Consider the following 70,560-nt stretch of genomic DNA (forward strand, 5'->3'; position numbering starts at 1 on the left):
GAGGAGGAAAGGGAGGGGGAAGAGGGAGAAAGGGAAGGAAGGAAGCAGAGGGGGATGGGGGAGGGGAGGGGAGGAGGGGGATGAAGGGAAAGGGAGGGGAAGGAGGGGGAAGGGAGGAGGAGGGCGGGGAGGAGGCAGAGGGGTGGACACACTGAAAAGCAATGTACGGAAGCCATCACTCTTGGTCAGTGCTGGGGGTCCAGCTAGGAGAGAGGTGACTTGGGACCGTGTTATGGGGACTCTGGGTTCTGCTCAACTTGGGGATGCTGTTTTTTCCTTCTGGAGGCTGGGATAAAGTCCTTGTGCAAGGCTTCAACTCTCTCAGCCAGGATATTCCTTCTCTAGAAGGATCGCCTTCACCTGTTTAGGACGTCAAACACTGGTTTTCACGCAATTTCAGCAGAGACGCACGTGTGTGTTTAGGGCCCAGGGGTGGTGGCGGGGGGGGACACAGCCTCCCCAGCTCGGCCCCCGAGAGGATAATGAGTCATCAACCCGTCCTGTCACCGGTCACCTGGAGGGCCCCGGCCGAGAGTCCCTCCACCTGGCTCTGCCACGACTTGCAAAAAAGGCAGTGAAACACAGGCAGGTTGTACAAGGCGGTGTGATTTCGTGTCCGAAATCCACTGCCCCTCGCACGTGAGGGTAAACAGGAAAGGCCGTGGGGCAGCCCCGGTCCCTCGAAGAAGGACCTCTGTACATGACCTTACACATTTTAGAGTGGGCAGGAACCATCGGGTGGCTAAGAGTCATGATACAATTTGGGGTGGGTACGGGATAAGTGCTGGAAAATATTTCTCATCTTGGTTCATGTTAACCTGTATTCTAGCCTCCCCCCGATTTTTTTTACGATAAGCGTATTTCTTTTTTATTGTTAATACGAAACCGCATGCGAATAACGTCTTACACGCGATACAGGCATAGTGAGGATTATTTTCATCCAGAGAAGGAATCTACAATCTCAGAACGAAAATTCCGGCTGGAGGCAGTGGAATTGAATTTCTGGAGTCACGAGCTGATATCCCTTTACGCCAGTCCTGTGGTCAGGCTGCCCCACAAGCCCCGTTTCCTCTGCCGTTCTCCTAACCATACGTTATATTGAAATTGTGCTTTCGAGACGGACAGTCCCTAACACGCTTCACACCAGCCCTGTGACTTCGGGAGGCACAGATTATTTCCCTCTTTTTGCAGTTGAGGAATACCACTGGATACAAAATGAGTGTCGGAGCCAGGATTCGAGATAAAAATCCCACTTATTCCCCACCGTACCAGGGATTTACAAACTCACCTGCCTGTTTCCACAAGGGCAGGGCTGTTTTATGTGCTTCCTATATCAGCATCTGTACCAGAAGACTTGGTCTAAATACTTTGTGTCTCAGACTGTCGGTCTTCCACTCGCCTCTGCCCTGTTCCCTCGGGGACTTGCTAGGTGTGGAGGCCTGGACAACTCTTCGGTGAATACAGTTTATGGCTGGAGTGTTTCCTCCTTCTGAGGGCGTTTGCACTGATGAGAGTTTTGAACTTTGTCTTTAAGATCCAAAGGAAAGGGGTGTTTTGGTCAGTTGAGCATCTGACTCCTTTTCTTTTTAAAGGTTTATTTATTTTTGAGAGAGAGAGAGAGAGAGAGAGAGAGAAGAGGAGGGGCAGAGAGAGAGAAAAGAAGACACAGAATTTGAAGCAGGCTCCCGGCTCCTGGCTCCCAGCACAGAACCCAACGCAGGGCTCGAACCCACGAACCAGGAGATCATGACCTGAGCTGATGTCGGACGCTCAACCGACTGAGCCACCCGGGCGCCGCCCCAGCTAAGACATATTCGTTAAGGGCAGACCATGTGTTGGTGCTCATACCAAGATTCCAGTCCACCTTTTAATCTGTTGTTTGAGTAGAAGCACACTTTAAAAACAGATCTCTAGGGTGGCTTTCCCAGAGTGTGCTCACCTTCTGGTGACGTCCAGATTTTCTCAAAGCTGTGTAGCTCGTCTGTAGGCGTGGGGCGGTGACCAGCTGTCCCAGGCGGCCTGGTGGTGAGGGGTTCCCGGGATGCAGGACTTTCAGGACTGAAACTAGAAAGTGCCAGGCAAGTGGGCGTGGTTGGTCAACCTGTGAACAGAAACATGGCTCCCTTCTGAGACCCTCTGTATCAGGGCCCGGGTTCCTTCTGAGAGTTAGCTGACTTTAAATGACTTTAAGTTGGTCACATTGCTCTTTACTCTGGAAGTCTTTATGTGTGTGAGAAATGTTTCAAATTAAGCGGAAAACCGACCAAAAATAGATCTCAAGTTTGCTTGACGATGAAGTTCAGATGGCAATTTCCAACAAGCGCTCCCTTCTAGCAGTCACAAATTGTACTGGGTAGCCTAGCGTTCCCCCCAAATTAAGGTCCGCTGGAAACTGTGCGTGTGACTTTATTTGGAAATAGTCTTTGCAGATGAAATTGAGCTAAGATGAAGTTATACTGGATGAGTGTGGGCCCCAGATCCAATGAGTGTTGTCCTTTTAAGAGCAGGGACATTTTGGGGCACGTGGGTGGCTTGGTCAGTTAAGCGTCCAACTCTTGACGTCGGCTCAGGTCACCATCTTGTGGTTTGTGAGTTCAAGCCCCGCGTTGGGCTCTGTGCTCTCAGAGCCTTTGGGATCCTTTCTCTCTCCCTCTCTCCCTGCCCCTCCCCCGCTCATGCTTGCTCTCTCTCTCGAAATAAATAAATAAACTTTAGAAAAAAAAAAAGAGTAGGGGCATTTGGACGTGAGACAAACAGGAGGGAAAGCCGTGTGGGGACAGCCATTTTGAAGTGACACCTCTGTAAGCCAAGGATGACTGGGGCCAGCACCACCGGAAACCGGAAGAGGAGAGGAAGGACCCTCCCCCCCAGAGCCTTTGGAGAAGGTGTGGCCCTGCTGACACCTTGACTTTGGGTTTCTGCCCTCCTGAGCTGGGAAACCACACATTCCTGTTGTTTTAAGTCACTCAGTGTGTGGTCATTTGTCACAGCAGTTCTGGAGAACTAACACATGTCAAGCCTTTTTTTTTTTTTTTTTTTTAAGTGAAAAATTGCCATGTGGGTAATTTGAAGAAGGACTCGTAGCTGTTTCTAGAGAGAAGATGTTCCTTGACATATTTGAGGTTCGCATTGTCTTAAATTTTTTTTTAATATTTATGTATTTTTGAGAGAGACAGAGACAGAGAGAGACAGAGCACGGGAGGGGCAGATGCACACACACACACACGCACACACACACACACACACACACAGAATCCAAAGCAGGCTCCAGGTTCTGAGCTGTCAGCACAAAGCTCAACGTGGGGCTCGAACTCACAAACTGCGAGATCGTGACCTGAGCTGAAGTCCGACACTTAACCGGCTGAGCCACCAGGCTCCCCGAGGCTTCACATTGTCTTAGGGACAGGCTTCCTTTTGGGATATACTCACCGCCCTTGTAGATGCTCTCAGTGACTGTAGCGTGCATTTTGTGGTATTAATATTTGTTTCCTCCTCTCTTCTTACGAATTTTGGCATCTTCAAAGCCTAGTAACGGGTCTGAGCAAGAATTTATTCTTTCTTTCATTTTGCAAGATTCATGAACACATTATTCTCACACGTCTGGGTGGGAGGTTTGACACAAAAAATTTATACTTAATAATATTTCTTGAATGAATAAATGACTGTCAGAACACAGGCTTTTTCTTTCTCCTGAGAAATCCGTGATGACTTGAGCATTACTTTAATCTTGTCTATACCATATAGGATAGATTACCTTATTTTAGGACATCGACTTACTTTGGATACAGAAAATTGGAATTAAGATGCTAAGCTTTTCTAAGGACAGAGGCCAGACCTTAATATATCATGCACGTTTTCTCAGTGCCGGCTAATATGAAATTTTCTCAGTGTCAGCCGAGACTTCCCACAGTTAGGAGAAGAACAACTCTGGATTGTTTTAGGACGTATGTGAGGCTGAGATCATGGATTTTCTCTTCCAATTCCAATTGCATGAGGTCAGATGCTCGCCCAAGCTTTTAAAAAGCACCTTGGTTATTTGCAGGCACAGAAGTTTCCGGCTCATCTTAATGGTGTGATAGCTGCTGAGTAACCATATCATCTTTTGTCCTTTACATTAATTATTTCAGCGTCTATACCTCGTACCATAACCCGGTTTGCTGGATTGGGTGAACTCACTCTTTCAACGGAGTCTATGCTTACATCAACTCAATCTGGTTTTATTCTCATTCAATAAGGTGGATAGGAAGCTGAAATTCAGGATAAAGGGAACTTTGTTCAGGAAAGAAAGGAAACAGTAACAAAATCAGGCAGAAATGGTGGTAACTTTCTTAAAAAGAAAGGAAAGTCACTTTGTATTTTTGACATCCAAACATAGTTTTGTTATTTCCTGCCCACGAGAGTAACTTAAACTCTGTTTAAAAACAACCACCAACCAACCTTTTAAAATAACGTTTGTTGGGAGATTTTCCTGGGGGGGGGGGGGACAGGAGTAGTGCCAGCCAGGAGTTTTTACTTTCATATCTGTCTATTGCTTGAATTTTCTAAAGCAAGTCTGTATTACTTTTGTGATCAGGCAAAGCAATAAAGAGAAATTATTTCCTCGAGGGTAAAAACGTTGGGAGGGAATGAGTCCTTTTAGAAAACAATTTCTGGAAAGCTTCATGAAATTTCAGGTGAGCTTTTGTTGCTAGGGCGTTGCTAAGGAATGTCAAGTTTCTAATATAAATCTACTGAGCAGCGATCCATGGGTAGAAGAAAATGCCACACTTCTTTTCATGGGTAGGAGAACATTCTTTCCTTCCGATTGGAAGTGGCCCGGGCAAAGTTCTCAGTTACTCTACCAGGAGAGAATGTCTACTTCGTCCTTTGGAAAGCCAGTGAGAGGGGTTAGTGCCAACGGAGGTGGGAAATCAACCAGAACTCGTATGGAAACACACACACACGGCAGAGCTTGGTGCAAGGCAGACACTCACGTGTCTCCAATCTCACCGCCAAAATGGAAAATTGTTGGGGGATGGTGTCTGATAAAGACAAAGGCAAAGGAGGCAGATGCAGAAATGAACAGAAATATTCATACTCAACCAGCAAAAGCTTTTTGTCATTAATTGGTTCTGATGTCACCAAGCCAGGGTGAGCCTCGGAGCATTGGATTCAGGAAAAGATGAACTGTTGCAAATCACAGAGATATATTTTAATCCATGTGTCTACATAATAGGGTTGGAATTGGTTCATGACAGTTTCAGAATACTGATAAGCGTACCAAATTAACATGAGACGTTTTTATATTTTCAATCATTGTCGGGGACGAAGAAAAAGGTGGAGTGTTTTGAACTTGGGGAAACTTTTCTTCGATACATCTGATGGTTTCAGTGGCCAGTATCTGCATCAGAGCCCATTTATTACTTCATTTGGTGGGAGGACTAAGCTTGCCTGACTGGGGCACCAATCAAGTGAGGAGGCATTTTGAGTATGAAAAAAAAAGAAAAAAGAAGACAGAGGGGGTGACTGGGTGGTTCAGCGGGTTGAGCGTCCAACTCTTGGTTTCAGCTCAGGTCATGATCTCAATGGTTCATGGGGTCGAGCCCTGCGTTGGGCACTTCACCGACAGCATGGAGTCTGGTTGGGATTCTCTCTCTGCTCTTGCCCCACGGATGCTCTCTCTCTCTTTCTCTCTCTCTCTCTCTCAGAAAAGAAAAAAAAACCAAAGGAATAAGGAAGACACGAAGAATCAAACCAGACGCAGTGTTCGTGTTGACTCCGGTGAACGAACCCCTGCCATGCCCCATGTTCAAGTACAGGCTGACGCAGAGCTAACCCAGACGTCCAGCAGCAGTTGGACGGTGATATCTCAGGTCATTTATGTGTCTGAACTTCTATGACAAATATGTTCCTACAATGTTGTTTTCTGTCTCCCTTTCTCTCCAAATTTTACACCCTGGCTTCCGAGTCATAAAAAGCAATTCCAAACATAGATAAACATCATGAACCAGAAGGAGAAGGAGGCTGTGTCAGATGATGGTGACCTACCGGGCTGCCCTGAACGCGACTTGAGAAAATTCTCATGCTGGGATTCTTCCCCCACGTTGAGGAAGCTTCTGTAGGATCAAGATGTTCCACGTAGGACACTGCGCGTGAGGATTTGGCCCAGGTGGGGCAGCACCTTGATGGCCATCTTCCGCGTTGTAGGGCTGGAAAGGGTCAAAATGAGACGCCAAGCAAGACACGGGACAGAGGGGTAGGATGGGTTGGTTATAGGGGAGCTCAGCGGAGGGCAAGCAGAGCTTTTATTAAGTGGCTAGAAGAAGGGCACAGGGGCAGGAGACCATGGGAAGGAATGGATTCAGATGTCTTACCCCACCTCGAGGCAGGGTGGATGTAGATGGGGCAGGAGGGGAGCCATTCTAGGAATTTCGCTCACATGGTCCTCTAGCTGGTAGTGTTCATTGGCCAACAGGTTATTAATGTCTTTGACCCTTTCTTTATCAAGTAGCTCTCAGGTGATCCTAAAGGAATGGAGTTTCCCCAATTACTGGGTCATGTCTGACCTCATGACGGTGCCTCATGGCAGGGAAGGTGTGGGAGTGGATGCTGGGTGGGGAGGCGGTGTCCTGGGTGACAGTGTGGCATGACCAGGTTGGGTGGAGAGCTGGCTGGGGGCCAGGGCAACAAATGACAAAGCTGAAAATGATTTGCATGAAAGCAGTTTGATAGAAAGCAAATTGGTCAACGCGACCATTTGGTTGAGACAGCAGTTTTGTTGATAATGAGAGCCCATGATGTTTTGAGTATTGGTAATTTTGGGCACCACAAAGATGGTTTTGCAGCAGTGTTTTGGTTCATTTTTCCCAGATTTCTTTCCTCATTCAATTTAGTTAACATCTCAAACTCACTTCCAGTGAATTCCTCTTGGCCAGATTTGCTGGAGCTGGGAAACACAAGTGCTCTAGACCTTTCACTCCAAGGGATGGTTGCACCTGAAGCTGGGGACAAGATAAGTTCCAGAGCTTGGAAAAGAGGATGGGGTTGGAACGCTGGATTGGAAACAAAGCGCCGAAGGGGCTACTGAGACCTAACAGTAGAGATCAAGAGTACCGGAGCACAGGTTATCACAGGCTGGGGTCCGAAGGTCAAATGGTCAAGGTGGAGTATGTACAGAATCATGGCTCTTGGAGACATCAAGTTCTGCCCCATGGGCAGCAGCCTTGAGTCATAAGGTGGTGGAGACCTGACCACATCCAAATCCCAGGCCAGTGCGAGCTCACAGAGGTTGTCTCTGCTCTCTTTCCACTTTTGGGGGGAAAAGTCAGACAAAAGTCCAAAAAGATGGAAGCCAAAAGGAATGTACCAGTGGCGATTTCCTGTAAAGAGGAAGAGCTGGTGGTGGCCACGCTGTCGCCAGCAACACCCTCTCCTTCAAAGAGAAACGTCCGTTCTCCTGGTCCGCTGATCGCAGGACCCTCCACCCCGTTTGGATGGCATCTGTCACCGCTGTGAGCTAAGCGTGCCAAGTGCCTGTCAGTGCGCGCAGAGATGGCCCTTCTTCAGATGTTTTATGGCCTTTTGGTTTTATTTGCTTGGACTCTCTGAATTCGAAGCAAACCCATTCCTCACGCCTTCCCCAGGGTCGTGTGATACGCGCGAATACATCACAGATTCTCTGCAAACCATTCTGTGGTAAATAACTTCTCATCGGAAAACCGAGCACCAGGGCTGGCAATGGTGGGGTGCCTCAGGAGAATTATTTTTTTAAATGAAAAAAGATATACATGCGTAAGTCAAAGGTTTAGACGGGCGTAAGGGACATGTAGCGAAGATACAGAATTCTTCCTCCTACCGCAAAACCTCAATTCTCTTTCCCAGAGGGAATCCCTGTTATTTCCCAGGGGATCCCCTGTTGCCTGTGTGCTCTTCCAGAAATTTCCTTGCATGTGGTCAGTGTTGAAGTAACAACCAGCCCCTTTCGGTCAGTTGTGATTTTCCTCTTGTCACTGGGTCTCGGCACCAGGAGAGGGTCGGAGGCGTCTCCACTGTGAGGACGAAGAAAGAAACCTGGTTCCCAATGGAACCAGGGCAGGGGATGAGCTCTAGCAAGAGCCGCAGCCCCGAGCTAAGGGCCGGCGGGTCAGTAGCAGAATGCACACAGCAGAAGGCTGGCATCCACTGCCGTCTCTGAATACATCACCGTATTTTCTGTTGTTGCTGGGGGGGTCTCTTTCTGTTCAAAGGTGTCATCAGACTCTCAGCCGGGTTGAAAGAGCTCTGTGCTAGGCCACTGTCAGCTGCCATCGCCATAGCTGGGGCCCGGGCTGAGAGGCTTCATCTCCCTCCCTTGCCTCGGAGAGGCCCTGGCTCTTTGCAGAATCCTGCCCCCCGTGCACGCGGTCAACAGTCCCATCTTTGGGTTTATGGCTCGTAAGGACAGAAGGCCACCGTGAAGGATGCATTGTGCTCCCAAGCTTCATTTATCTGCGTGACAGCTGCTCATGTCTCGATTAAAATCCCGAGGGAGTTTGAACACCCACCCACCCCCCGATCAGGCCAGACCGAATGCTAGAATATGCATTTGTTTGTTGGCTTGCCTCTTACCTCTGTGCGAGTCAGTTGTGAATTATGAGCACTGAGGGAAACCCAGTTGATATATTTACACATAGTGCTGCCTCAAACGCCACATCTTCACAGTATTTTTTATATTTACAGAAAACAAACATATGGCTTGGCGGTGTGTTGAACATATATCATATCTCTGTATTTCGACTTTATGTCTGTATCTCGAACCAGAGATTATTAAAATTGAAATAAACGGGAGCGATCATCCTTTAACTAGTGGACTCCAATTCTCTGGTTCACTTAAAAAAAAACTTTTTTTTTTTTAACATTTATTCATTTTTGAGAGACAGAGAGACACAGAGCGCAAGTGGGGGAGGGGCAGAAAGAGAGGGAGACACAGAATGTGAAGCAGGCTCCAGGCTCTGAGCTGTCAGCACAGAGTCTGATGTGATCTCACACTCACAAACCGTGAGATCATGACCTGAGCCGAAGTCAGACGCTCAACCGGCTGAGCCGCCCAGGCGCCCCTCTGGTTCATTTTCAGGTGAAAAAAAACAAAAGCCTAGAGCGAGGGAGTCACTTGCCTAAGGAGGCAAAGTCACTTGGTGACAGGGCCAGAGAGCTGGCCCTTCTTGGTTCTCTCCCTCCATTCACCCCAGCAGGGTCCGTTCTCTGCTTTTCTCTGTCCTCTCTGTGCCACCAAGAGACAAACCCCCAGTAGCTGCATCTCCTGGGATCCCTTCTGGCTGGGTTTGACCACTGGGAGGCACTGGCATAAGACGGGTGGGCAGGACAAGGAGGGGCTGGGGCCCGTAGGGCTCATCACCTACCCACTGTCTGTTTTGACATCTTGTCTCTGATAGTCGCTCTGACCTTTTGTGATGACAGCTCCCTCGCCCAGGCTTCCATTTCTCACCTGTCTCCCTTGTCCCCGTGACCCTGGGGAGGACAGCACTGCCCACTGTGGCAAGGCTCTGGGATCCCCACCAACCCACGGGTGGTCCCCTAGCCCTGTCCACACCTCTGGGCAAGGCACGGGTCCTTTCACTGGGGTCTCTGAGCTGCGTTTCCTGCCATCTTCAGGACTGAAGGTGTCCCGAATAGTGATAGGTCCTTAAGCGATCGACTATCATCATCATCATCATCATCGGTCTTTTTATAGATGAGGCATCCAGGTAACAGGAAGCAGGTGTCCCAAATCCCCATCGAGTTTTTTCTTACTTCCGCACATGGACTTGCAACATTATGGAATGAGTTAGCGAATGTGTATGCGTTGTAATGTGTGCGGAAAAAAATGAGAAATTCTGAGAAGCGCGGTGTCGAAGAAGACTTGAGCAAAAAGTATTCATTTTGGTTATCCTAAAACTGGAAAATAATGTTGATGAGCCAAAGCGTTGACACAGAAGTGTTCCAAGAAGGGAAAGAAGCCATGGAAGGGGAAACGCTAACAGATACATAACCTCACTGGCGCTCCGAGCTAGAGAAGCATGGCTGGTGGATGAAACGTACGCGCAAAACAATCAGAACTTACACTTCCGGGCGGGCTGAATCACAAGCCACAGCCAGAGAGAGTCTGTGAGGGTCTTAGAAATCTTCTTGTTCTACTCTCTCACTTTACAGAGGAGACCTCCGTGTTCTAGAGGGGTTACGTGAACATGGGGGCGAATAATTCCCCCCAGAAAGGTCCACATCTTAATCCCTGGAACCTGAGAGCGTCACCTCAACCGGCAAAAGACGTTCCTCAGACGGGACTGAGTGAAGCATCTCGGGACGGTAATATTCTCCTGGTTTATCTGAGTGGGCTCGACGTCATCATGAGGTCCCATCGTGAAGGGAAGCAGGGAATCAGAGTCAGGAGGAGCAGATGTGAGGACAGAGCAGGTGGCTGGGGCGACGCGAGGAAGGGCCGTGAGCCGAGGAGCACAGGTGGCCCCCGGGAGCTGGAAGAGGCAAAGAGAGGGCTTCTACCCGGAAGCCTCCCGCAGGAATGCACCTGTGCCGAAACCCGGTGAAGCCTTGACTTTGGCCCTCCAGAGCTGTGACACAGTACCACTGTGTTGTTTGAGCCACCAAGTTCGTGGCAATTTGTTACAGTGGTGCCATGGACAGAACTGTGTTCCCCCCAAATTCATATGCTAACGAGTAAGACCTCCAACGTGACTGTATTTGGAGACGGAATTTTTAGGGAGTAATTTGGGTTAAATGAGGTCATAGAGGAGGGGCCCTGAGCCGATAGGATGTGTCCTTATAAAAGAGACACCAGCACAGTCTTTCCCTCTCTCTCCCACCCCCGCTCCCCTACACGCACCTTCAGAGGAAAGACCATGTGAGCACAAAGCGACTGTCTGCGGGTCAGAAAGAGGGCTCTCGCCGGAAACCAAACTCTGCAGGACCTTGCTCTTGGACTTGGAAATACATGACTGTTGTCTGAACCCACCCCCCTGGACTGGGGCGTTTGGCCCTGGTGGCCCTAGCAGACTCATACAGTTGTGTAGTGTGGGTCAGAAAAGCTGAGGTCTCTCCCGAGCTCTGTCCATCTCTCAGGAGCTGTGGGATCGCGGACGATCCCGTATCACCTCTGCACCTCAGTTTCCCCACCTTTATTTTTATTTTTATTTTTTTTATTATAAATTTTTTTTCAACGTTTATTTATTTTTGGGACAGAGAGAGACAGAGCATGAACAGGGGAGGGGCAGAGAGAGAGGGAGACACAGAATCGGAAACAGGCTCCAGGCTCCGAGCCATCAGCCCAGAGCCCGACGCGGGGCTTGAACTCATGGACCGCGAGATCGTGACCTGGCTGAAGTCGGACGCTTAACCGACTGCGCCACCCAGGCGCCCCAGTTTCCCCACCTTTAAAATGGAGCTAACAAGATGAGGCTTTGAGTGTCTAGTGGAATGAGGAGATGTTCTCTTAAAATTGTACAGTGTTACACAGTCGTAAAATGTGGTATTTTCAGAATCTGGAGGCTTGGGTGCTGTCCGGGATGTCACCAGGGATGTCCTAGCACCTGAATACCTCATCCATAAAAAGACAGAGGACGTTAGACCACATGGGGACCCATCGCTATCTAGACCCTGTGTGTGTAGCATTGTTCCTTTGGTATCCACACCAGGTGGGGACACTCAGGACCCCCAGGAAGAGTGTGGTGTCAGTCTTGTTGGAGGAGGCCATGAACCTTTGTGACAATGAAACCAGACTTGTCATCTTCAGGCACTAGTCGTTATAGAGTCATGCTTTACAGAATTCCCTAAAAAATGACTTAGGAACCTGGCTATTTGAAGACAGATTTGGCTAATTTAAATGACTGACCCAGTCAAGGAGCACTGGGGGGGGGGGGGGGGGGAGGGCTCAGTTGGTTAAGCGTCCGACTCTCGGTTTTGGCTCGGGTCATGATCTCACGGTTTCGTGAGTTTGAGCCCTACGTCGGGCTCTGCACTGCTGTGTGGAGCCTGCTTGGGATTCTCTCTTTCTCCCTCTGTCTCTACCCCTCCCCCACTCAGCTGTCTCTCTCTGTCTCAAAATAAATAAACTTAAAAAAAATGATTGGCCCAGTCAAAAGGGTTGTTGTTAAGACAGCATTAGACATGAAGTCACAGTAGTTTCTCCTTGGATCTGTTATGGGGAACCTAGAAAACTGGAGGGCACCGAAATAATCCAAGTCCTATAGGAACTCTAAAGCGAATAATTATAGAGGCACAGACGGAGAACAGAAGAAACTTCCCAGGGATCAGATCACAAACAGATCACAAACCATATACAAGGCAAACACAAAACCAACCTGAGGTGATTACATCAAATTAAGGGTCTATCTTTTTTGTTCAGAAAGCGTACTGAACGAGTACCACTCGATAGTAAAAAGATAACTAACCCAACTTGACCATGGACAATAGATCTGAATAGACATTTCTCCAACGCAAAGATACACACGTGGGCAACAGCACATGGAAAGATGCTCGGCATCATGAGTGGAGATACCACGCCCCACCCACCCGGAAAGACAGGGGTAACAAGAGTGGGTGAGAAGGTGAAGAAATGCGGACTTTCATACGTCGCTGGTGGGAATGTAAAAGGGTGCAGCTACTGTGGAAAACAGCTTTGCAGTTTCTGGAAATGCTAGACATGGAACCTTCATACGATTCCACCCTTAGGTATTTACCTAAGAGAAAGAAAGACATGTGTCCACACAAAATTTTGTATACACGAAAGGCCACAGCAGCCAATAACTGGAACCAACCCAAAGTTGTCCATCACCTGGTGAATGGATGAACAAAAATGTGGTGTATCTATACCTATTATTTGGTAATAGACAACCGAGTACTGACACGCGTTATACGACAAATGACCCTTGAAAACTCGATGCTCAGTGAAAGAAACCAGACAAAAAAGACCACATGTTGTATGATTCCATTTACATGGAATGTCCAGAGTGGGCAAATGTATTGAAACAGAAAGGATATTAGTGGTTGCTGAAGGGCTGGTGTGCTTGGCGGGGAGGAGGGGGGAGAGGGGGTGGGTCATGGGAAGGGACCGCTAATGGATATATGGCTTCTTTGGGGGATGATGGAAATGTTATTAAAATTGATTGTGGTAACGGTTGCACAGCTCTGTGAATACACTAAAAACCACTGAATTGTACACTTTAATTGGGTGAATTGTACAGCATGTGATTTATATCTCAATTAAGTAGTTAAAAAAAAGCACGCCATGGAGAACAGATCGGTGGTTGCCAGAGGCAGGGGTGAAAGTGGGCAGAATGCGTGGTCAAGAGGCTCGGACTTCCAGTTATAAAGTAAGTATGTCATGAGATACATTGTAACTTTGAAAGTTGCTCAGAGGAGGGCGCCTGGGTGGCTCAGTCGGTTAAGCATCTGACTTTGGCTCAGGTCATGACCTCATACCTTGTGGTGTTCGAGCCCCGCATAGGGATCTGTGCTGACAGCTCAGAGCCTGGAGCCTGCTTCGGATTCTGGGTCTCCCCCTCTCTCTCTGTCTCTCCTCTGCTCTCACTCTGTGTCTCTCTCTCTCTCTCTCTTTCTCTCAAAAGTAAATAAACATTGAAAAGAAAAAAAAAAGAAAGTTGCTCAGAGAGTAGATCTTGAAAGTTCTCATCACAAAGAAAGAAGTTTTTTTTTTTTTTTAACGTTTGTTTATTTTTGGGACAGAGAGAGACAGAGCATGAACAGGGGAGGGGCAGAGAGAGAGGGAGACACAGAATCGGAAACAGGCTCCAGGCTCTGAGCTATCAGCCCAGAGCCTGACGCGGAGCTCGAACTCACGGACCGTGAGACCGTGACCTGAGCTGAAGTCGGACGCCCAACCGACTGAGCCACCCAGGCGCCCCAAGAAAGAAGTTTTTTATAACCATGTACAGTGATGGATATTAGCTAGACTTACTGTGGCGATCACTTTGCAATGTACACAGATATCGAATCTCTGTTATACACCTGAAATTAATGTTCTATATCAGTCGTAACTCAATGAAAATATTTCAAAATACATCATTAAAAAGTACCCCAGAAAGTGAGAAAAAAATATGTAAAAGTGAGATAAAAAGTTTGTAATGTCTAAAACTAAAGAGGAAGTAATATTTAGAACATGTAAGGAAATGCTGCAAATTAACAAGAAAAGGGTACGAACCGGCAATTTACAGAAGAGAAAACTCAAAGAATAGCGGTCATATGAAGAGACACTCTGACTCCTTTGTAAAAAGACAAATGCAAATTAAAACCACAGTGAGGCCTCACTGCAAACCTAGTAGCCTGGCAAAAATCAAGAAAATAGAAGCTGGATGGCATTAATGCTGGAATACAGGGGGTGGGGTCCTGTGTACATGGGTGGTGGGAGAGCGGATGGACAGATCCTTGGCGGACAATCTGGTAGAGTTCAACTGACGGACTCCAGCTCCGTCATCAGCTCTGGGTTCATCAATTGATGAGCCTGGGTCATTTCCAGTATGACCACGGAGTGCTGCTTCTGGGTACACACACATGCACACACACACACCCATCAAGAAGAAAATGTTCTGTATGTGTATATGTGTGTGCTTGTGGGCATGTGTGTGTGCATGTATGCATGTGTTTGTGTGTGTGTGTGTATGTACATGTACATATGTGTACGGATATGTGTGCATGTATATGTATATGGGTGCATGTATATATATGGGTGCACATGTATATATGTGTATGGATATGTGTGCATGTGTATATGTATGTGTGTAAGTGTGTATGTATATGTGTATGCACACGTGTATGTATGTATATATGCATACATGTGCATGTGTGTATGCATGTGTATATGTATGGGTGTATATGTGTACATGTGCATGTAAGTGTATGTGTGTGTGCCTGTGAATATGTGTATATGTATGTGTGTATGTGTATATATGCATGTGTACCTGTATATATGTATGTGTATACATATGTGTATGCGTGTGCATGTGTACATGCATGTTTGTATATGTGTGTGCATGTGTACGTGTGTGTATGTGTGTGTACATGTGTCTGTGTATGCATGCATGTTTGTGTATACGTATATGTGTGTGTACATGCGTGTATGCATGTGTATGTGTGGCTGGTGAGGGGATGAGGCCACCTGGGGCACTCACCCCATGGAGGGTGGAGAGGTAGGGTGTGATGGACACACACATACACACACACACACACACACACACCATGGAGCTCTGAGCAGGACGTGAAAATGATGGACAAGCCCACTTAGCAGCAAGGATGTGTGTTAAACACTCAGTGTGGTCTGAAAAACATAAGAAGCAGCTATTCGAGGCAACCTTGTTTGTAGAAGTCACACTGCGGGCACACGGCACGAAACGTGCCCTCGTTAAGGATACATTTAAAGGAAAAGATGCACAGGAACCCACCAGCATGGTTGCTTGACGGGGTGGTTGAAATAGGGGTGGGAGGGGACAAAACAAGTACGATGAGAGGAGATGATCCTAAAAATAGCCAGTAAGGTTCTACTCTCCCTCCTCCCCTGGAAAAGCAACAGGTGCACCAGCTCTGACGGCCTTGCTCAGGCTCTGATTGCAGAAGTTCACGGGGTTTCCCTGGAGCTCTTCTCACAACGCGGTTTCTAGAGCCTTGGAGCTTCTTTTTTGCCTGGTTTGGGGTGAGAACCAGGATTGTGAATTAACGGGCTCACTCTGGCCCTTGGTCAGTCTGAGAAACTGAGCGAGACATACCTCATGCTCCAGGTTTGGACCCTTCCTTTCCCTGACGACAGCTGCGGGGTTTGGCTTTGGTTTGGCCTGTGGATTCTCAGCCGCTCTTGCTCGGCGGGCATCTGCGGTCCGCTTTGTGCTGCCTGATGGGGGGCCTGGCCCTGACTCCGGTTTTGTCCGACGGACGTGGCATTAGCCCCTGCCATTTGCCCCGCTGGTTTCATTACGGCCACGATCCCAACTTAGCGCTCACAGCCTCTGTGGCCTCTTGGCTCCGGCAGGGCGATGCCTCTTGTCTTCACTGAGGGTGAGGCCATGTTATCTGGGCCTGGATTAAGAGCCACTAAGGGCCCAGACAGCCTCCAGGTGCCTCTCTGCTCACAGTGGACACCTGCCCTCTGTGGCTTGCATGGCCTGGGGGAAAGTGCAGACCAGGGCTCCTCCCTGTGGGTAGTGCGCACCATCTTGGCAGAAAAGCAAGGGGCCAGCATTTGGTTTTAAGGCCACAGAGCAATCCGAGGGTGTCAGGGAACTCACAGAGCAAGAAATGAAAGGTCCCCTCTCGGGCGCCTGGGTGGCTCAGTCCGTTGGGCGACCGACTTCGGCTCAGGTCATGATCTCGCGGTCCGTGAGCCCCGCGTCGGGCTCTGTGCTGACGGCTCGGAGCCTGGAGCCTGTTTCGGATTCTGTGTCTCCCTCTCTTTCTGCCCCCCTCCCGTTCATGTTCTGTCTCTCTCTGTCTCAAAAATAAATAAATGTTAAAAAAAAATTAAAAAAAATGAAAAGGTCTCCTCTCAAAGCTGCCAGGCCACACGACATGCCCCTAACAGTCACCACTTTATTTTTTGAAGATCGAGTTGCATAATGCACATCCCGGAACCGAGCTCCGTCACCCATAGGAACAGAGGCCTTTTCTTTTGCAGGCTGGTGACTTCATTATACATTCCGGGACCGCGGGAAGCATCGGGGAAGCCTCTCTTCCGCCAGGCCTGGCATAATGGCTGGGAAAGCAGGAAAGAAGCACCAGCGGGCCCCTGGAGCAGATTAGGCAAGAGAATTCGGTGGGAGAGGGTGAGCTGCACGTCGGGATCCCTCATTGCCACTCTGGTCATGTGCGGCCTCGGCGGGGGGCACAAAGGCGCCCTGTGTGCAGGAGTCAGCTGGGCCAGAGGCCGGTTTCCCTTCGCGCCTCCCCACGGGAGAGGCTGACACAGAAAACGGCAGGCTGGGCCGAGTCAGGTAGTGAGAGGTGCGGGCGCGGCTCTGTCGGCCCTGGAGTTTGCGTGACCTGATTCCCGGAGCTCTCAGAGACCCGCACCGTAACGGGAGACCACGCAAAGGATGGCCGTAGGGGTAAATCCCATCAGGTGCACAATAGCCCTGGCTGAAATAAAAGTGAGGCACTAACAAACTCTTCCCAAACATCTACCAAGGGTCAGATAAGTAGACCGTCACGCCAGCGGATACGACGTGACGATAGTTTACAAAACAAATCCTAAACATCCGTAGAACACCACTCCCTAATGTCCAGGCCACATTCAGATTCCACCAGCGGCCCCAATCACGCCCGTACATGCAGTGTAGTTTTCTGATTCAGTGGCTGGTCCAGGGTCACCTCAGCGTCCTCTTAACAGCTGCATGACAATGACATTCGACCCCGTGGCTGCCACATCATGACTCCAATCCTCCCTCCACGGATGGGCTTTTAGGTTGGCCCTGGTGTTTGGCTAACGAAAGCGTGACCGTGACGAGGAGCGTTTCCAATTTAGAATGATACGAATGGACGTGACCAAGGACCGAGAGAAGAAAGGACAACGCAGGAGGTGTTTGGATTTAAGGGGACCGAGGCGTGAAGCCTGGAGGGAGGGCGGTTGGCTCATGTGGGGAGCAGGACGTGTTGGGGAAATATACGACCGCTTTGGCTGCCGTGGGGACACCAGGCTGGGGAGGCGGGGAGGCCACTTCAGAGGCTGTTCAGCCAGCCCAGGGAAGAGAGGTTAAAGCCCTGAAGTCAAGCAAGGGTGGTAGGGATGGAGAGGAATGGAACGATTCATAAAAATTTAGGACAATCCTGCTATAATTTGGATAAACCTTGAAAACATGAGGCTAAGTTAAAGAAGCCGGACACAAGGCCATGGGCACATGGTTCTTTTGATGGGGCATGTCCAGAGCAAGCGGATCCATGGAGACGGGAAGCCAATTAGCCGTTACCAGGGGCTGGGAGGAGGGGGCAGCGGGGAGTGATTACTTAATGGGTACAGAGTGTTTCCCTGGCGTGATGAAAAATTTAGAAGGAGAGAAAGGTGACGACTGCACACGGGCACGAGTGTGCTAAACGCCCCCCCAATCGTCCGCATCAGAATGGTCATGTGAATTTCACCTCTGTGAAAATGTGTGCGAGATAGAAAACCTCAGGACGCAGGATTCGATGGACTCTGGGAAGCAGGGGGAGACGAGGGAGGGTGGCTGTCTGCGAGCTTTCTGGTGCAGGTACCTGGGTGGAAGGTGATGTCATAACTGAACTAGGACTTTCCAGAAAAAGAGCAGCTCAGGACACAAGAAGATGTTAAGATGCTTAAAAAGCTCAGATATGGTAAAACGTCACATACACACAAAAGCACACAGAAGAGAGTAATGAAAGCCCGTGTGCGCATTACCCAATTTCAACAATGACCAGTCACGGCCAATATAGGTTTTCTGTGCCTTCGTCGTCCATATTATTTCGAAATAAATCCCAGACATCGTATCTCATTCATCCATGAACAGTTCAGGAAATCTCTCTAAAAGATGAGAAATTTAAAAAGTTCAAAATATGAATATGACAACAAAAAATTAACAATGATTCCTGAATACGATCACATAGTCAGCTAGTGATCAAATTTCTGTTTTCTTGTGCTTTCTCTGAGTCAGGATCCACATAAGATCCATACATTGTGGTTGAATACTGTGTGTCTTTCAAATCTGTTTTTTTTTTTTAATTAAAAAAATTTTTAAAAATGTTTATTTATCTTTGAGAGAGAGAGAGAGTGTGAGCAGGGGAGGGGCAGAGAGAGAGGGAGACACAGAACCCGAAGCAGGCTCCAGGCTCTGAGCGGTCAGCACAGAGCCCGATGTGGGGCTCGAACTCACACACCGTGAGATCATGACCTGAACCGAAGTTGGATGCCCAACTTACTGTGCCACCCAGGTGCCCCTTGAATCTGTTCTTATCTACAGATGTTCCCTACATCTTTCTCCCCCTCTCTGTATGTCTGTCTCTCTTTTCTTTACAATTTACATTTTGGAAAATCAGATAATTTGTCACACAGTTATCTCCTGTGGCCTGGCTTTTGCTGTTTCCCTATGATGTCTTTTACATGTTTTCCTGTCTTCTATATTCCCTGTAAATTAATTGATCAATTAATTTGAGTTCAATTTTTTAACAGTGATGATATATTCTTCCATCAGGAGTTGCATAATACCCAACTGTGTGTGTGTGTGTGTGTGTGTGTGTGTGTGTGTGTGATGTTAACAGCTGTTGATGATTAATGTCTAGTTAACACAGATAACTTGCTCCCAAATCCCTGGCCCTCAGAAACTATAAGAAAATAAATGGTCATTGTTATTTTAAGCCATTAAGTTTTGGGATGATCTGTTATCAGCAATGGGTAACTAACACAGTGAGGTTGAATCAATATTAAGAAATCCATTAATAGACTCCATTGTAGTAATAGAAATAAGGATAAAAATTTAAAACTCATCTCCAAAGATGTCATAAGCCAAAGCATTTAACAAAGGGTAATACCCAGTCAATAAATTAGGACTTGATGACTACTTTCTTAATACATCAAAAATATATACGGCTTGGCCCCCAAACTAGCATCTTACTTAATCAGAAAACACTCGAGGGTTTTCCATTAAAGGGAACAATAAGACAAGTATGTCCTCTATTTTCATCATTATTAAAGACCCTGGAATTCCAGTCCATGCCTTTTGACAAGGGAAAGCAACAAAAGGCATTAGTGCTGGAAGGAAAAGCCAAGAGCATCTCTATTTGTAAATGACATGCTTATATATCTGGAAAACACGAAACAACTGATGGAAAGCCATAAAAAAGAGAACTTATTTAAAAAAAATTTTTTTTTCAACGTTTTTTATTTATTTTTGGGACAGAGAGAGACAGAGCATGAACGGGGGAGGGGCAGAGAGAGAGGGAGACACAGAATCGGAAACAGGCTCCAGGCTCCGAGCCATCAGCCCAGAGCCCGACGCGGGGCTCGAACTCACGGACCGCGAGATCGTGACCCGGCTGAAGTCGGACGCGGGGCTCGAACTCACGGACCGCGAGATCGTGACCCGGCTGAAGTCGGACGCTTAACCGACTGCGCCACCCAGGCGCCCCTAAAAAAGAGAACTTATAAAGTACCACTTACGAAACGAATGTATACATATCCATCCCTTTATATACAAACAAGACAAACGATACAGCAGGAGAGAAAATCCAACATGACAGTCAAGGAAGAAAATCAAACAGCTGGAATGCACTTAAGAAATGCCTACAACCTGCCCAGAGGAAGCTGTGAAATTCTTCTGAAACAGAAGCAAAGCGTAAGCACACAGAAAGACACACATGTGCTTGAATAGAAGAGATTTTAGATATTAATTTACAGCTGTAACAGAATTCCAGCAAAAATTCCCACAGTTGTTTTTTGTTTGTTTGTTTCTTTTACTGGAATGAAACTAGCCGATTTTAAAGTTCATTGGGAAGAACAAACCGGCAAGAACAGACACGGTGGGCTTTTCCAGGAGGGACCTTAGGAGTGGGTTGAGGCCCCAGGAAAGGCTGGTATTGGAGGCCAGTGCAGGCGAGAGGGAGGTGAGGAGGGCGAGCAGGTGGAGAGGGAAGGGTGGGGGTGGGGGGCCAAGGAGGAAGCGTCGGGGAAAAGGAAGAGAACCAGGAAGGAAAAATGCCACAGGAAACAAGGGTGTGGAGAGCAAGTTCCCCAAAGGAGGAAACGACCAAGCAGCCCAGCTTCTGGACGTCGCCTTTCATCGGGGTCGGGGCAGGTGGGCACTCTTGTGTGACCCGCGGCGCGGTGGAGTCTGAAACCTGCGTGCGTGAGGCAGAGGCGTGAATGAGGTCACCAGGGACGAATAACTAATTCAGACGTTTTGGTGACTTTCCTCTTGGACGTTGCTCTAGGGCCATGTACGTGTAGCATCTCTGCACACACACTGCAGATGGAATCGGACCAAGCCCGTGCCCTACAATCTACTTTTCCACTCAGCGGTAGATTGTGAAACTCATGAAGTCATGGCTTGCTCATCTTTGTAAGTCTGACTTAACGCCATAAAAATGTTGGGGGGGGGGTGTGGACTGAATCAGAAGGATTCATTCTTTCATTTAAATATTTAACGAATGCTTCCCATGCGCCAAGCTTTATTCTGGACGCTCGGGGTATGGAGTGAACAAAACAAAGATCCCTCCTGAAGGGCGTGTGGATGTTCCGTTCCAGACAGACAGTAAACAGTAAGCACAGCAAATAGTTACTATGTGGAAGGTGGTAAGTGCTATGGGGGAAAAGATCGCCAGGGGAAGGAGGGTTGGGGGAGGGGGTGGGTGGCAGGTGGCAATTTCGGGAACATGGGAAGGTGAGGCTTCACCCAGAGCCTGGAAGCAAGTGCGAGGCAGGGGTGCTATTCATGGAGAGAGGGGACAGAGGAGGGGCTGGAGGGATACGAGGGTGACATTATTGTCATATGTGGAGTCATCCGTGTTAGACCTCAGAACAGGGCATGTCCTGTGGAGGGGTTAGTGTGTCGGCGTAGAGCTGACGAGCAATGTTTGGCCTGGAGAAAATGATTGGAACATTTTAATGAGGTTATGCAAAGCGAGGGTTCCCAAACGTTAGCCTCTGTGGGCCCCACCCCCAGAATTTCTGACTCGGTCGGTCTGGGGTGGGGCCTGAGAATCTGCATTTCTAGCGGGCTCCCAGTTGATGCCGTTGGTCCAGGGGTCACACTTCGGGAACAGCTGGGGTAGAGCAAAGGAGGCCGAGTTTGGGATTCTTAGAAAAAAAGGAAAGTGGATGGAGAGAGCCTTCAAAGAAGGATGGAAGGGGTGAGGGTGAACCGGAGAGGGCGGGTCCCAAAAGCCAAGTGGAGAAAGGCCTCAAGGAAATGGGACAGGATAGCAGAGTTAAATACTCTGACTGATGGGGCAGGGACGTGCTTGCTAAATCTGGCCACTGGGGACTTGGTTTAGTGGTTTGGGAATTAAGAGTGGGGAGAGGCTAGTTCTCGTTAAAGAGGAGAGGCTGGTCTGATGACAGGGGCAGGAGGTTAGAGAGGGAGCAGGGACTCTCTACTTCACGGCATTTTCTTGACTTGAAACTGAACAGGGACAGAACTTTTGCAAAGGCATCACTAGAGAAGGACAGAGATTCTGTTAGACTGGTCTAGATGTGTGCTCTTGATGACAATTGTAGCTGTTGGAAGGGACATTTCTTTAAAGTTTATTTATTTATTTTGAGAGAGGGAGCACTCGCGTGTGCTGGGGGAGGGGCAGAGAAAGGGAGAGACAGAACCCAAGCAGGCTCCGCGATGTCAGCGCAGAGCCCGTAGCGGGGCTCGATCCCATAAACCATGAGATCATGGCCTGAGCCGAGATCGAGAGCTGGACACTTAACCTACCGAGCCGCCCTGGCGCCCCTGGAAGGGACATTTGATTGGACCTGCCCGATGGAACATAAAATATAGGACAACGTGGAAGAAGCTATTAAATACACAACAGTTAAAAAGTGTAATTTAGCAATGAGATACTACCAACCAAAGCAGAAATCATAAAGCAAAATATTAGTAGTTTTCACTATGCAAATGAAGACTTTAGTATCCCCAAACACATCATGTTCAAAAATAAGACATGAACGACAAATTAAGAGAATTTCAAAATATATATTTCATATATGTAATAAAGGGTCAATGTTTTTACAGGATTAAAAAATTCTTCGAAACCAGTAAAAAAAAAAAAAAAAAGACCAACTAAAATAGACAAAAGACAAAAAAATTCTCAAGTGGAGCATTAAAAATTACCAATAAATAGTTTTTAAATACTTCTTTATTCATATTCTTAGGGATAGAAATCAAAGTAATCATCAAATTTTCACTTCTAAAAATTGACACAAATTCTTGTATAGTTTTTTTTCTAATGCTTATTTATTTTTGAGAGAGAGAGAGAGAGAGAGAGACAGGGGAGGGGCAGAGAGAGAGGGAGAGACACAGAACCCAAAGCAGGCTCCTGGCTCCGAGCTGTCAGCACAGATCTCGATGTGGGGCTTGAACCCATGAACCATGAGATCATGATCTGAGCTAAAGTCGGACACTTAACTGACTGAGCCACCGAGGCGCCCCTACACCGACTTTTTTTTTTTTAATGTTAAAACTCAGTATTCTGAAAGGGGAGTTGTATGTTGTGGAATTTTCCGGAGGGAAGTGTTATTTTTAATTCTTCAGGGCTGTAGTATATTTATAATAGAAAGGAATTAGAAGCAAACTCTATGTGCAATAAAGGGAGACGGATTTTATAAATTATGGGGCAGTCTTAAAATGGCTATCCTCGTAACCCCGGAAAACACAGGTATAGAAGAGGTTGGGGTGGTGACTGACCCTCTTTTAAAAGCTTTTTTTTTTTTTAATGTTTATTTATTTTTTTTTGAGAGAGAGAGAGCGAGCGGGAAAAGGGCAGAGAGAGGGAGACACAGAATCGGAAGCAGGCTCCAGGCTCCGAGCCGTCAGCACAGAGCCCGACGTGGGGCTCGAACCCACAAACCGTGAGATCATGACCTGAGCCGAAGTCGGACGCTTAACTGCTTTCCCGACTGAACCACCCAGGTGCCTGGAGTGACCCCTCTTTTTATCTGTTTGGTCCGTTTGTCCTGCAAGATGCAGTCCTGGGCAGCCACCTTTGGCTTTCAGGAAGGATTAGCTTCTCCTTTCTCTGAAGGAGCTTGGGTAATCATTTTATTTTATTCTATTTTATTTTTAAATGCTTATTTATTCAGTGGTGGGGGAGGGGCAGAGAGAGGGAGTAAGAATCCTAAGCAGGCTCCATGTTGTCAACGCAGAGCCCAACTCGGGGCTTGATCTCGTGAACCGTGAAATCCTGACCTGAGCCAAAATCAAGAGGCGGACACTTAGCCGACTGAGCCCCCCGGGCGCCCCTGGATAGTCATTTTAACGGAGACGTGTTCACCGTGGACGGCGACGATTTACTCGTATTTCTGTTATTTGTCGTTGACGCTAAGCTTTCTCGTCGCAGAGTTCGTGTCTTACTGTCTCATGATTAACCCCTGCCCCTTGCACCCAGCATAGCCCCTGACCGTGGAAGGTACTCAGGACGTCTGTGTTGACGACGCGAGGAAGGAGGGCAGGCTGTGGTTTTGTAGCAATGCCCGAGGGCACAGAACCTGACGCCAGGACGCACAGGATGGAGGGCGTTCACCGGCTTGACTCCAGGTCAGGATCAGTTGTGGTGCTTCCCAGGCTCCACCGCATACAAAGGAGGGGCCTGGAAATCTGCATTTTAGGCTCCTCTCGCGGGTGTGAGCCATGCTGTGGCAGGTGGGCAGAGCAGGTGCCGAGCTGAGCTGGCTGGAGAAGGAGGGGGCCGAAGCAAGCGATGGCGGGTGCACTGAGTGCCCGCTTAGAGTCTGCGGGGGGTGGGGGTGGGGGGGTTGGCACAGGCGAGCTTCTGGGAGGTTCTGACCTGGGGCTGCTTTATCCTACCTCTAGGAGGGAGATTTCCAAAGAGGCAGGACGGTGGCCTCCAGGTGGGATTTCTGCCGGAGCTGGGACGTTGATGGGGGCGTCTGTCCGTCCATCCTCATCAACGAGCAGGAGGGAGACCAGAGGAAAACTGGCTCGTCAGCAAGTTTGGCAGACGGGACCCAGAGGCAGGACAATAGACAGAAGATCTGCCTGGTGGCGCTTACGTCACACAGCCTGCCTTGCACCTCGCGGCGACCGCCGTGCCTCACGGGGCTTGCGGTGGAGTGGCCCGTGGGCTTCATTTAAGTGACAATTCTAGGTACAGGAGTTGCGGTTGCCACATAATCTCCGAGAGATCATTTGTGCTTTGCTTGACAAATTTGAGCTCGTATCCCAGGTCGGTCCAGTACGATCCAATAGTTTGCGGCCGCCGATGGGAGCCTCTGCTCCCATCCCAGGGGCAGGGAAGGTGGGGCACAACCCAGGGGCCCGGGGTATTAGGAGTAGCACGGGACGCCCACCGCTGGGCCCGTGCTTCCGTGAGGGTGTGCAGTGGCTGGGGACAGTGAGGGCCCACCGTGGCTTTCATGTGAGTCTGACCCTTAGATACATAAAGGTCACAGGAGGTGGCGAAAGCCTCGAAACACCATGACTTAGAGTCTTTGGAGGAGAGAGGCTGATTTCTGCTTGTTCCGAGTCTCGCCAAAGAACCCACTCCATGCCCCTGAGTTGGGCGTCAGGGTGAACCCAGAAATGTGACAGTGACACCCTTGCCAGAAGGTGGGGTTGGCTGGGGCCTCTGGGTCTCGCTCCCCGGGGAGAGCAGCTCTGTGATGCTTGGAGAGCAGTCTCCACCGGAATGAGGCCTGTAAACTCTGAATCGAGCTCCGATTCTAGTGGTATGCCATTCAAGGCCTCCTCTGCCCCGGCCTGGCCTTGCTCTAGACCTCCTTTCCCTTCTCTGTCTCGCTCTGCACCTCGCATGACCCCGGCAGCCAGGCCACATAGCCACCGTTCCCCTAGGTGTGCTTTTCTACCCCTGGCCTTTGCGCGTGCTGGCCTGGCTTCTCGGGAGCCCCTCCTCGTCTCTGGCATTCACGACCCAATCCAAATGTCATATCCTCCAAGTCATAGTCTCCCGAGCACTGCCTACATGGGAAAGGACACAGCTAGAAGTTCTTTCCCTTGTTTTATTTATAAACTTTTGAGCAGAGCGGCAAATTGCTCATTCTTAACTACTCACACACGTATCCGCTTCCCTCTCCTTCCCACTGGTGATGACTCTTGAAAATGTGATAATTTGCTTTGCTCAGAGCCCACGTTTTGAGCTCCGGATGTGTTTAAACTGTGACTTTCGAGCTCTTCACGGTAACACGCTCTTCGTTGCACGTGAAATGAGCAAGAGCCTACGTTAGTGAATTTCGTTTCCTCCGGCTTCGATGCAAATTCGGACAGACTGAGTCTGCCGCTCCTTTTCTCTGCGAAAACGAAAGCCTACAACTGATGGTGAACCCTTAAAAACGCATCTGTGGTAGGGCTCCAAAAATCGGAACAGGATTTTCTTCCCTAGCCGTAGATACTGACAGATGCTTTTCCTTGTGGTGTTATCTAGATTTTCTCTGCCGTGTGATAAAGCGCTTTTTCCTTAGGCACTTTCCTCATCCCAAATCACCTTGTAAATGACGAATGCGTAAGAAGTCCATTATGAACACGTCGACTCTCTTGGTGCCTCACTTTCCAGCGGGTGCCCAAAGAGGAGGATGGCCCTTGGTGGGCCTGCTGGTCTCCCTTACCGCGTCCTTGCTGGGACCCCTCGGTGGCTTTTCTGAGGATGAGAACCCACATGCTTCCGTGCTTGTCCTGGTTGCTGTGACCAGCAGGCCAATCTGAGACTTAGAAATCTTCAGGTCCTTCTGTGATGTCCCCTGCTGCCCACGTTCCCCTGACGCTGTTGGTTGGATGCCGCCCAGGCACGGAGGTACTGTGGGTCTGGGGGAGGTGAGGGCGTTTCCGACTGGCGTGCGAGAGGTAGGGTGACGATTACTCACGTTCCAGTTATATTTGGAGGTGGGCCGACACGATCTGCCACTGGATCGGATGAGTAGAGAGGGGGAGAGGATAGAGGACTTGAGAAGGAGGCTGTTGCTTTGGCCCGATCGGACTGGTGGATGGTTCACCCCTCATGATGGAGCAGCAGGTGCAAGGCACTAAAATGAGAGATCTGTCTGGACAGACGAGCTTGAGGTGCTTACGAGACATCCACGTGGAGATGAGGAGGAGGCCGTTGGGTATGCGTGGAAGGAAAGCCAGGGGCAGGACAAACACACAGAGGAGCCAGTTGCCCATTGGAATCGGCAACGGGAGGTCATCGGTGAACTTGACCAGGGTGGTTAGGATGGAGGGGCAGGGAGCGTATGCCAGTGGTATGGGGGGCAGAGAGCATGTTGGGTAAGGACCTGGAGACACGTGTATGGACAGCTCCTTCCAAGGGCTTTGCTGCAAAGAGCAGGAAAATGCAGTTGGGGCGGCAGTGTGGTTGAGAGGCCATTGGGCGTGTTGGGACGATTTCTAACATCTTAGCTCCTGACCCTGCCCAGCCCCCTGCCAGTTTCCTCCAATGACCGGTAATGGCTTGTGCCCATGGGGGCCTGACCTAGGACGGGAGTCAGTGTGCGTCCTTGGGCTTAAATGGGTACCTCATTAAAGCTGACATAGCCGACTGCAATGATGCCTCACATCACAACTCCCAACCCCCTGATTGAAAATAACGACACTGCAGAACCCTCACCCAGGTCTTTGCCAGCGAATGAGCTCATCCTTAATGTGGCCTTGATGATGGATTTACGTATCTCCTCCCTCGTGAGGCAAGCACCAAGGTGAGGAAACACTGAGACCCGGGAACACGCAGAGGACGTACAGAGCCCTGGGTTGGCAAGGCCAGGTCCCAGCCTTCCATTCCCGACTGCTGATGCCTTCTCAGGCCACAGAATGGTCCCTTTTGCTGTTCTGCTTCCGGCTGGGCGGGCAGGAAGTCGTCCTCACGCGGGGGAGTGGGGCGGGTGGCAAGAAGGTGCTTCAACGTCCTGGGTGCAGACGGTTGCAGGAGCTAGAGCCCGGCGCACGGTTGGAGCGGATGAGCAATCTGGAAGATTCGTTCGGTGTGTGTGTGTGTGGATGGGGGGGAGGGGAGCGGGTGGATTTGCCATGGAAGACTGGGGTGTGGGCGAGCTTTGCGGATTCTCGCCCCGCTCCAGTGCCTTCCACCCCAGCTGACAGCACTTCCTAATAAGACTGAGGGGAGAGACTGGGTGCTGGTTTTCGACATCCATGTATTCATTCTTTAGTTTTAAAGCAAAGCGTCATAAAGGAAGTTTTTGCGTGGTTTCCCCGTGTCCCAGCTGGGAAGGGCAAGGGGCACCTGGCCCACCTGCTCGGTGCCTGCTCTTCTGACCACCACGCCCTTCCGGACTTTGTCATCCTCCGTAGCTCGGGCCACAGGGCTGTGGTTCAACAGGCAAATGTCACTGCTTCCCGTTGGCCAAGAGCTCCCTGCCCTCACTGGACGGCCAATGGCCAATGGCTCAACGGCCAATGGATGGCAAGAGAAGAGAACGTTTGTGGAAGACAAGCGTCCTTCTGGGAGAAGTCTTCTCTGCGCAGAGGAGAACGTCACTCTTATAATCTTCCCGGGTTCCTTGTTCATGGCGAATAACTACAGTCCTACTTGCCTTGAAGATAGAGTTGAGAAAACCTCCTGCTGCCGGTGGAAAGGGCCTCTGCCACTCCCCGTGTTGTCTGTGAGCCGTGGGGCTCCTTTGCCAAGAGGCCGGTTCTGCTCCAGAAGCTTCTTGGAGAGGGAAGCGGAGACTTTCTGCTCTAGGAGCAGAGCCCGGGTTTGGCGGCCGGTGCTGTTGCCCGTGCAGCTGGAGGAGGGGGCTCCTCGTCTCGGGAGTCTGGCATATCGTATATGTTCATGCTCTGCTCTTGGGCCTGGGGTGGGGGCATCTTCCAGAAGCTGTTCTTCCCTGCCAGGTAGCCCTTCCCTTGAAAGCTGGCCTGCTGGCCTAGAGCCCCTTCCCCATGTTGACTTCTCTCCAAGGGCCCTTGGAACCTTTCCTGCCGGGGAGCCTCAGGGGGTGGTGGAGGGAAGCCTTAGGAGACCCCTGGAGTATATGATTCCACCTTCTAAAGGCAGGGGAGACTTTTATCAAGAACATCATTTTCGGGGCGACTGGGTGGCGCAGTCGGTTAAGCGTCCAACTTCAGCCAGGTCACGACCTCGCGGTCCATGAGTTCGAGCCCCGCGTCAGGCTCTGGGCTAATGGCTCAGAGCCTGGAGCCTGTTTCCAATTCTGTGTCTCCCTCTCTCTCTGCCCCTCCCCCGTTCATGCTCTGTCTCTCTCTGTCCCAAAAATAAATAAACGTTGAAAAAAAAAAAAAAGAACATCATTCTTTTTCTTTTCTTTGTTTTAAGTAAGCTCCTTGCCCAGCACAGAGCCCAACACGGGGCTTGAACTCAGAACCCTGAGATCCAGACCTGAGCTGAGGAGCACCGGGGTGGCTCAGTCAATTGAGCATCTGACTCTTCGTTTTTTTAATGTTTATATATTTTTGAGAGAGAAAGAGAGAGAGAGAGAGAGAGAGAGAGAGAGTGGGGTAGGGGCAGAGGATCTGAAGCAGGCTCCGTGCTGACAGCAGAGAGCCCGATGTGGAGCTCGAACTCACAAATCATGAGATGACCTGAGCCGAGATTGGACGCTTAACCGAGGGAGCCGCCCAGGTGCCCCCCCGCCCACACCCCCCCATCGGACTCTTGATTTGGGTTCAGGTCATGATCTCACGGTTCATGGGATCAAGCCCCACAATGGGCTCTGCGCTGACAGCGTGGAGCCTGCTTGAGATTCTCTCTCCCCCTCTCTCTGCCCCTCCCCTGCTCACGTGTGTATGTGTTTTCTCTCTCTCTCTCTCTCTCAAAATAAAAAAGTAAACATTAAAAAAAAAAAGAGTTGAGGGGCACCTGGGTGGCTCAGTCGGTTAAGCGTCCGACTTCTGCCAGGTCGCGATCTCGCGGTCCGTGGGTTCGAGCCCCGCGTCGGGCTCTGTGTCGACAGCTCGGGGCCTGGAGCCCGCTTCGGATTCTGTGTCTCCCTCTCTCTCTGCCCCTCCCCCGTTCTCTCTCTCTCTAAAAATAAATAAACATTAAAAGTTTAAAAAAAAAAGAGTTAAGATCAAACGTCAGATGCTTAACCAACTGAGCTACCCAGGCGCCCCAAGAACATCATTGTTAAGCAAGTAATGTCAAGTTTGCTATGCTTTTTCGGGCCTTATGCTGTAGACCCCAACCAAGGTCAAATAAGGTCATCCCAGAACTGAAGTGTTTCAAGCGGGAAAAATCATCACACGTCCTACTTCCCTCCCTCCCTCCATCTCTCCCTCCATTCTTTCTTCCTTCCTCTTCTATGGATATCTCTATGGACAGATTATGAAGAAACTTATCTTTTTCATCCCAAAGAGGGAAGAAGGAAGTTGAACGCAGACTTTTACCATGGCCTTGTCGCTTTTGTTTCAGGGTAAGGATAGAAAGCTTCGGAAGCTCTGCACGCATGTACTGGGAGGGACCCTGGTGGTCCTCGCAGGGTTCACAGGGGGTCACAGATGAGGCCCTGGCTCATCCATTCTCTGTCACGGAGTGACAGCCTCTGTTACTCTGAGACTCTCTGGGTCTCAAGCTTCTCCCAGCATCGAAGCTCTCTATCTTTGGGCCGAGGTTGGGGTGGTATGGCAGCTTCCGGACAGAGCACGAAGTCGCCCTTGATAGGGGATGGCGGGCGGAAAAAATCCTTTTACTGGTTTCTGTCCATGATGTCGAGAAAGGTCTGTTTCACTGAAAGCAGCACCATCGATGTGACGGGGGGGTCCCCGAGAGGAGGCAGTGCCTGGTCAGGCAGATCCAACGTGTCAGCTTTGTCGGAAGGGAGCCTAGGTCTCGGGACCTTTTGAGACACCAAAGAGGGTCCTGCTGTCACTTCCCCAAGGCCATGGCTCAGTTAATGGCGTAGGAGAGGACACTCAAGTGATTCTTCTGGGACACAGAAGTCACTCCAGGCGACCGAGGTGGCTGCTGTCCCCAGTTCAGAGAAGCAGCTGTTGGGGTTAACGGCAGTCCTCTTGCTGGTCATTTCAAGCCCCCTCCCCCAACCAGGACCCCTCTGGAAAGACGGTGGAGAGAGGAATATCGCTAACTTCCTACAGTCGGTTGACAGTTTGACAGACACACCGTTTAAGTCACAGACCCTCCGAGGGCAAACGGTTGCTGAATTAGTGGAAACAGTCATGATTGTTAACCTGGGAACCACATAGGTGGAGAGCACAGAGTGTTTAAAGCTTATTATTCTCACTCCCTCCCCAAGTAATTGTCTTGCCCATGAAAAACAGGCTGTGATTAAGATATTAGGATGATCTCGTCACTGACTGATGAGCTTGGGCGTCAATCTTTCTGCAGCCATTAGTTCTGATCTTGAGCGCTACTGACCCGGAACAGGGACATCACATCTACCTCTGCTGCTTTCCCACGGAGCCTCATAAATTCTGCATGTGGCATTCGTGCCACGTCTTCAGCTTCTTTCTCTGCTAAGGGCTCGTGCTCCCCGTGGTGGGTTGGTGAAGCAATCTCAGCGTCAGTCCCGTGGGACTCTCGTTCCATGGGTTGTACAAGGACAGGATGGAAAAATACAATTATTTGGGAAATGTTGGGCTAGACAGGTCTTCTCGTTACGTGACTACGTCGGGTCCTTTGCACAAGTGTAAGTCTTCGAAGGAGGAAGGCGTCAAGGGCATTTCTCAAACTTCCTTTCCTGAGGCAAGGAAATCTTTTGGTGTAGAACCCACTCCGGGTCTCTTATGCTCAGGCACATATTTTGGGAAATGTTGCTCTCAAAGGAAATGATCAAGTCTTTGCGATCTCCCAGGCCAGCACTGCCCAACAGCAACATAATGGGAGCCACCAAGGCAAGCCACGGTTGAGATTTGAGTTTCCCAATAGTCGCGTTAAGAAAATTAAAGTAAACAGGTGAAATTAATTAAAAAAAAATTTTTTTTTAATATTTATTTATTCTTGAGAGACAGAGCGCAAGCAGGGGAGGAGCAGAGAGAGAAGGAGACACAGAATGTAAATCAGGCTCCAGGCTCTGAGCTGTCAGCACGGAGCCCGACGCGGGGCACGAACCCATGAACTGAGATCGTGACCCGATCCGAACTTGGACGCTCCACCGACTGACCCACCCAGGCACCCAACAGGTGAAATTAATTTTAATAATATATTATGTGTCGTATAATATACAATTATGTATAAAAATATATAAATCCTTAGGTATAAATGAGGAATACATGTACAATTATATATGACCTACGTAACTCATATCAAAAATATTATCATTTCAAGATGTAGTCAGTATGAAAGTATTGATGTTTGGATTTTCTTTCTATCACGTCATTAAAATCTGATAGGCACTTGACTCCTGGGGTACAGCTCAGACTAGCCACCTTTCAAAGGCTCAGCAGCCCCATGGGGCTGGTGGCTGCCATATTGGACAGTGTGGCTCTATTCCAGTCTCTGCCCAGTGCAGGTTCCACACCCCATGTGACACGTGTAGAGGCCACACACTCAGTGAGACCCCTTTAGAAGTACAGTGATGGGGCTTCTTGCCAAAAGGGGTTCATACTGCATTGGTCTTTGGCACACCCCTCACCCGTCTGCCTCATGTTCTACTAGGATCTGGAGAATCAGCCGCAAGATTGCTGGTGCTGGATATGTGTGTGTGTGAGCATGTGTGGGCATGTTTTGGAGCAGGTTTCTGCCCAGAATCTCATATCCCGTTCTAGCTGGGGTGGGTGGTCCGACAAGCCAGAAGGAAACCTCACTGTAATGCCCCCTTGACATTGGGGTCTGGAGCCTGGAACCTCCAACCCTTGGCAGTCCCCCTGGCCCCTTGTCCCCTCTTCTCCCTCCTGACAAAGGTTCCCCTATGGTCTCCGCCCGCCCTCCACAGTCCCACTCGGGAGGGAGGCTGGGGGCAGAGAGTGGAAGGGGCCATCACCATCCTTTCCCTTTTCCCTTCACCCGCCAGGAGGCTCTCTCCTGGGTCTGTGATCCTGGGGGTGTCCCGCCCTCTGACCTGTCTGACCCTTCCATCTCTTCTGTGTTTGCTTCTGATGCCCGACACACCCCTCCGAGGAGGCTGGAACAGAACCTGGGGTCACAACATGTACCTCTCAGGTCACCTTGTTCTACTGAACCTTCAGCCCTTACTGACCCCGAGTGGTCTCCACGTGCAGCTGCCTCAGTTCATCTTGTCTTCCCTGCTCGGTGGGGAGCCGAACGGCCAGCGGGAACCGTCTCGTGCGTGTGGTCTGCAGCGGAGATCTGAGATGACGAAGTCGCAGATAAAGTCGCGAAGACTCCGAGACCCGGGTCGTGGCCGGCAGACAGCTGGGGCTGGGGGAGGCTCAGTCCCGGTCGTCTGACTGGACGGACGCCTCACCGAGACACTCTCCCCTCCCACTCCCCGCTGTCTTATCTCAGCCTCGGGGACACACGGGTCAGGGCTGTGGCCTCTTGCAAAAGACAATCCTTGAGTGTTTGCGCCCCACTCTCAGGTCTTTCCTGTGGCTCTGCTTACGCTCGGAAGCTGTCTGCTCTTCACTGGGGGAGAGGAAAGGACTGGAGAACGAGTTGCTCGCAACTGACCTCACCTACTCATAATGTCTTTAAAATGGACCCCAGCGGCCCCTGTGCCTGGCGCTAAGGCCTGCCTGGCGGCCCCTTTCCTCCACGCGGTGGGCACACCTCTCATTCCTGGCCCAAGGGCCGCCGTGCTGTCACCCAGACGGAAGCGTGTGCGTCGAGAGCAGGTGCCCAGAAGTGGGGCTGGATGCTGGTTCTCTGCCCGAGCCGGCTGAGGACCCACGACTCTCCAAAGCACGTGCGTCTGGACACAAGATGCACAGAAACGGCCATCTTGTGTCTGTAAAAGGGTCTCACACTGGAGCCCGGGCTTCGAGTCATCAGAATAACTCCATGTGCCAGCCATGTGCCAGCCAGGCACAGCAGAGGGCACCAGGGTGGGTTGCCTGTGTCCTCAGCTGGCGGGGGGGGGGGGGGGGGGGGGGCCACCGACAGGTGCATCACCAGACCCGTGCACCTGACCTCTGTCCAGGCAGCTGAGGCTTTGCAACACCGGGAGCTTCATCTCACCTAGAAATAGTGATAGTTAACGTGCTGCTTTGACATAATTATGTCTCCTCACTTGTCGCCTTTTTATTTTACTGTTTACTTATTTTTTAAAGTTTATTTATTTTCGAGTGAGGGAGAGTGCAAGTGGGGGAGGAACAGAGAGAGAGAGAGAGAGAGGGAGAGAGGCTCCAAGCAGGCTCAGCACTTTCAGCACAGAGTGCCATGCAGGGCTTGAACCCATGAACCATGAGATCATGACCTGAGCCGAAACCAAGAGTCGGACTGAGCCACCCGGGTGCCCCTATTTTTAAAAATGTTTTAATGCTTATTTTTGAGAGGGGGCGGGGAGGGAGAGGGAGAGAGAGAGAGCGCGCACAGGCAGGGGAGGAGCAGAGAGAAAGGGAGACAAAAGACCTGAAGAGGTCTCTGGGATGACAGCCCAGAGCCCGACGCGGGGCTCGAACTCACGAACCGTGAGACCGTGACCTGAGCCGAAGTCAGATGCTTAACCGACTGAGCCACCCCGGCGCCCCCATTTGTTGCCTGTGACATTTCTCTGAGTACGTCCCCAGACGGCAGCATCAGCAGCACCTGCGAGCTCGGTGTATATTCAGGTTCTCAGGTGCCATCCAGACCCAGCAACCCGGCAACTGTGGGTCTGGCACCAGGAATGTGTGTGTGAACAAGCCTTCCAGGCCTGCGCTGTCCCGTGTGGGGGCCACTGGCCTTGCTGTGGCTTCTGAGGTGGCTGGGAAGACGCACTGGACTTCGCGACCTCGTATGAAAAATGCACGTCAAATACTGCATTACATCTTGTTGTACTGGTTACATGTTGAAATAATAATATTTTCGATACGTTGAGCTATCTAAAATATGTTATTAAACTTCATTTTACCTGCTTCCTCTTACTTTTTTTAGAGTGGTTTCGAGAAAATTTAAAGCCACCGACGTGGCTTGTTCTAGGCGATTCTGAGGCACATTGACATATGAGGACAGCGCCCTACCAGCTTAGGGCTTGGAGAAGCTTGAGGGACACCAGGAATCATTTCCAGGAGAGGCGGGCCGCGAGCCACAGGCCAGGAGAATGAAGGTCTGATTCCCTGCAAGGACCAGAGGCGGGTGAGTTGGGAATGTGACCTTTTCATTTCATAGGATCTGGCATTTGCTTTTTGCCACTACGTGCTCACGAGACTAAATAAAGCGAACCCAAACCAAACAAATAGCCACCCCCCCCAAAGACCTCAAACAAACAAACAAACAAACAAGCAAAGAATTCCTAAATCCTACTTAACAATGAAGGATTTCAAGGGGCAGAGATGGGTATCCGCAGCATTGCCTTGGAGGAGGAGAGGAAGGAAAGAAAGCGCTTTTATCAGCATTCCAGATCTTGAGTAGCTGACTTACCCGGTTCTGCGATGCAGATTGGTCCTCTTGCTTTAGAATAAATCCCTTTGCTGCCTGTGCGGAAACAAGGCAACTTCGGGGAGTCTGGGCCTTCCTGTCGGCTAGTCCTCGGAACCCCAAGCTTAAAAGGAGCAGCTTTGTTTGGCGTGTATGTGTGTGTGTGTGTGTGTGTTTTGTGGGTGAGCTAAGCGAGAAGGATGGTCAGCTGAGTGCGTGCACGGCTAAGGGTAGAAATCATCGCCAGGGTGACTTATGAATAAGGAAATGGGTAGTAGGGATCCTGATGCGGAAGGAAGCAGGGAACAATGGAGACAGTCTTGCTGCCTCTAAATGAGTCTCTGTTTCAGAGGCACAGATTTCAAGAGCGAATCCTTCAAGCATTAGAAGAAAGAAACCCAGACTTTCGCAGCTGCAAACGTGTTCAGTGCAGCATGTGGCTCCCAAAGTCCGAGACGGAGAAGCCGAAGGACCGGCCAGCCCAGGACGGCCCGTTTTTCTGTGGACCGCTCCCTGTTCGGAACCAATTTTGTGGAATCTTCTGGCTGGCAGCGTTATGTTCTCGAAGGACAGTGAGTGGGGCAGAACAGGTTAAGAGCAAGCCAAAGTCTTTCAGGTCGGAGGTTCTGGCTCTACGAAGCTCGGTGGTGGGGCCGACGTTCCCAACTAAGCTGAGCCTGCAATTTGGAAGGGATCCTAGGTTTGCATTGTCCCAAACCGTATGTATGAGAGTTTTCCAGGGAAACAGAACCAGGAGGCTGGGCATTTGTAGAGAGATTTATTTTAAGTAATTGGCTCATGTGATTATGGAGCCTGACAAGTCCAAACTCTTCAGGGTGGGCTGTCAGGCTGAAGGCTCTGGAGAGCTGATGTTGAAGTTCAAGGCCAGAAGACGGTCTCATGCAGAACTCCCTCTTGTTCCAGGGGGTGGGGTGGGGTGGGGTCAGTCTTTTGCTGTTCAAAAGATTTGTCCTTCTGTGGATTGCATGAGGCCATGCAATGGAGGGCAGTCCGTGTGGTTTGAAGTCCATCGATTAAACGTAAATCTCACCCCGCAACCTTTCATGGAAACGTCGGGAGTAATGTTTGACTGCATATTTGGGTACCCGGTGGCCCAGCCAAGTTGACACATAAAATTAACCACCATGCTGTATAACCTGGTATAACACGAGAGGGACCTTCCTGACGTGTCTTGTTTAATCCCTTATGTTGGAGGCAAGGGGACTGGAAGTAGCTAATGCCCTCAGCTTGACCTCCCCTGGTCAAGGGACAGTGTTCTGTCCCCGTGGGGAGGATCCCCTGGGCGCCCCAGCTCTCCTGACAAATACGGAGTGCCAGGGAAAGGAGTTCTCCAGCTTTGCTTCTGAGCTGGGCCGAGGGCTTCTGCGGCGGAAGGAAACTAGTGGGAGTCTCCTCCCACTTTTCCAAGGGCATGACGTCAGTGGGCCATACTCTTCCCATTGCAAGCATTTCTCTACTTTAACTTCGCTTGAAGCATCGGTGCCTGCCTCTGCTTCTCTGCCAGCGGGCGCCGGTGAGCCAGGCGGGCCGTCCTGCAGAAGCAAGCTGGTATGGCCACGAGTCGAACCGGTGCGGACCCTGGTGACCCGGGGCAAGTTGCCAGACCTCCCCGTGCCTCGCTCTCCTTGCACAAAACGTACCCCTGCAGAGGGTTATGGGGACGAGTCAGTGCCTTCCCACCCTACTCAGTCTGGGAGCCCCTTGGGTCCATGTTTCTGCCTTGCTTTCTGGCCAGAGGGCCCAGCACAGGCTCTGGATGGGAGCCCGCTGGTAAGAAGCCCCTGTAATGACAGTTCCCCTGGTCCCTCAGGCGATGGGAGCCGTGGTCTGACAGCTCCTCCCCCGGGTTGGCGCCGCCAGCTGCTCCCACCCCACCCCTGGCTCTCCTGTTGCCACTGAGGCGTGAGACCCCACTGGACCTGGGAGGTCCCTAGCAGGGTGTTGCTTGATTTCTGCGATAAAATGTTGCGGGTAGACTTGTGTCCCCCAGAAAGATATGTAGAAGTCCCTGTACGGTCACCCGTGAATGTGACCTTATTTGGAAATAAAGTCTGTGTAGATCTAGTCGAGTTGAGATGAGGCCATACTGAATTGGGGGCACCCCAAATCCAATGACCGCTGTCCTCCTAAGAGGTAGTGATTTGGACACAGAGACTCACGGGAGATACACTCACAGGGCCGAAGGCCATGTGATGACCGAGGCAGAGATTGGAGGGACTCAGCTACAACCAGGGGCTGCAAATAACCACTAGGAATTGGAAGGGACAAAGAAGGGTTCCTCCCTGGAGCCTTCAGAGGGAGCATGGCCCTATCGACATCCTGACTTTGGACTTCCAGCCTCTACAGCTGTGAGAGAAGAGATTTTCGTTCTTTCGAGCCACCCAGCTTGTGGCCACTCTTAGGGCAGCCTTTGGAAGCCGGTAGGAGAAATCGGGCATCTGCTGCTACAAGTGGGACGTATGCCCTTCTGCAGAATCCAAGTGAGCTCACAGTGGGCTGTTCAAAGCACCCTATCGTTATGTTTCTAGTCCCCAAACCCATACATGGAGAGACAGGGCTAGAAGCTGTCCATTTCCTGAGACGTACAATACACGTAGGACAGTAGAAGGTGCCACGCGGAGGCACCACTCGGCCAGGACTCGGTTCGCGCGCTGCTTCAGAGCCTCAGCCATGGTGCAGCCAGGCTGCCATCTTGGAGCGAGGTCTCTGCCACTGCTGGGCCTGCTGTGGTGGCTGTTCCGGGTCCTTCGCGCCGCTGGCCAGTCAAGTGCTGGCCTTTCTCCTTGCTTCCCCATCGTGGCTGAGATGTGCCACAGGCCACTTAGGCCCACACAAGTGCGACAGGACATGCGGGGAAGGTGACGCCCCTTGGGGGAAATCCAACCAATGGGAGACGGGGCCAGTAGGCACGCATTCGTCTCCTCCCGGACTTGGACACTTGTTTTTGGAAAGTCGCAAACAACACATAATGAGCTGTGGAAAGGTCTTCCTGGGGCCGGCTCTTGTCCCCACCACGTTCTGCTCCGACTGTGCAGGTGGCCAACCCTTCTGAGCCTCCTGAGCACAATTTGCTGACCATGCACACCCCGCAGAGTGGTTGGGGGTGGGGAGGGGCAGGGGGGACATCTGTGAGGCGCCTTCTATGGGGTCTGTGCACGATGGACACACTGGCAGCTCTTCCCCTTCCTCCTTCCCTCGGGGATTCCCGTCCTACCTCGGAGGGAGTGCCGAGACCCTCAACACTTCCCTTCCCGGCATCCTCTTAGCCCTTGAAGGCAGTGCCATGAAAGAACATTAAATTAAAGTAAGATTGTCTTGTGTCCTAAAAATTAGGACCCTCGCTAGCAGAACTTCGGTCTTTTAAGGTCTGTCTGTGTCACCAGTGACCAGCGATGGAGTCATATTCATTTTTTTTTTTTTTTCACCGTTTGGATGCCTTGTTATTTCCTGACTCAAGGTGAAGTGGAAAGATGCGAATCACTCCATGACTCAGCCACACGAGTCTCCGTGAAGGAGCATATAAAGCTTCGAAGCTTCTCCGGCTGTATGCACTATCTCGGTGGGATGCCTCTTTCTTGCAAACACCTTTCCACTCTGTCTCTTGGTTGGTGTTACGCCCACCTGAATGTTGTTAAAGGGGACCTTGTTACAGCTCTTTGTGAGAGAGAGACGGTACCCTTTGGTGGAACCGAGGCCACGTTAACCAAGTTAACCAAACAAAGCTCACTGGATGTGTGACACGCCTACCAACGATGCCAAAGGAAATCATTTCTTTCGTGTCTCTCTATTCATGTTACTTCCCGTGGTTGACGTAATCAAAAGACAAAAAGCGACCACACGTAACCCACAAATCTAAAAAATCACCAGATGTGGAGTACAACCCTCAGAGTCCAGACAATAAGACCGAGCCGCTGTGATGGCAGCAAGATGAACAAAGAGAAACAATTTTTTATGGTCAGAAACTCTCTTAATATTTTACCACATTATTTGCAGTTGGGGGAGGCAGGAGCCTTCCCGGAGAGCTGCCCTTTCACCATGGGAGGCAATGTTAATGTAAAAATCAACTCTGACTTTATATCTATTTCCATTTAGGCTTCCATTTATTATGGAGGTAATAAAACACTCAAAAAAAATCAAGCTTGACATCTGATTAGAATGTCCGGTCAATGTCTTTACCCATCACTCTCTGTAAAACAGGAGTCTCCATTTTACTAACGCTTCAGAGGATTTCATTGGCCAGCTGCCATTGTCTTTTTCCTTCCAATTCCCTCAAGGTACCAATCTCGGGAAGTGTTTGTGTTCTGGTGGCAGAATCGTCTCTGGTTCCAGCGTGAGATGAGATGATAGGGAAGCCGATGAGGCAGAAGGTCTGTACAAAAATTGTGGGCAGCCGTGCGGTGAGGTTAAAAGAAATCTACCTACAGTTTGCCGGCCCCTCATTTTTCTCCTCACACTTACCTCGGCTTTGTCAGTGTCACAGCGTCAAGGTAGAAAAGGATAAAGGATGCCCAAGTCATGTTGCCGATCACGCACTGGTAGGGCCTCTGTTAGAATGTTTCCTCAGGAGAGTGATGGGTTTGCTTTTGGTCCTCCATGTTATCTGGCTTCTTCTCTTTGGATCGAAGTCTCTCTCCCTCGGCACTGTTGACATTTTGGGCTGAGTCATTCCTTGGAGTAAGGCTGTCCTGTGCATTATAGGAGGCTTAGCAGAATCCCCAGCATCTACCCTCGGGTGCCTCCATTCGTAGCAGACCCCACCCCCAGCTGAGATCGTTGAAAGTGTCCCAGATATTGCCGGATGTCCCCAGCCAGGGGAAGGGAGTCGTGACCTACTGCTTTGGACAGTCATGGCTCACGTGCTCTTGGAGGACACCCTCCTTTACCCTCCCCCGAGAGAAAGTGGGATCCAAGGTGAGTAGGTTAATTCAATGGCTCCCTTTTGGCAGGATTTTCATGGGAGAAGTGGGGAGGAAGGACCCAGGGTAGCAGAAGGTATAAATCTCCTTTCCCCTCTTCTCCCCAGTTAGAACAGGCAAGGCAGGACCCTTCTCTGTGAAGCTTGTTCTCCGTCTTCCAGGGCTATGAGGTCAGGTTGAAACCAGGAGTGGAGAGGTGAGGGGTGGAAAGGGGATAAAGGCGGCCATGTTTTGTTTCATGTCTGTAGCACCCCCACAGTTTCCGGCACACGGCAGGTGCTCAGTGATCGGTCCATCCACCGAGCTTGAGTGAAATTTACGTAAGCTCCATCTAGAAGCCTTCCCCACGCAGCAGCAACAACGTCTCCCTTGACCGCTCACAGTGGCGTCCATCCTCATGGTGAGCAGAGGGGACTCGAGACCTTGGGTCAAAATCACCCAGCAAGTATCACGTCTTTTGTATAACTTGATAAAAATGTTCCATTCTTGCTACCTGCCTTCCCACTTACTGATTATTTCCATCCTTCTTTCGTTGGTAATCCCTGACTGCCTGGTGGTTGGGTATGACGGCTGGCTGGCTGGCTGAAATGAGGAACTCAGTTGTTCCCAGGACATTGCTGAGTACCGACCACCGGGCCCTTCTCCTTGTGGTGCCACGGCTCTGAATATCGATCGGGGACGCAAGGTCAGGCGGTGGACTGCAGCTGTCACTCTTGCAGTGGGTGATGCTATGGCGTTTAAAGCATTACCCACAGCACTGAATTATTTTTTACAAATATGTGGTAATATCCGATTCAAAGGAGAGTGTAGGTGAAATTCCCAGGATGTGGTGCAAACGACACGTTTGTGTATACCGTCTGTGTACTATGTTGTGATTAATAGAACCCAGTCACACAACACAGCCCAGGATGCAGTGTTCTTGATCTGGGCCAGGTGCCGAGACTCTACGGGTACATCTCCAGTGTTGGCTGCTCTCCCGAGTTCCAGCCTTCAGACTCGACAACAGAATGTCCAGCGGGCATCTCCAATCTCTAATGTTTAAAACTGACTTCTGGGGACGCCTGGGTGGCTCAGTCGGCTAAGCGTCTGACTTCAGCTCGGGTCATGATCTCACTGTTGATGAGTTCGAGCCCCACGTCGGGCTCTGTGCTGACAGCTTGGAGCCTAGAACCCGCTTTGGATTCTGCGTCTCCCTCTCTCACTGCCCCTCACACCCCTCTCAAAAACAAAGAAACATTACAAAAATTATAAAACTGACTTCTGGATGCACTTCGTCAGCTCCTCCCTGTCTCAGCTCATGGCCACTCCAGATTCCCCGCGGCCCCGCAGAAGCCTGGGAAACCATCCCTTCTCTCTTTCTGATGCTCCCACATCAAGGCATGAGGAAATCCCATTGGCACCGGGTTGGCTTCAGAATTCGTGTGGAAACTGACCACCTTCCAACACCCCCCTTTGCTACTACCTTTATTTATGTTATTGTTTTCTTTCTCCTCTGTTGCTGGGCTGGTCTCCTCAGCCCCATCCCTGTGTCCCTATCTCCTCCCTGTCCCCTAATCTTTGCTTGATGCAGTAAACAGAGTGATCCTTTTTTTTTTTTTTAAGTTTTAAATGTTTATTATTTATTTTTGAGAGAGAGAGAGCTGGGGAGGGGCAGAGAGAGAGGGAGACACAGAATCCGAAGCAGGCTCCAGGCTCCGAGCTGTCAGCACAGAGCCCGACGCGGGGCTAGAACTCACGAACCGCGAGATCGTGGCCTCAGCCGAAGTCGGAGGCTTAACCGACTGAGCCCCCCAGGCACCCCAGAGTGATCCTTTTAAAATGAGATACGATTAGGTCACTCCTCTGCTCAAAAGCAACCTCCCAGCGATGGTCTCCCATCTGGTTAGAAGACAAGCCCAAACTCTCACAGTGGCCTCTCAGACCCACCCATTACCTCCTGGCCTTTTCAGCCCCCCTCCTTGTGTCACCAACAGCCACCCTGGGTGCCTACTGTTCCTGGGCCAAGCCTGGGCTTCTCACCCTGGTCTCTGTCCTCATTCCCTCAGCCTGAGATGCTCCCACCCCAGTAACCCCATGCCAAGACTCACCTTGCCAGTCTTTGGATAACGTCTTCCCAATAGAGCTCAAGATGGCCACCCTATTGATGCCTGAGCCTGCGTTCAGGGACTGCTGAACCCCAGGGACTCTCGGTCCCCTCCCCCCCTTCCCCCTATTCTGGAGCGCTTGATGTCTCCTAACTTGTCGCAGCTTCCGTTTGAGGTCTGGCACCTGCTAGCGTGTGAGACCCTCAAAGGCAGGGATCCTCCTTCCTTTTGCTCCCTGACACATCCCAGCAGTGAGCCCACCAGGTGCTCCCTAAGTGTCTGTTACATGGACGCATGTGACTGAATTCATCTCTCGTTTCTCTGTTCTCAGTTCCCAGCTTATCGTTTCCCCGATAGTTCTGGAAGCATTTCCCCATCTGTTCTGTTAGGGACCGTTTGCTCTCCGCAGCAATGCAATCTACTCTTTCCTACCACTATGAAATGAAAGTATCTGGTCATCCTATTCTCCACGTAGGTCTCTTTCTGATTTGGGATTTTTTTTTTTTCTTCCTTTAAGACAGCCTGCTTTGGTGCCAAGGATGGAAAGTCCTTTGGCGTCTCACTGAGAAAATGGTAGAGTTTAAAAATGTTTGGGCTTTGACCTGTAGTAACTCTTTCCCTGGGCTTAAGTTTGATCGACTCGATCTTCCCTCTGGAACCGGCAAATCTTTTCATGTGCTCAGTAATCCGTTTTCTCCCCGTTGACGCTTGTTCGGGATCAGGGGCTGAGAGAGGGCTCCCCCAGCAGCCGGTCAGGTCACTGCTGGCACCTGTTAGTCACCGCCGAAAGGGAAAAGGAAACGTTTAGACCGATCGTATGTCTCCTTGACTGTTTAAACAGCTTCTGTTTTTTCCTAAGGAAGGGGCAGGGCTGTGGAGAGAGGGGCGGTGCCCCGTCCTGGTTGCCGGGGGGGCTGCAGGCTCCTCTGGGTGCCATCCCGCCTCTCCCGGCCCAGGGGAGCAGGTGGGGGCTGGGGGTGGGTGCTTCCGGTCCCCCAGGTTAGGGAAGGGGGCTGGATCACCGAGTCCTGCCATCCTTCCTCCCTCACCCTGTGAGTTGCGCTCTGTGCACCGCAGGGCACCAAGAAGAGCCACGCGTGGTCCCTGCACTCGGGAGAGCCTCAACCTGATCAGCACGGAAAACAAAAGCCACTGACGCTGGCAGCCCATACCTCGCTCCTTCCGTAGCACCTGACTCGGTGTCCTGGCCCCTTTCCTGGACACCCTCTCGTCTTTTTCCTCCTGGGAACAATTTGCAAGCCTTCTTCTTCCCCACCTCTGGATCCGTCTCCTGTCTCATGTTTCCCGAACGTTTGTGGCCCCGGGGTGCCTCCCCCCGCCCCCCAAAGCACTCTCTATGATCTTCCTTTTTTTTTTTTTCATGTTTATTTATTGTTGAGAGACAGACAGAGACAGAGACAGAGACGGAGCATGAGTGGGGGAGGGACAGAGAGAGGGAGACACAGAATCGAAGCAGGCTCCAGGCTCTGAGCTGGCAGCACAGAACCTGACGTGGGGCTCGAACTCGCTTACGGCGAGATCATGACCGGAGCTGAAGTCGGAGGCTTGACCGACTGAGCCCCCCAGGCGCCCCCTCCACGCTTTTCCACCCGCCTCTCACTCGTGTGTGTGATCTCACCTGCTCCGGGGGCCGCGCACGTCACCGGAGTCTGCGTCTCAGGGGAACAGCTCTCCTACCTTCTAAGTCTACATTCGCCTCGGCCCAGTGACCTTGCACCTCAAACACGGAAAACCACGATTTGATGACACCCCACCTTTCTCAGTGGGCTCAGCTCACGCCCTCCAGGTCCCCCCATTTCCGCTTAGCCCCCATTCTCTCAAATCCACTCCCGTGGTCCCGAAGTCCTTCCCTCTTTCTCCACCTCCCTGCGGAGGCTGTGGTTTAACATCCTTGGTGTTTCTCTCCCGGGAAGCCATATTTTCTTTTGGAAGGTCCACCTGCTTCCGCTTGGGCCTCCTTCCAACCTACGGACGCACCAAGACTTCTGTCTGAGCTCCCTAAATCATAGCTCAGATCGTGATATGACCTCTGCTCAAAACTCTCTTGGCAGTGAAATGAAACTCACACTCCCTAGTTTGCTGGGGATCTGATGGGGGTTTGCTCCTTCCAAGTCCACTTGGGGTGTCCTGCTCCACGTAAATGCCTCCCACCGAGCCGGGAGCTTCGTGGCTCCGGGAAGCACCCGGCACGTCCCCACTGTTGTTCTGTGTCCCCTCTGTCTGGGGTGCCTGGCGTCCTGACTTCACACGTGTCCCTCCTGCCTCCTCCGTCTCCCTTCCCTGCTCTCCCGCTGCAACGGTCCGTGCTGCTTCTCGATTCACCCACGACTTCTTAACCCGCACGCTTAGCACAAGCCGCCCTCGTTCAGGTGTTGATGCACACACCCTTTTGCCCCAGAGACGGCGGCTTCATTCACCGTACTCACACGCACGACGCATCGCACGGCACAGGGCTGGCAGGAAGATGTGTCCAACAAATGGCGACCAAGTAACTGGGGCAGGACACCCTTGACGTTCGTGGGGATCGTGTCTCGAGACCCAGGAGTGGTTAAGAGCTAAGAACATCGGTTTTACAGCTGGACTCGTATACCAGATGTGTCACTAGCTGTGTGATCTTGTAAGAGTTACTCAACCTCTCTGAGCATCAGCTCCCGAAAACTAGCCCCTGCCTCGTAGGGATTTCGTGAGCTGAGGCATGAAGGTGCTCAGCACAGCTCCTGACACGTAGCAAGTGCTCTGCGAACGCTAAGTACGAGTGTTACCAATTTTTTACCTCCTTCCAGACACAAACACAGTCCCAGGCGACTGACCCCTCAGACCCGCAGCCAGGGGCGAGCAGAGGTGAAGTGCAGCTGAGAGGCCGGCTCCAGCCAGCCCGCCAGGTTTTCTCACTGGCCAGGGGACCCTCCACCCCTGCTGCCCGCACAGGCTCGCCTGGGTGTCCCGTCCTTGCCCGAGCGGACACTGACTCACACGGCCGGGACCTGCGGAGCCCCTCAGGAGTGTCTGAGGTAGAGGAGGGTAAGTCAGGGCAGGCTGGGCCCAGGCAGAAACGTCTCAGTGGGGAGCAGACCGGCCCCATCACCCATTCTGCTCTCTGAGAGCCCCGCCGGGAGCCACTAAGACACCTGATGGGATTGCAAGCTCCGTTATCTTCTCTCGTCCGTTCAGGGGTCTTCTGACGACCTACTCCACGTAGTCAGGGGCCCAGGCCAGCCCCGGGGACTTTGTCGTCTGCGTGCGACCACAGGGCAACGCTGTCCCAGGAGTTTTGTTCCCTTTCCGTGCAAACGAAGAAAATCTGCTCTCCGAAGACAAGGCATTGATCTCTCAACGGTATGATCATAAGTCTTAGCAGGCTGTGGTCACGGCAATAAAGCCAGAAACTATTGTTCTTTTGAGCTTATTTTTAGATGTTCTTCCACGCGGCACCGTCCCTAGTGAAAAGAAAGGCATTCGCTGTAAATCAGACTCATCATGACTGGAATCAGTAAAACGCTACCAGGTGCCGTGACAATCTGTCTCTCAAACTGCGATGCATCCGATAGTGCCCAGAACGCACTGATGCGAGACTCTCGTCTTATTTGTACTTCATGCAACGTCTCGGGGGGCCCTCCCGAGGCTGGGTGACAGTCGTTTTGGGGTCCCCTGGCTGGGGTTTCTGAGTCACAGGACTTGGTGAGGTTTGAAGGAGCAGGGACTCATCACCTACGAGAACAGAGCTTGGTCAAGTTTTCTAACAGGCGAAGGGACAAGTGACAATTTGTCAGAGAGAGGTTGAAGCTTGGTGATAGAGACTAGGATTAGGGAAAGTGCTAGAAGGCGGAGGCACGCCTTCAGCGGGGGAACACTGGGAAAGCGGGGTCACGCTTAGACTTGGGTCTCGGTGTGCAGGTCGGGGTGGGGGTGGCTTCTGATGAGTTCTGTCCACACACGGAGACGCAGGGCTGGGGAAGCGGACGCTTCTGGGCATCTGGGAGACCCACTCTCCCGCCTCAGCTGGGGGTTCTGGGGCACGAGGAACACCCTGGAGAGGGTTACCACCGAAGCAGCGTCCTTGGTGGGGAGCCAGGAGGTGGTAGGAGCATTCTGGAAGGGTGTGGTGGGGTTAGGTATATGTTTTCAAAGGAATGAAAGTTCTGGAAGGCAGAGCAATAAGGTCCTAAAGGAGGAGGAAGGTTGAGGGAGTAAGGACAGAGCAGAAAGGCTCGGGGCTCGGAGCTCGGGGCTTGGGGCAGAGTTGGCTGGAGACGCTGGCATTGGGGTGGCTGCTAGGCCGGGATGTGTGACACACAGGCTACCTTGAGCAGCGAGGTACAGCCATGATTGGTGCTCTAAGCATGCTTTCCCGGAGCTTGGATGGAATGGAGATGTAAAGGTGGAGAAACGTAAGACCCGGGCGTATCAGTGGGGTCCCGGCGAGACAGGTGTCCATGCAGGTTGGGTCATTCAAGGGGCGTTTGGCCAAGAGCCATTTACAAAGGTGTGAGAAGGACACAGGGAGAGCGCCAGGAGATGGCACACCATCCTGGGACAGGTGTCGTATGGGGCGCTGTTGTCACTCCCAGGCTGGAGGGACAGAGGACGGGAGTAGCGCTGGAGCCCTTCCATGAGCTCAAATCTTAGGTCGTCCGGTGAGGTGGACCGCCAGCCTTCGGATGGAGTCGCCCTCACCATGTTCCTCCTTCCCAGCTCCTGACTGGGCTCCCCATCGGCCAAGCCCTCTGGAATCCAGAAGCCCGTGCCAGCCAGCCTCCTGGGGCCGAGAGTGGGGCAACAAAAGGGGAAAGACGGACGGGGGAGCACCCTGGGGCTCAGCTGGTTGAGGACCCATTGGCTGTGCTGTGAGGCCATCTCCAACCATCCTGGGCCACCTCCTTGGGTGTTCTGCTCAGGGACAGCTCTACCTCGTCCTTCTCAGAAGAGCCCCGGATGAACACACTGCCCTCAGCTCTGCTTGCACCTGCCTCCACTCCGACGCCCTCTGCCCGGAGGGGAGCTGGTGCCAGGCGACTCTCAGAAGTGAGTGTTGGTGGCTCCGTGGACCCGAGGCGTGGCCTTCCATCCTCCACCATCTGCAAAGCTGGTGAAGGGCCTAATGGCCCCAGGATATCAAGCTCATCCATTTCTCGTCTCCATTTCTGGACTCGCCTTTGCAAAGGGAGATGTGAACGTGAGCCTCAAAAGTCTCAACGGGCAAGAAACCCGAAGCTTGTTTGGGAGAAGGATTGGGCCGAGTGACCCGCGCGATGGAAGGGCCGCAGCGGGGAGAGCGTGGGTGCTCACGGCTTGCCTCGCGTGGTCCAATGAGGAAATTCCCTCCTCCCCGGAAACGACAGGGGCTTCTCGCGGGGGAGGGAACTGTTTTGCTATTTCAAAATCTAATGTGTTTCTAGAAAATTGACGACAAAGTTTGAACTTTAATCTGCCCTTACATCGCATTTGCTGATGTTACTCAGAAGTGTATTGATTAGACAATTTCTATTTCCGGAGAAGAAAGTCACCTCTGAGTTAGGTCCAACCCGGGAAAATGACATTCAGAAAGAAAACTTGAAAAAAAAAAGGGAAAACCTGGAAAATAGGGCTTTAGGGAGACATTTCCTTCCCCGTCACTACACTGCTTCTCAGGACGCTCTCTTCGTGCGTGTGCACGTAATCGCACACGCACAGATCACGCTGCACATGGCGCACACACACACACACGCCACATCACATGGCCACGCGCTCCACAATACATACACATCACGCACACACACTGCACCCTGCTTACTACAACCATCTCTCCCTTAAGTCAGACTGCCTGACAGGAAATTAGATTTTCAATATAGAGTTGAATGACTTTCTTTAACTTTCTTTTTTTTATTATTTATTTCGGAGACAGAGAGAGACAGAGCGTGAGCAGGGAAGGGGCGGAGAGAGAGGGAGACACAGAATCCGAAGCAGGCTCCAGGCTCCGAGCTGTCAGCACAGAGCCCGACGCGGGGCTCGAACTCACGGACCGCGAGATCGTGACCTGAGCCCAAGTTGGACGCTTAACCGATAGAGCCGGCCAGGCGCCCCAAGTTGGATGACCTTCTCTTGTAGAGAAGCGATGGTCACAGAGGAGGCTGGATGAGCTGGCCGCCGCTCAGACCCCGGCAGTTGTCCCTGTGCACCCTAACCAGGTGACCCATCGTGCCAGGACCAAAACACAAATGGGTGAGCTGAGGCTGTATTCGCTGAAGCTCAGGGCTGGCTTGACCTTCTCTTTCTTCCTCGGGTCTGCAGCGGTGAGTGTGTGAATGTGTGTTCGTGTGCGAATGTGTAGCCGGATGGCGGGGGTGGGGAGAGGCAGGAATCACGTGTGTGGGAGCAGAGCTGAGGAGAGCCAGCTTCATAAATGATCCAGTTAAACTCTGCTTTCCAGGGACCTGCGTGAGTAAATTGCTTCAATCCGCGTTCCCTTTGGAAATCTGGGTTGAAAGGCTAAGCAGCAGCCTGATACCAAATTTCCAGATTTAGAACCTTCCTGCATCCTCCAGGCCAATCCAGGGTCTCTCCTGTTCCGACTCTGCTCTGTCCTGTGCGGGAGTCGCAAAGCTCCAGCTATAAATCGTCCCTGTGGACACGGGCATCTGGCAACTGTGGGAACATCCAGTCGCTGCTGCTGGGAGTTTTCAGTGGGAAGAGCAGAGATGTTACCACCCACACGCCCATGGCTTTTTCTGCCCCTGGAGCTGAACTGGTGTGACAGGCTTTTGGGGTGCCTCCTCCAGGCATCCTGGCTCGCAAGAGCAGGGTGGTAGTAGGAGAAAGGAAAGTTGGGGGTGGGGTGGGGAGGAGGGTAAGCATTAGCATCATCGGAGAGCTTTTTAACCCAGCAGATTGCCTGAGCCATTTCCAAGATGTGCTAACTCAGAATTTCCAGAAGTGGGCCCCAGCATGGGTATTTCCAAGCAGCTCCCCAAGGGAGCATGAGACAAACATTAATCTGTCTTGAGGCTTCACTGTGGTTGAACCCAGATCACCGGGGGTGGGGGTGGGGGAGGCAACCAGGGATCTGGGGCAGGAACTCCATTTTGAAAGATGGGCTTTTGTTGGCTCGTGCCTTATTTCTTTGCTCTCGGGGTGAGAGGTTCCCTCTCGCTCTTTGCCTAGTTGTGCCAGCTCAGTCTTTAGGTCCCACCTTATGCCTTCTCTTGCCCCATCACCTGGGTCAGGTGTCCCTTCTGTTCAGTCCCATAGTGGACCGATGTTTTTCTATCACAGTCTCTAACCAACAGAGTTGTTGTTTCTTGGTAACTTATCCATGGTTCCTATTAGATACTAAGAGGGTAAGGATGATGTTTTGGTTATCTTATATTCCTAGAACCTGGCAGAGAGGTATTCGATGAAGGTTTTCTGGCAGGAAACCACACTTGCCCCCGCCCCTGCCCCCACCAAACACATAATACTTAAAAGAAAGCAGATGCAAGGAAACAAAGCAGGACAGAAAACCTGATTCAACCTGAGAGGCTTCCCTTATACCCAGGCTTTGGCCCACAATAACATCATTGCAACATGTATCAGTCAGCTATTTCCGTAATTACGCCGCATAATAAAGCAAACAACAATCATTTACTCTTACGCTCATGGGTTTGCTGCAGTGCGGCCGGGTCTCAGACTCAGATCTGTTCTACATGTTTCGTTCTGGCTCCCAAGCTGAATGGGCATTGGCTACCCAGGATGTTCTCCTGTTGGTAGAGATCAGAAGCTTCTATAGACCATTCCAGGCTGGGAAAGCACTTTTAAATGGTCTGCTTGTATCACATCCACTAAAATTCCCTTGGCCCAACTCAGCCTCAGTGAGGCAGGGTGGTATATTCCACCCACCGTGTGAGGGGAAGGGGAAAGAGGGAACATTTTCTGAATGGCAATTCAAACTCCCTAATAACTTTATTATCTTAAATTTTTCATCATTGCCTTCTGAGATAGCGGTCACAACATTTAACATTGGTTGAGTCCTTATTAAATGTGGAACATAGTTCTGCAGCCTTTGTACACATTTTTTCATTGAATCCTCGTAACGATCATAGGAAAGAAGTACGATGCGTGTGCGGTTTTCCTGAGACACAACGCTGGAAGAAGCAGATGCCAACCCAACTTTCCCAGCCCCACTCACGCTACTCAGTGGTCTCCTCTTCTTTCTTTTCCAAGCGTGAGGTTGGGTAAAGCTTTTATTTATTGCCAGCGCTTTACCCTTGGTGCACACGATCTGGTGGAGGTTATGGTGGGACAGAGGGAGAAAGAAGTTCTAAGGGGAGACTGGGGGAGTCACTGAAGCACAAAGCTCAAAGCCAAAGCCAGGCTCTCCTGTTCCCTTACCTGTTCTTGAGCTAACCCAGAACCGACATGCATATTTCCAAGACAACTAATGACCAATTACCAAGAAGGGAAAATGTGACAGATGGCAGGTACTGGGATGTTTAGTCCAACCTCCTCATTTTACAGATGAGGAATTGGAGCCTGGGCGGGGGGAAGTAACCTGCCCGGGACATATGGCTCATTAATGGCAGGCCTAGGTGAAAAGTAGGTTTGTAATTCCAAATGGAGTGCTTCGTTTTCCTCCTGGTTCTGCGGGAGCCCTGAAGGTGGTATTGACTACCACTGACCGGGGAGGGTTTCCTGCCTAATTGATCATGACGGAACATTCAATTGATCCTGAGGAACCCGTCAAAGCATTTGCATAGTTTGGTCCAACAAAGCAAACAGACTGAAAATTTCAATTTACAGCTGCTTGCTTGGCATCCTGTAGGCACAGCCGTGATGGGTTTTACACAACACGCGGCCACCTGGCATTTGTATATTCTCACAAATTATTTAGTGGCAGTGATGTCAGTCTTCACTGTCCGTTGATCTGTTTTATTTAACGGTAAAGAACTGCAAAACCAATGGAGTGACAGGCTTACAGAGGGAAAGCCACCCAGGAATGGGGTTTATTGGTAATATTTTTACATGTTTAATATCTGTTCTTTTCAATAGCTGCCTGTATTTACGGAGAGCGAGATTGTTGGGCTGCTTTCATTGTGCTTCTTAAGGGCAGAGGAGGTAAAGGGAAGAAGTATGCACTTTATTTTCTTTTCCTTATTGTTTTCATCCTTTATTATATCTGTCATTGCCTTAACATATTCGTTTCAAGCCTGTAACTTTACCCAGTTCATTTATTCAACGTTGGAAAGCCATGTTGAGAGCCTTTGATTGTCATTACAAAACCTAGGATGGGCATCTCTGTTCTGGGAAAGAGTTCTGATACCCTTACTTTTCTTTCCCCCAGATTTACACAAAACCTACATTCACACACCTCGTTTGGAGTTAATGATCCCTTCTTTTTTCTCATGGGCTCGTTTTTGTCATGTTCCGATACCTTAACTGAACACAGTGGATTCCAAAGAAAAAGAGAAAAGAAAAAAAAAAGAGGTGTGCGACGTTTTACACACTTGTACAGGTGGCGAGATCAAAGTTGAAGAACAAAAGGTGATCAGAAGAGAAACATTAAAAATGACATAGACATCGTGTTGAAAAAATTACTCGCTTCGAGTACAAACCGGGTTCTTTGGAGTCATAAAAGCTTGTCCTGGGAAGTGGCAACTCTTCCTACTCACTGTTTTCCACTCTTCTGGAAACACTAGGGTGGCATTCTAATGTTCTGGTCCAGAGTTCTGAACACATTCGCCACTTTATCCCGAGCAATGGCCAGGGGGACAGGTACAGAATAATTTATCAACGGATATTTGTTACACGGGAGTTGCCTTCTCAGGTTAGAATGCAAAGATCACAATGGGCCATCACTTGCACCATAAAACAACAAGAAGGGGCACCCAGGTGGCTCAGTCGGTTGAGCGTCCGACTTCGGCTCAGGTCATGATCTCACGGTCCGTGAGTTTGAGCCCCGCATTGGGCTCTGTGCTGACTGCTCGGAGCCTGGAGCCTGCTTCGGATTCTATGTCTCCCTCTCTCTCTGCCCCTCCCCCGCTCATGCTCTGTCTCTCTCTGTCTTAAAAATAAATTAAAAAAAAAAAACATTAAAAAAAAACCAACAAGAAAACACTCAATGAAATAGAAAAACAGCATATTTTGAAGAGCCACCAAACTGGAGAGTGTTACGCTAAGTGAAATAAGTCATACGGAGAAAGACAGATACCATATGTTTTCACTCTTATGTGGATCCTGAGAAACTTAACAGAAGTCCATGGGGGAGGGGAAGAAAAAAAAGAGGTTAGAGAGGGAGAGAGCCAAAGCATAAGAGACTCTTAAAACTGAGAACAAACTGAGGGTTGATGGGGGGTGGGAAGGAGGGGAGGGTGGGTGATGGGTATAGAGGAGGGCACCTTTTGGGATGAGCACTGGGTGTTGTATGGAAACCAATTTGACAATAAAATTGCATATTAAAAAAAAAGAATTCAAATGCAGAAAATAAATAAAAACACTCAATTAAATTACAATAAATAAATAAATAAAAATAAAAAGCCACCAAAAAGCTGTGATGCAAAGAAATCCAAAGGAACAAGATTCGAGACAGAAACAAGTGGCTCCTCGGAAGTGAGATCAGCAGACACTTTTCTTTCTGAGGGAAATTGACAAGCCTGGTCAAGAGCAGACTGAGAACCTGATCTGGGCTAAGAAGAAATCAGAGGCATTTTAATGACCATGTGGGCTGGACACACGGATGGGAATCAGCAGAAGACCCAGATCAGCAGGCTAATTCTCTTTGCCCACGTGTTATCTCTCGTGGGGTTGCTGAGCGCATGGTCTGCAGAAATCGAAAGGGATGGGCCATTAAGCAGGGGAAGGGGGTGGGGGTGGGGAGGAGGAACAACACCACAACGCCCCCCGAAGAGGGGAGAGAAGGTGGAAAAGTTTTGAAAAAATTCTTGAGTAACCCAAAAGAGTACAGGAAAAAAGAAACAAAGGGGTGGGATAGATGGGACAAATCGAAAACAAGATGAAAAACTTGAACCCAATCACATCCATACTTATATTCAGTATATATAAATTAAACAATCCAAATGAAAGATGGAGGTGGTCAGATTGAAGCAAAGTCAAGATCCTTCTCTCTCTATTTTTTAAGTAGCCTCCATGCCCAGCATGGAGCCCAATGCGGGGCTTGAACTCACAACCCCGAGATCAAGAGCTGAGATCAAGAGTTGGGTATTATATATATATATATATATATATATATATATATATATATATATAATATATTGAGAGAGAGTGTGTAAGAGTGAGCAGGGGAGGAGCAGAGGGAGAGGGAGAGAGAGAATCTTAAGCAGGGTCCACGCCCAATGTGGAGCCTGATGCAGGACTTGATCCCATGACCACGAGCTCATGACCTGAGCCCAAACCAAGAGTTGGATGCTTAACCAACTGAGCCACCCAGGCATCCCCAATATATTTGTAAACAAGATACAGATGCACACATTAGGTATGGTACGGACAGAGATACACTGAAAAATAAAGGTGGAAAAAGACGTACCATGTAATCATTAAGCATAAGAAAGCTAGAGTGACTACATTGATATTGGATAAAGTCAATTTCAAGATGAGTATCACTAGAAATAAAGAACAATACATAATGATAGAAGGGACAGTTTATTGGAAGGACATATGAAAAACAATGTGTGTTTACTCAATAACAGCTACAAAATACATGAGACACAAAATGGACATAACTTTAAGGAAACATAGAAAAATCTTCAATTACAGTTAAAGACGTTAAAACACCACTCCCAGTAACTGATGGAAGAAGCAGGAAAAAGTCATTATGGACATAAAAGATTGAAACAACTGTGTTAACCAACCTGACCTGGTTGACATTTACAGCATACCGCCACCTTCAACAGTTACAGAATCATTTTTTTCAAACACAGATGCAACCCTCACCGAAATACACCATACGCTTAAGCCGCAAAGGAGGTCTCCGTAAATATTTAAGGACGGGAGTAGGATAGAATATGTTCTCTGGTAAAAATGGAATTTAACTAGCTACTAAATAACTAAGATTCTCCTAAATATTTGGAAACACATCAGTATGCTAGAGGTTACAAAAAATAAATTATCATGGAGATTAAAAACAGTCATTTTCAAATGAATGATAATGTACATACAACGTCTCAAAATGTTTGGGATGCAATAGAGAAGTATTTATAATCTTTTTTTTTAAATTTTTTTTTCAACGTTTATTTTTATTTTTGGGACAGAGAGAGACAGAGCATGAACGGGGGAGGGGCAGAGAGAGGGAGACACAGAATCGGAAACAGGCTCCGAGCCATCAGCCCAGAGCCTGACGCGGGGCTCGAACTCACGGACTGGGAGATCGTGACCTGGCTGAAGTCGGACGCTTAACCGACTGCGCCACCCAGGCGCCCCTTTATAATCTTAAATGTAAGGAAAAAGGAGTTTAAAAATCAATTTTTAAGCACTCGTCTCCAGAAAGTTTAGAAGTAGGAGCATATTAAAACCAAAGAAAGATTAAAGGAAATAGTAAGAGTAAAAATAGAAGTCAGGGAAAGGGGAGACAGACTTGTGGTGGAGAAAACAAGTCAAATGTCAGATCTTTGGAAATATTCATAAATTGATATACTCGTGGCAAGATTGAGCATGAAAAGAAAGCAAAAACACAATTATCAGGATTAGGAATGGAAAGGAAAAATTAGTACTGAACCTGACATTGAATGGATAGTAAGATATGATACTATATTTTTATGGATTTTATAAATACTAAATTTGGCAGATTTAGATGAAGTAGGAAGATTATTGACAAAGACAACTTATTAAACCCTGAGACAGAAACAATACAGAAAATAACTTGTTGAATGAAAAAACGTTTCATGATATGCTGATGGGAGCTTTTTCCAGAGTTTTGACCCAGCCCTTACTGGTTTAAAGCATAATGTCTCTGACACTTGAATTTCCCATGTTTTCACGTGTTTTATCAAAAGGCTTACTTAATATTCCCAGTAAGAGTTGCAGACCTTCCGGCTTCACATTTTTGAGCCTGGTCTTCGTCCATACGTTGTACATCATGTCCTTCTTTAGTGGTCTGTTGGTTTTATTTTCTCATTTTCCCCCCTCTGTGTATCAGCTGGGTATTTCCTATCGGTCTATCTTCAGATTTACTGATCCTTTCCTTAGCCTTATTATTAATAAGGTCTTAGTAGACCTCAGCCAAGTTAGGTCTACCGATCAGCTTGATGAAGGCTTTCTTCTTCTCTGTTACCATGGCTTTTTCTCTCCTGTTTCTAACATTTTCTTTTGGCTTTTACAGTTTTCGCTTTTCCATGGAAATTCTCCGTCTGTTCAATACATGACACCCACCTTTTCTGCTAGAGTTTTGACTTATCATATTTAGTTGAAATTGGCTGTCTGATAATAGTGTATCTGGGTCATTTTTGAGTCTGGTTTTGTTGATTTCTTTGTCTTTTGGAATAAGCTTGATGCTTCTTGCTTTTTTTTTTTTTTTTGTCTCAGAACTTTTGTGTTAACCGGACATCGTGTAGAAAAGAGTAGAGATTGATGTAAATGGCATCATGCCGGAAGTGGGCACAACTTTTCTCCTACCCTGTTAGCGTGAGTCACTCTGGTCAGGAATTGAGCCGCGATTGGGTTTTCCTGTTGCCATGGCTATGTCCATCCCTGACCAAACATTTGCCACAAGTCTGGGGAAACGAGCCTACCAGTGGGTACAAACTCCCCTTGTGTCTGCTGAGGTTCTATACTGTCATGCAAGCCCATGTTCAATCTTTTGCATTTCCTTAGAATTGTAGCTGTCTTTGTCTTGTCTGCATATAGGTCTCAGCATAGCCTCTCATGCTGTGCTACAGACGAACAGGTGATGACACCCTGCCTTAGATCGACCTTCGTTTCTTTGGATTTTGGGATACTTGGTTGCCCTGCAATTTCAGGTCTCTGATAGGTCAAAACACGTTGTGATTTTGTGATTTGCCCTGTGTTCTCGCGTCGTTAGGGTAGGAGTGATGCTGTTTTCCAACATTCTACACCCCAGATGGAAGCAGAACACCGCTTCCTTTTTCTCTATTCAGCTCTAGTCTTCCTTTGGGATTTCCCTCTTAATGTTTCTGAGAAAAACCTCGATTTCTTCCCAGATTTGATGCTCGGGGCTAATGGAGCTTCCAGAAGCCGCTTTAGTTTTGCAGGCCCTCTGAGTCTCTGTGACAAGAGGCCCCAAAGATTGAATTTAATTTTAATTTTTAAATCTATAGCACGCTTAACCTGATAATTAAAGGCCTTAGGATAACCTGACATTTCCTTTAAACCCATAGGCTTGACCTATTTTATTGCCTCATTGTGACGAGATCTGATTAACAAATATTTGAAATCGTCCTCCTTCCTACTATTCCCCATATCATACAAAATAGTCCTGCTTTTCTTTTCTAAATATGTCCTGGAAATACAGATATTCAGGGAAACCTAGACCAAAATTAAGTACCCAGAAATCACAAGGCAGTGAGGCCTCGTTGACCTAGCTATTCTGGAATTCCAAAGCTATGGTTCATGTTCTTTTCGAGAAAACTGCTTCTCCTTGCAATTTTCTCCGTGTGATATTTTTTTTCTGTTGTTACAGCACAGATTACCTCACTGCATCTTCAAACTGGGAGTGCGGGAGGGGGACCCCGCCCAAGCAGTCTCGTGGGTTCATGGTCATCTCAGATCCTCTGATCCTCCCATAAACAGGGCCTTCAAGGAGCATCACCGAAGTCTGAATTTAATGGCCACCGGAGTCATTTCCAGAACTGACTATTTGGGGTGGCAATTAACTTATGGCTTATTAACTCTGGTGTTAAGCTGAGTCTCGGCAATGACCCTTGAAATTTAAAGAGAGAGAGAGAGAGAGAGAGAGAGGGGAAAAAAAAAAAAGGAAGAGGAGGAGGGCTTACCCAGGCAAATGGTAAAAATACAACTAAAAGACTCGTAAAATGTAAATATGGAGAATTCACGTAGTATTTTATATCACTACTTCAGTACTAGGATGATTGTTTTATTTATTTGTTTATTTATTTATTTATTTCTATTTGAGAAAGAGAGAGAGAGAGCAGGGGCAAGGGGCAGAAGGAGGGAGGGAGAGAGAGAGAGAGAGAGAGAGAGAGAGAGAGAGAGAGGGAATCTTAAGCAGGCTCCATGCTCAGCACCGAGCCCAATGGGGGGCTGGATCCCATGACTCGGGGATCATGACCTGAGCCGAACTCAAGAGTTGAATGTTCAACCGACTGGGCCACCCAGGCACCTCACGGATGGATCATTTAAATTCATGCCCACAGTTAGAATAAAGTGGCAAAATAAGCTTCTTTTGTTTGACTGAGGGTCCTGGCTTTAATTAGCAGCATTATTAGAGCCAAGTAGTGTTCTTCATTAGACAGCAAGACCCACAAGTAACACCATTATCGTTCTAGGGCTTCCTCCAGGGGTGGGTGGGGACTTCTTGGTGCACGCATTCTCATCTCTAGGGCTCGTGGAGACCCCTCAATGGCCTGGTAGCGCTAGACCAGGGGTCTAGATCCGGAGCAGAAAGAGAGTTTTCTCTTTCTGAGAAAACTCCTCCCACCTCCAACAGAGTGCAGAGGGAAAGGAACCAGCCCGCAGACTTGATGAGATGACATCTAGGCTATTTAAGACTTAGAGGTCTCTCTATTTTCTCATCTGACATGGGTGGTAAGTGAGAGGCCCCACAATATGAGTGCTTTCGATGGCAGTTGGAAAACTACAGCCGGGAGCCGAATCTGGCTTGCTACCAGGTTTTATAAGTTTTATTGGAACACAGCCATACCCATTTGCTTAGTGCTGTTGATGGAGATTACGATTGCTGTAGAGATTGTCTAACACACATAAAAAGTCTGCCAATCCCTATCCTCGATTACTGAACCACCAAAACATTGTGATGCTTTGAGGTGGAAACCCGCCCAGAATGCACTGTATATGTTGTCTTTGTCTTTAAGATGGGCAACAATTTGACTTTCAAGAAAAATGGCAGCCACTGGCCATTCCGTGTAGCGATGGGCGTCTTGACCGCACCCAGAGTCCTGAGGGCACCATATGTGCTGTGTTTCCAATGATAATATTAAGCCGTCATGAGAATCAGTTTGTCTTTTGTTTTTTATCACTTGTTTTAATCTTTTTTTTTTTTCTTATTGTCAGGCTAGTAGCATTGCTTCTTGAACCGCCATTTATACTCACCTCTGAATGTCCTAATCCTTCTGTTAGAGAGCTAATTTGATCTCCCAAGAAAAAAGAAAACAGTCCTATGGGAACTGTGTCCAAAGTAAGTGTGAAATAACTGCTTCCAGTTCCTTGATTCCAGGGCCCACGGTGAGGGCTGATTTGCTGATTCTCTCATTCGGCCAGTATTGATGGAGAGACACTCTGCTTTTGTCTCTGCTCTCACTGCCTCGTGGGGGCCGGCCACTTACCGCCCCCCGGGTGTTTGAATGCACACTCTGGAGTAGTCTCTGACAGCATGGAGACCGGATCTGACCTGAGCATCTAAGCACGTCAGCGAGGAGCCTGACTTCACCTGGAGGGCTTCCATGGGGAAGGAGGAATTTCCCCGAAAAGAAGGCTGGGGTGACACTGGGAACCACCTGTAAGGCTCCGTCGGGAGAGAGCCCATGGCGGAGTGGAGGCCGTGAGGCTGGGCCTGGAAGTCGGCACGATAAGGTGAGGTGGGGGCTGTGTCAGGGCCACATGGTGGAGGACGCTAGAGACCAAAGAGAATGGTTTTGAGTGGTCTTGGGTGAGTCTCCATGGGGATGGTGGGCAGTGAGATTGATAGGGTTCCGTTTGCATTTTGCCAGGAGGGGTCAGCGGGAGGAAGGAGCTAGGGTAGGGACGCTGATAGTTTGGAGAGTCCCTTCAATTCCTTGAAGGCCCCAAGACCCCGTGGCCTGTGCTGGAGGTGGCACCCAGTCGCATGACCTTCCTTGCCAGCGCTCAGAGGCCAAGAGAAGCCAGTGGGAAGCCACACCTCCATTCTGGTCTCAAATGTGTCAATAACTCACTGTGTAGAACAAAGACCACCAAAGGTCTGAGACCCTCTCTGTCCCCATCTCCAGAACTGTTGAGACTAGGAGATTCTCAGGGTGGGCCAATTTTGTGCAGTCCTAGGCAGGACTCAGTATGAACCCAGATGTCAAGGCTGACCTAACCCCTCACAGGCCACACACCACAGCCCCTCTCTACCAGCTTCCTGCAGACCTGACTGAATTTTCAATTCATTCCCTCTTTCCGCGTTTGCAAAGCAAACAAACAAAATCTCTAGGTTGCAGTGGTGGTGTTGCATTTCCAAGATAGAGCAAGAGTGGTAAGACAGAGCAAGGCCAACTGGCTGCCTGGACAGCCCCATAAAGTGGCAGACTCTTGGCCCATTCTCTAATGTCCAGGGTCTGGTTTTCAATTTTGCATCTTCAAAAACCCTATCTTGCCAGGGCACCGAGGCTGAGGTTTCCCTAGGCCACAGATCCACCCGTCTCCCCAAGGCTGGTGCCTGGGTCTACCCGCAGCCATGACCATGGGCTGCAGATGTGTCCATGTACACACGCCTGCAGGTGTCAAGCCACTTCCCAGTCTGTCCTCTTTCGGGAGAGATGTTCCCATGGAGTAAATGCTTGAGAAGACGGACCTCAAGGGAATATGGTTTCCTGGGAGTGCAGAGTCAACACAAAGGAAGCTGGTTGATCTCAGGGAGGTGGCCTGAGTCACTGCCACTCAGGGGTGACCTTGCCAGACAAGTCATTATGATTGGACCTAGTGCAAGCTTTCTCCAGCTACCGTCACAAAGGACCACAGGCCAGGTGGCTTAGACAACAGAAATTTATTCTCACGGCTCTGGAGGCCAGAAGTCTGAGGTCAAGGGGTCTGCAGGGTCAGTTCCTTCTGAGGCCTCTCTTCTTGACGTGGAGACAGCCATCTTTTCCCTGTATCTTCACATGGTCGCCCCTCTGTGTGTGTCTGTGTCCTAATGTCCACTCCTCACGAGGACACCAGTCGTATGGGCTTAAGAGCCACCCTAATGACCTTATTTTAGCTTAATTACCTCTGTAAAGATGCTGTCTCTACATACAGTCACATTCTGAGATACTGGGTGTTAGGCCTTCAGCATACGAATTTTGACGGGACACATTTGAGCCTGTAACATGGTCCAATGTAGGATGCCAATAACGTTTGCTTCTAAGAGTCTCTGTTTTTGCTTTTTTTTGTTTTTTAATATTGCCACTGCTGGCCCACCTTTTCTTGATACAAACGAGCCTTGATACAAATTAGTATATTTCTGCTTGTTACATGCCGGTCACGACATAATCCTGCCTTCCTGAGATTTCTCTTGGTTGGTCTTTTGGATGCGTTCAAACTTTTCCGTCATGCATTAGCAACTTCTCAGTTCATTCCCGCAGACGTTTAATCATGCCCACCATGTGGAAGCTTTCCTCCTTGAGCTTGGAGAGAGCGTTTATGTGCAAGTTCTTTGGAGGTAGCTTCCCGTCCGTTCCCTCAGCCACCCTCCCCAAACTGCCAACAGATAAGATTATATTTCCAGAAAATAAACCAAGGGACGTAAAGAGTGACTGGACAAGGGCCATGGAAATGACAGAGAGAAAAATCTGAACGAAGAAAACATCCACTTCTGTGGGTGACTGTACTGGGAGAAATCCAAAAATACTTGACAGCCTGGAGCCACAGTCTGACTCTAACAAGATTAAGTCTGATTGGGGATAATTGTGCAGTCTGGAACTTGCATTAGGAAGGTTCAGTGCAAAACAGGCATGGGGGGGATGTGGGTTGGTGGCAAGGAGGTGACGCTGGGACTCTGGTTGGTGGTGAGTTTGCTGTGAACCAACTGTGGGTCAGCCCCCGAGAGCCAGCGCAAGCCAAGCCCGCAGGGCTAATGCTTGGTCCAAAGGAGGGAGGTGACAGTGTCATTTTTCTCGGGACTGATAAGATTTCTGTCACGTTCATTCTTTCCGATGTGGGCACCACACGGTAAAGGGGTGATAGGAAAATAGAATAATGGTTCTTCAAACTGGGTCCCGGGGGCAAGGGTGAAGGAACGAGGGTGTGACAGAGAGAAGACTCCGGAAGGGAAGAGTGTGCCATACATGTCAGAGATTTGCAGTGCGGCAGGTCCGAGATGGATGGGACTCATTCTGTTTGGATACAGCAGGAAGACCACTGGGTGGCAGTTAAAGGGAATTTTAGGGGCGCCTGGGTGGCGCAGTCGGTTAAGCGTCCGACTTCAGCCAGGTCACGATCTCGCGGTCCGTGAGTTCGAGCCCCGCGTCAGGCTCTGGGCTGATGGCTCAGAGCCTGGAGCCTGTTTCTGATTCTGTGTCTCCCTCTCTCTCTGCCCCTCCCCCGTTCATGCTCTGTCTCTCTCTGTCCCAAAAATAAATAAACGTTGAAAAAAAAAATTAAAAATAAATAAATAAATAAAGGGAATTTTATATTCACCAACATATACATCAGGTTGGAAACGTTTAAGCAGAAACTGGGCTTGGAGAGACATTTAGAAGAGATATTGTAAAGGAGTTTCAGTATTTGGGAATAGAAGAAAAGTCATGGTTTAAAAAAAAAAAAAAGGAAACAATATGGAAGAAATACATCCAAAATACAACAACAATAAAAACAAACGGGAATGTGTGCGTGCAACCATTAAGAAGAGATGCATAGTTCAGGGGCGCCTGGTTGGGTCAGTGGGTTGAGTGTCTGACTTCAGCTCAGGTCATGATCTCACGGTTCGTGAGTTGGAGCCCTGCATCGGGCTCTGTGCTGATGGCCCAGAGCCTGGAGCCCGTTGCGGGTCCTTTGTTCCCTCTCTCTCTGCCCTTCCCCGCTCACACACTCTCTCCAAATTGAATACACATTTATTTTTAAAAATGCATAATTCAAATATACATTGTTTACAAAGGTAAAACATGAACCGACACAGAAAGATTAAAATGAAAGAGGTAGAAAAAGATGTACCAGAGAAATATTAACAGAAAGAAAGCCCGTGCTTATAGCTAGAAAGTAGCAGTATTAATATAAGAATATATATATACAATTTAAGGTTACATTCACGTCTCTCTTTTAATTCTCTGTTTGACATTTGTCACTACCTGGTATTTTCTCTCCCCTTCTGCTCCATGAGCACAGGGACTTTGCTTATTCTGTTCATTGCTGAATCTTGAGTGCCTGGAATGTCTCTTGGCTCCCAGAAAATAGTCAGTAAATATTTGTTGAACGAAGTGATGACTTCTAAGACTTTCTTGAGTATTGTCATTCCAGAATGGAGGCTGTGCAAACTGGCCCCGGTTCCTGTTTCTGCATAACAAAGCAGCCCAACATTTAGTGGCTTAAACACCAACTCAGGATTGCCTACTATGGTTCTGTGGGTTGACCGGGCTCAGTCGGGCAGTTCTCAGGCAGGCTCTCACGCAGTGGCGGTCGGCATGGCAGGAGCTGGAATCCTTTAAAGTCTCAGCTGTATGGGACGTCCAAGATGGTACACTCACATGGCTGTTCTGGATGGCGATTGTCCACCGGAAGCTCAGCTGGGGTTCGCCACCAGAGCGTCTGTATGTGGCCTCTCCCTGTGGCTCAGGCTTCCCATAGCCAGGTGGCTGGAATCCAATCGCAAGTGTTGTAAGAGACAGGAAGTGGAGGCTGCCAGGCTCTTAAGATCTGAGTCCGGAAAGGGACACATCACTATTTCTGTCACGATCTATTGGTCAAGTAGTCACAGAGCTGCCTGCATTCAAGGGAGGGAACGTGGATCCCCTCCTTGGGCTCCTTCCCCATGGGATGCATGTCAAGAATTTGTGATCATCTTTTTTTAAAAAATTTTTTAAGTTTATTCATTTTTCAGAGACAGTGAGACAAAGCGTGAGTGGAGGAGGGGCAGAGAGAGAGGGAGACACGGAAGCCGAAGCAGGCTCCAGGCTCCGAGCCGTCGGCACAGAGCCCGACGCGGGGCTCGAACTCATAACTGTGAGATCATGACCTGAGCCGAAGTCGGATGCCTAACCGACTGAGCCACAAAGGCACCCCAAGAATTTGTGGTCGTTGTGATCTACCACAGACACCCAACGGAGGGGGACTTTGTTTTTATCTCTACAAATGACAGAGCTTGAATGACATAATTGGCTGGGTCTGAGGCATATCTCTTCCCACGGAAGGAAAATGCCACCATGGAAAGAGAGCGCTGTTCTAGAATCTCTGCAGGATGTGTGGGCTGGAGGAGATGCCCTCCAAGACCTTTTTCCAGGCCTGACATTCTCAGATGGGAACTTCAATGAACAGACCAGGGAGGAAGTCATAGTGACTCCGTTAAACCTCAGAGGGCTGCGGGTTTCACTGAGGGAAAGAAAATTGGGGTCTTCCTCTAAGAATGAGCGTTTCCTCCTTTCTCCCTTCACACCCGTTAAGCACTTTTGTCTAGAGTTGCCCGTCTGGAATTTGATGCCAAGGGCAGTACGCTAAGCAATACATTTCTCTTGTTGGCTTACCGCCTCTCAGAATTAGTAGCAATGTGTCCTTAGGGAAGTTGCTTGATATCCCTGTGCCTTATTCTCTCATCTGGAAAGAAAAGAATAGTAGTGTATACCTCATAAGGCTGTTGTGGGAATTTAACGAGCCGATATAGCACGCTAGGTGTTTCTTTGAGGAAATTACAAGGCCATGCTTAATAAATTCCGACTATCGTAATTTTTCTTTTAATGCACATTTTAAGGACTATGTAATAATGTCCTATAAGTTATTTTATGCATCTGTGAATTTTGTGTTTCTATTTCTTTGCCGCTGTAGAAATGATACAATGAGTGTCTTTATAGGTTGTTGGTAGGTGCCTACCACTTGGACAAAATTCCTAGAAGTGAAGGGGGCACCTGGGTGGCTCAGTCAGTTGAGCATCCAACTCTTGACTTTGGCTCAGGTCGTGAGCTCACGTTCGCAAGATCGAGCCCCATGTCGTCTCTGCGCTGAGAGCCTGCTTGGGATTCTCTCTCTCCCTCTCTCTCTGCCCCACCCCTGCTCACACACACTCGTGTGTGCTCGCTCTCGCTCTCTCTCAAAATAAACACATAAGCTTTAAAAAAGAGTTCCTAGAAGTGGAATTTTCGGAGCACACTTTTTTTTTTACTGCATAGCGCGGCTTAGATAAAGCTCGAATTAATCAGACGTGTGGGTGTTTGAGTCCGATAGACTTGGTGCATCAGTGTGTGTGGGAAAGTATGTTCACCACCATACACACAGCAGAAGTACACTGTGACTCTGTGAGACCGGCTCCCTTCTCCCCAGCACACGTGGGCCCCTTGTCTAGGCCCTGGGCACAGCTGGGCTTCTGGCTGCGCCCGGCAGTCTTCGGCTTGCCTGGACCCCGAGGGCCCCTTCCATGTCCCTCTGGCCCTCCTGTCACACCTATTTGGCAGGTTCCCTAGACTCTCTAGGGACTCTCCCTCTGCCCCCCGTCATATTTCAAGACGTTCGTGATCCTGAAGGATGGGAGCCTTTCTTTGCCTTTTCCAGCTCCTGGCCAACTTCCGGCAGCAGTGTCATCACACCCCTGCTTCTCCTGTCACCCTAAAATTCAGCCACGCTATGCGGTCAGTCTTCTCTCCTCTTTTGCTTTCCTTTCTCTGCCTCCCGTCCTGATTAGACTTTTCCTGGTGGAGGGAGGGGAGAGGGTCTGGGTGATTGCACAGAAACGACAGCGGTCTCCTTCCACTCTCCCTGGAGACGTACTCTGGGCCATCCCCTGGCTTCCTAGGCTGTGAAATCCTTTTCCCCAGCAGCCAGCCTTCCAGAGATCCAGGGGTCCGCCCAGCTGGGGAGCGGCAACTGGGCTTTCAATCCATTTCTGGGCGACGTTGCTGCCAGCGGTTGCCTGGGATGGTTGATCAGTAGGGAGCCCGGGAAGGCCCAGCCGTAGGGTCACCTGGTCAGCCTGATGGAGGGCCTCTTCCCCACTGCCTTCCTGAGGGGGGCCATCAGAAGCTGAGCTGTTCACCTCTGGGTCATCTCTGTATGCGTGACGGAAACAGCGACAAGAGAGATGACCTTACGTCCAGGTTATCGTTGACATCACGGATGACAGGATAGATCACCGATAGCTTTGCGGACATGAAACTCGACAAGGAAAGCTATGGGAAAACGTGCGTTTGTTTCAGGGAAATCTGTCATAAGAAAGGGGAAGTAACGCTTGCCTTTGCCAACAAGTAGGGCAGGTGAAGGTCAGCTATTTCTTTTCAGTACAGAGTGTCATTTACTTCTTCTTCTTCCATTATCATAAATGCAAGCTCCTTCAGGCCATGGATTTTCCTCCGTTGGATTTATCCTAAGTGCTTGGAAAAGTGGACGGTATATGGCAGGTACTCAGTAAGGACCTGTGGAGTGAATAAATGCTGAGTGAGTTGGTGAGTTTCACCAATAAATGGTGAGTTTCTTAGAAACCATCAAATGACGTTGATTCAAGGGCAGCCAAGCCCTCAACACCTGTCTGATCCCATAACGGTGTGGCTTACTCCAGAAGGAAGTAGGAAGGGAATGCAAGGGAATAAATTTGTAGTGGGACCTTGTTAAGAAATCACACCATGCACAACTTTATGCAATTAATTGCCCTATTGTGCGAAATAACCGATCCATATTTTTCTTGAGAGAGCTTTCTACTGGGCAGGGGCAGTATGCAATTTACAGCTTCTCAAATGTGGAAGAAGGGTTTATTTCTACATTACACTGTTGTCGTTGGCCCCACAGGAAGGAATCCTCTGGATACTGTAAGAGTATTTCAATGAGAAGGTCAGGTGGCTCTTAACTTTGACTTGTTACATTTGGCTTAGAAATAAAACTCCTCTGCTGGTTTGAATCTCTTTGTAACTCTTCCGTGGAGTTTTCATTTTTCAGTGGCTATGACTTCAATTTTTTTTTTTTTAACATGTATTTACTTTTGAGAGACAGAGAGAGATAGAGCACGAGCGGGGGAGGGGCAGAGAGAGAGGGAGACACAGAATCCGAAGCAGGCTCCGGGCTCCGAGCTGTCAGCACAGAACCCATGAACCATGAAATCATGACCTGAGCCGAAGTCGGACGCTCAACTGCCTGAGCCACCCAACCGCCCTCACACCGCTTTTTGTAAATTGTTAACTTAATTTAATTTTATTATTAAAAAAAATTTTTTTTCAGTAGCTATAACTTTAAAAACGTGGTAGCCCATGTGTTTTTTTTCAAAGCTGTCCTTCTGTATGTTGCTCTTTTCTTGCGATTTCCATCCGTCTTTCTGTCTCAACGTCTGCTCTGCGATGCTGGGAATTTGATGCTCATCTGCTGGGTGTCCCTCGTGGTCGATTGCTTTGTTATTGTTTGAATTTCAAGATCATTTTCAGTGTCCCCTCCCCTCCTTCCTGTGTTGAGTCCAGAAGAATCCAGAGGTTTTCCATTTAAATTTATTTTATTTAAAAAAAAATTTTTTTTAATGTTTATTTATTTTTGAGACAGAGAGAGACAGAGCATGAACAGGGGAGGGGCAGAGAGGGAGGGAGACACAGAATCGGAAACAGGCTCCAGGCTCTGAGCTGTCAGCACGGAGCCCGACACGGGGCTCGAACTCACGGACCGTGGGATCATGACCTGAGCCGACCAAGCCACCCGGGCGCCCCCAGAGGTTTTCCATTTAAGTCACCAGTGCCTGTGCTGTGTTACAATGTTTTTGTTTTTGTTTTTGTTTTTACAATGTCTATGATGTTTTTGGGTTTTTCCACTAACTTCACAGCCTGGAGATTCCTAGAACTTTGAAATCAAACATCAAACCAGCGGGAGGCAAAGGGAGACATTTCTCCCCACCCAGAGTCTAACAAGCCATCAGTTCCTCGTCCTTTTCTCCCACTGGCTGGCAGATTTTTCCTCGTCCCCCACATTAAGAGGCCTGATTTATGCCTGGGCCTCAGTTTCCATTTTACTCCTGTAAAGACTTTCCAAAGCTTGTCCTCTGCTCAGGTTTGTGCTACACCCACTCCGGCTGCAGGGCTGTGCAGGGCGGTCCGAGCAGCGATGCCTGGCCTAGCTACGCGTGATCATTTTTCATTTTATCACAAGCTCCCCGCGCTTCTAGTCGGAGGCTTTCGCATCCTCTCTGTCAGCTATCTTCTGAGAAACAAAAGAGCCTTTCGTTGACTTCCCACTCTCATCTCTCTCTGGGAGCCTTAGACGTGGTGTGGAGCTTAAGGTGTCTGCTCATTGGTGACACTGTGATGTCTGAAGCTTTGACCTTATCATCTCGTTGCGACGACGTATTTTTTTCCCAACAGCAGCGGTTCTCGGCTGGGGATGAGTTGCCCCTGACGACAACTGGGAGTGTCTGTTGACTGTTTCTGGTGCCATGACTGGGCGGCTGCTACTGGCCTCTAGTGGGTAGAGACCCGGGATGTCGCTAAAACATCCCAGGATGCTGAGGACAGCCCCACAACAGAGAGTGATCTGGCCCCAAGTGTTAATAGGGCCACGGTAGAGAAAACCTGTCCCACAGGAATGGCACTTTCTTGATTTAATGTTAGTGAGCACTGTATGGTTAGTTTCTACACCCATCCATCCATCCATCCATCCCACACCCTTCTCTGCTCTGCTCCTGAGGTCTGTGCTCTCTATCAGGCTTCCCGCTGGCTTTGGCATTTGGGAGGCGGTCGCTACCGTGGGAGCAGAGAGAGGGATCCGGAGAGTTCTTTGTCCTTCCCCGCTCTGGGCTGCCTTTCTCTGCCATGGGCCGTGTTCCTGCGTGATTCTGCCTCCTCCCAGGCTGCCCTAGCTTCCTGGCTTCCGACCCTTGCTGGGCTCCTCTTGGGCCGTTTCCACTTTCAGGCCATTTCGGGCCAGGTCCCTGTGACCCGGTGTGGTAATGGCAGTGGTAACGCCCACCGCTGCTGCTGGGCCCTGGGCGCCTGGACACCCTCCTGTGTCTGCAACACCCCGCCCACAGCTCTGCCAATTGGCTCTTCCTTAATGGCACATGGCTCTTGACCATGCGAGTTGGATTCTGCCTCCTGCCGGATTCTGACTGATACAGTCACTGCGTTTCATTCACACGGGGCGTGGGAGTGAGCCCATTTGATGTACCAGACAGTCGTTCACCTCTGTCCTGTGTCCCAGCTACACTAGGCCCCTGGGGGCCCCGTCACCCACAGGGTGACCTTCGTCTCCTCACAATATAGTGATATAATGGCATCTATCAGTTTTCTACTTTATGTAGGCTTGAAAATTTATTCTTTTAATGTTTATTTATTTTGAGAGAAAGAGAGAGAGAGAGAGAGAGAGAGAGAGAGAGAGAGAGAACGTGCGCGTGCCTGAGTGGGGCAGGGGCAGAGAAAGAGAGGGAGAGAGAGGATCCAAGCAGGTGCCACACTGTCAGTGCAGAGCCCGATGCGGGGCTCGATCTCGCAAACAGTGAGATCGTGACCCGAGCCGAAATCAAGTTGGATGCTTCACCGACGGAGCCACCCAGGCGCCCCGAAAATTTCCGTGGTAAAAAGCTTAAATGAAAACGTCCACCGGCCGTACTCTGCTCAGTTCCTAGATCCCCAACGAGAACCGGTTAAGGACTCCCACGTGGGAGGGGCCCCCGTTGGGTTTCATTACAAGCCATATGATGTCACCGTGTCTGCTCCGGGTTCAAGTGCAGGAAGAACGTCCCGGCTGGAACCTGTAGTCTCGGCGCAGGCTTCCTTGATGAGAGCAGGTTGCGCAAACGAGTGGTCATCGGAGAGCCCGGGACAGTGAAAGCGAGGGCTGTCTTCTCCCATCTCCCCTGGCTGCAGGCTGCAGGTGGGATAAGGACTCCCACCCCCGGGGTTGACTTGGGACCCAATCCTTGCAAGCACGGGGGGCAAATGGAAAATGAGCCAGGTTGGGAAGGAGATCCGACGAAGAGCGCCTTGTTAAGCCAATGACCAAGTGGGACCCTGGCCTGTAAAATGCTAGGGAACTTTGGGTGACCACGCGGATGCCCCTCAGTCATCCTATCGCGGCTGCTGGGGTACTTACGTGCCACCTGTCAGCCTGGTGTCAAGGGTTCCTCCCCGGGGGCTTTAATTCTCAGCAGAAAGGCCTCCGGCAAAGCCATGTCGCTGCTGGGGGTGGGGGAGGCCAGCAGGCCTTCTTTACAGGGAGGAGGCTTGAGGGCTTGGGAGGGGGGCTCAGAAAGCTGCAGTGGCCACACCCACCACTCAGCACACCTCCCACAGGCTTTCACCACCATCCCGGCCCTTTCGCCACCGTCCTGGCCCACGACTCACCCTGATGTCATGCCCGTGTTCACGCAGAAATCCCCCTCTTTCCCAGGAGACGGAATTTCGTGGTCTTATCTTCTCAGCCACTGACTCCAACCTCGCCTCTCCTCTCCCGGACCCCTGGAGCTCAAAGCCAAGTTTGCAAACCCTGTCGGCAGCCTCAACAGCCCGGAACAGTACCAGCCCTGCGGGGACCCCAGGAAAACAGAGGCTGACGCACACCCCGCCGTCGAGGGAGCCCGAACCTCGCAGCCGCACAGACCCTCACCAGCTCTGAAAACCGAGGCAGGGGAGACCATGAAAGCTGGGGCGACGGCCGTCTCTGACCAGCAAAGGCGGCGGTGCAGAAGTCACGGCCACGGGGACGACCCTCAGGGGGCCAAAAGGGAAGTCTGTCGTGTGGATTGTTCTGCATTTACCCATGGACGTGACACAGCCCCCGGCTCTCCAGGTGGGTGAGCACGCCCCAAAGGAAGTGCGCGAGCCTCAGTTTACCGACGGCGCAGGAGTTTGGTAAGCACACGTACACTCTCCAGGGCTCACCTTTCGCTTCTTTCACAGAAGCCAAGTTAGTGTTGGGGCACGGCTTCCAGCCCAGCGCTCGGAGGGCGGGCAGCAAAGGGAGCTGAAGACAATTGTCCACCTACGAGTGAGGACGGGCTTCTGTTCCCCAAAAGACAGGAAATTCACATTCTGGAAAATGTCCCCTGCAACCTAATTTTAACCTCAGGATATTTCAGTTAAACTAGCTGACTAGTGACATTCGAGTTAGTTGACTGTCCAAATCCAGGGTTTGTCGGAACTCTAGGAAAATGTAAGCTGAGGGGGAAAACTGGATTGGGAGATATTTTTTTTTTAATTTTTTTTTAACGTTTATTTATTTATTTTTTTGGGACAGAGAGAGACAGAGCATGAACGGGGGAGGGGCAGAGAGAGAGGGAGACACAGAATCAGAAACAGGCCCCAGGCTCTGAGCCATCAGCCCAGAGCCCGACGCGGGGCTCGAACTCCCGGACCGCGAGATCGTGACCTGGCTGAAGTCGGACGCTTAACCGACTGCGCCACCCAGGCGCTGGATTGGGAGATATTTTAAAAAGACCTGCGTTGGGGCGCCTGGGTGGCGCAGTCGGTTAAGCGTCCGACTTC

The 70,560-nt window shown here is 49.9% G+C and overlaps 1 long non-coding RNA gene across 1 annotated transcript; it reads left to right on the top strand.

Annotated features, from left to right (window-relative positions):
- Positions 1-31,721: 31,721 nt before the first annotated feature.
- LOC121014388 (uncharacterized) lies at positions 31,722-36,019 on the top strand. Its single transcript, XR_005783190.1, has 3 exons — positions 31,722-31,766; positions 34,621-34,821; positions 35,454-36,019. It is a non-coding gene; the product is annotated as an uncharacterized LOC121014388 (long non-coding RNA).
- Positions 36,020-70,560: the final 34,541 nt, after the last annotated feature.

Source organism: Herpailurus yagouaroundi, unplaced genomic scaffold (genome assembly GCF_014898765.1).
Source record: "Herpailurus yagouaroundi ecotype Mexico unplaced genomic scaffold, PumYag 202, whole genome shotgun sequence".
In the NCBI taxonomy this organism is placed as follows: domain Eukaryota; kingdom Metazoa; phylum Chordata; class Mammalia; order Carnivora; family Felidae; genus Herpailurus; species Herpailurus yagouaroundi.